At 39.0% G+C, this 60,948-nt stretch overlaps 2 pseudogenes; one reads left to right on the forward strand and one right to left on the reverse strand.

The window, feature by feature from the left end:
• Window positions 1-13,956: 13,956 nt before the first annotated feature.
• LOC147829628 (ubiquitin-protein ligase E3A pseudogene) lies at window positions 13,957-33,671 on the reverse strand (annotated as a pseudogene).
• On the forward strand, window positions 33,670-59,854 carry LOC101709776 (casein kinase I pseudogene; annotated as a pseudogene).
• Window positions 59,855-60,948: the final 1,094 nt, after the last annotated feature.

Genomic DNA, 60,948 nt, shown 5'->3' on the forward strand with positions numbered 1-60,948 from the left:
ACAGAGAGAGAGGAGCAATGAGACATCACATATACAAAAAAAGAACAGAATCAAATCAATTCCAACTTTTATTTCCAAGTCACTTCCAACATTTTCTTTCCTAGTTCCAATATTTCATGAAACGTGGGTGTGTCCCACCCTTACATTTTCTTCTGAGAAATTCCATTTTTAAAAAATCTAGGCACCAAACCACTGTGGAAATCAATATGGAGATACCTCAAAGAACTAAGATTAGAGGTCCCATTTGACCCAGCTATTCCTCTGCTGGGTATCTTCCCAAAAGAATTAAAAGAATCATACCACAGCAATATATGCACACCCATGTTTAAAGTGCCACATTTTGTAATAGCTAAAGCTTGGAAACAGCCCAAATGCCTATCAACTGGAGAATGGACAAAGATGTGGATTTTTAATAAAATGGAGCGCTACTCAGCCATAAAGAATGAGAAACTAGAGATATTTTTAGCTAAATGTATGCACATTGAGGACATACTCTTAAGTGAAATAAACACGACACACATGTGTAAATACCGAATAGTTTCTTTGGTGTGAGAAACTGAAAGTGCAAATAAGGATTAAAATGAATAATTGATAATGTGAAATAGGAAGAAAAGGTCCAAAGGGGTAAGGGAATTGGGAGGGGAAGGGGAAAGGAAAGAAGGGAAAGAAAAAAATATGAGAAAAGGAAAAAATGGAAGCAAAGTCTTTGTAAATAGGGAGGGGTGGAGGAGTTGAAGGAAGGGCAAGGGAATGGGGAGAAAATAAGAACCAAGATACATGATGTAAAGGTACAAGTTCCCAATGATAAATGTAAATGTATTGTATACAGAAAATGTACCAATAAAAGAATTTAAGAAAAAAATCTAGGCACCAGAGAAGCCAGTGTGGACCAGAGCAGTGCACCTGCAGGCAAGTCCAGCCAGGGCATTGCCCTGACCAAACTGCTGGGACCCACAGGCCCCAGCCAAAGACCCACCTGGAAAAATGCTGCACAGGCACACAAGCAACAGCCAGAGGCCCACCATAATACCATTGGTAAGTGCATGCAGAGCCTAGCCAGAAGCCTGCCCAGACACTACCAACTGGGGTGCACAGCCCCTAGCCAAAGGCCCTCCCAGACAGTAGCTACATAGGACAGTAGGCTCTAGACAGATACATGCCTAGATACAATCCCGCGTGCACAGATGCCAGCCAGAACCCTGCCAGGAAAATAGGACAGGTCAGGGATCCAGAAGACCAGAGCTCTGAACCCAGGAATTGGTGCAGTGGTGAACAGCAGAGAAAAGGTCACTCCGTAGCTTGCTGAGATTTGAAGACAACTAGGTGAGCAAAACTTGCTTAAACAAAGGAGCAGTAGGCTGCATCTGTTTAAATGTGAAGACACATAAACAAGTCTCAAAACTACACTTCCAGATCACCTAAGGCAACCCCAAAGGGCAACGAGATGGAAAAAGCTGATACTAAACCACCTGGACTCCCTGAACTGGTAATAAAAGAAGATCTGGAAAAAATGAAATCAGAAATAATCTCTCAGATAACATCAGAGATTGTGCCCATAGTGCAAGACATGATTAATAAATCTAGAGGAGACATAGATTTAAAAAAATAGAGGAACTGAGGAACGTGATGGAATCCCAACATAAGAAACAAATGGAATTTATGAAACAGACACAGATTTCCAGGAGAATAAAAACTCCATTGAAAGTTAACACAGTAGAATAAACCAATGTGAGGACAGAATTTCAGATATAGAAGATAGGGTTGCAATTAGTAACTGGGAAAAGAAAATTTTTAAAATATAGTAAGGGACTGGGGCCAGGGATTTAGCTCAGTGGTGCCACTGACTGCTTCACAAGCCAAAGGTACTGAGTTGGATCCCTGGTACCAAAAAAACAAAAATAGTAAGGGACCATGAGAAATCAATCTAGCAGCTCTTAGATGATGCAAACAAAAATAACATAGGACTGATTGGACTCAATGAAGAAACAGAAGAGAGTACAAACAACATAAAAACAAAAATGTTCACAGAAATAACTGCAAAAAACTTTCAAAGTAGGGGGGAAAAACTTGACATACAGATAAGTGAGGCATATAGGACTCCAACTAGCCATGACAAAAAAAAATTTACACCCACACATATAATAGTTAAGATTCTAGAAACCCAACAGAAGAACAGAATTCTACAAGCAGTTAGAGAAAAGAAAGAAATCACATACAAAGGAAAGCCCATCTGAATCACAGCAGAATTCTCAACACAAACTCTCAAGGCAAGAAGAGCTTGGAGTGATGTATTTTAAGCCCTAAAGGAAAACAACCTCCAACCCAGATTGATGTACCCTGCAAAACTATCTTTCAAAATTGATGGAGAAATGAGATACTTTCATGACAAAGAGCACCTAAGTAACTTCATGAATACCAAGCCAGCACCCAAAAAAATTTTAGACAATATCCTAGGAAAAGACAGTGAGGATCACAACCTCAGGAAGCCCAGCAGAATGAATCCACCAGGCACGACAAGAAATTAAATGCAAAGGGAGAGAATCCAACAAAAATAAAAAGTCATGGAAAGGATAAATCAATACATATCAGTTATAACCATCAATGTTAATGTTCTCAACTCAACAGTCAAAAGGAATAGACTGGCAGAATGGGTCAAGAAACAACATCCAACAATATGCTGCATACAATAAACACACTTAATTCAAAAAGAAACTCATAAACTGAAAGTTAAAGGGTGGAAAATAATACTCCATGAGACAGAACCTAATGAAGACCAGAAATAGCTATCCTATTTACAGATCAAATGGATTTCAAGCCAACACTGATTAAGAGGAACAAGAAGGCCACTACATCCTTGTAAAGGGAACAATCCAAGAGGAAGAGATGACAATCATAAATATATATGTACCAAATACTAGTGCACCCAACTAAATAAAACAAGTATTAATCGACATGAAAAATCAAATAAGCACTAATACAATAGTAGTGGGGGACCACAATACCCCACTGTCACAAATATGTAGATCAACTAGACAGAAAATAAACCACAAAATACTAGAACTCAATCAAACTCTTGAATAAATGAATTTAACAGATGTTTACAGAGTGTTCCAACCCACAATATCAGAATATACATTCTTTTCAGCTACATGTGGATTGTTCTCCAAAATAGACCACATACTTGTTCAAAGAACATGTTTAAGTAAGTGAAAAGGAACTGAAGTTATACCCTGTATATTATCAGACCATAGTGTGATAAAATTGGATATCAATAGCAATAAAAAGCACAGGAATTTTATAAAGACATGAAAATTGAACAACACACTTCTGAATAACTAATGGGTCACAGAAGAAATTAAAGAAGAAATCAGACAGTTCCTTCAATTCAATGACAATGTCAATAGAACATATTGGAATCTATGGGACACAATGAAAACAGTCTTATGAGGAAAATTCATAGCAGTGAAGATGCGCATTAGGAAAACAGAGCGAGCTCAATTAAACAACCTGATGCTGAACCCCAAGCTTCTAGAAAAAGAAGAGCAGGACAAACTCAAAGCTCATACAAGGGAGGAAATTATAAAGATCAGAGCAGAAATCAATGCAATGAAGACTAAGAGAATGATGCAAAAAAAAATCAATGAAGTGAAGAGTTGGTTCTTTGAAAGAATAAACAAATTTGACAAACTGTTAGCCAACCTTATCAAAAAAAGGAAAGAAAAGACCCAAATTCATGCAATTAGGAATGAAATGGGTGAAATTACAACACACTCAGCAGAAATCCAGAGAGTCATTAATACATACTTTGAGAACATATACACCAATAAGATGGAAAACACAGAAGAAATGGACAGATTTCTTACCAAAGCTGAATGAAGATGACCTAAAAGTTCTAAACAACCCAATATCAATCAACAAAATTGAAAGCATAATTAAAAACTTAGCAACTGAGAAAAGCCCGGGTCCTGATGACTTCACTGCTAATTTCTACAAGACATGTAGAGAAGAAGTATTGCCATTACTGTTTAACCTCTTCAATGAAATTGAAGGGAAGCAGTACTCCTGAATTCATTCCACCAAGAAAGCCTGACCTTGATCACCAAAGCAGAGAAAGACCCAACCAAAAAAGAGAACTATAGGCCAATCTCAATAATGAACATAGATGCAAAAATCCTTAATAAGATACTAGCATAATACAATGCAGAAAACCATTAAGATGATCATACACTGTGACCAAGTGGGATTCATCCCAGGGATGCAGGGATGATTCAACATATGCATTTCAATAAATGCAATACATGATATTAATAGAGCCAAGGGCAAAAACCATATGATCATCTCAATAGATGCAGAAAAAGCATTTGACAAAATCAAGCACATATTTATGATAAAAACCCTACAAAAACTGGAATAGATGCTTTCTGCCTCAATCTGATAAAAGGCATCTATGCAAAACCAACAGCCAACATCATCTTACATTGTTAGCAACTGAAATCTTTCACTCTAAAATCAGGAACAAAACGAGGATGTCCACTATCACCACTTCTGTTCAATATAGTCTTGGAAACATTAGGCTCAGTAATTAGACAAGAGAAAGAAATAAAAGGAATCAAGATGGGAAACAAAGAAGTCAAATTGTCATTTTTTACAGATGACATGATACTCTATATAGAAGACCCCAAGAACTCCACCAAAAGTCTTCTAGACTTAATAATCAAATTCAGTAGAGTAGTTGGATACAATGTCAACAAACAAAAATCAATAGTTTTTCTGTTCACTAACAACAGACTCACTGAGAGAGCTACTGGAGAAACAACTCCCTTCACAATAGCATTCAAAAAAATGAAATACCTAGAAATCAAAATGAAAGAAAGCAAAGACCTCTACTCTGAAAAAAGAGATTGAAGAGGATATCAGGAAAAGGAAAGACATCCCTTACTCCTGGGTAGGAAGAACCAATATAGTGAAAATGACTATATATCAAAAACTGCTATATAGATTCAATGCAATCCCAGTTGAAATCCCAGCACCATACTTCACAGACCTTGAGAAAGCAACCCAAAAATTCATTTGGAACAAGAATAAACCTAGAAGAACAAAAGCAATTCTATGCAACAAAGATAAGGTAGAGGGTATCACAATCCCCAACTTGAAACTATACTACAAAGCTATTGTGATAAAAACAGTATGGTACTGGCAAAGAAAAGACCCAAGGACCAGTGGAACAGATGAGAAGATGCAGAAACATCTCCAGATACACTACACTCAGCCACCTCATCTTTGACAAAGGAGCCAAACACCCCCACTGGAGGAAAGATAACCTCTAATAAATGGTGCTGGAAAAATATGGTATCAACTTGCCAAAGATTAAAACTAGACCTGTATCTCTCACCATGCACTAAACTAAAATTGATATGGATCAAAGATCTAAATATTAAACCATAAATACTAAACTGGCTGGAAGAGAGGTTAGGTAGAGCTCTTGAAAACATTGGTGTAGGAAAAGATTTCATGAACAGAAAGCCTCAGTTGCCCGTGAACTAGCACAGACAATCAACAAGTGGGATCTCCTCATATTAAAAAGCTTCTCCACAGCAAGAGAAACCACTAATAGCATGAAGACAGAACCCACCATGTGGGAAAATATTTTTACCAGCTATTCCTCAGACAATGGCCTACTATCTAGAATATATAAAAAACTTTATAAAATCAGACCTCTCAAATTTAAAGACTCAATCCTAAAATGGGCATCTGAAATGAACAGATATTTCTCAGACAAAGAAGTAGAAATAGCAAATAAACATATGAAGAAATGTTCAACAACACTGGTCACTCGAGAGATGCAAATGAAAACAATGCTAAGATTCCACCTTACCCCAGAAAGAATGGCTGCTATCAAGAAATAAACCAATAACAAATGCTGACAGGGCTGTGGGGAAAGAGCAGCCCTGGCCCACTGCTGGTGCAAGTGTAGACTGGTGCAACCACTGGAAATCACTATGGAGATAGCTCAAAGAACTAGGACTGGAAGTCCCAGCTATTCCCCTGTTGAGTATCTTCCCCAAAGAATTAAAAGAATCATACCACAGTGATATATGTGCATCCATGCTCATAGCAGCACAGTTTATAATAGCTAAAACTTGGAAACAGCCCAATTGCCCATCAACTGGAGACTGGATAAAGAAAATGTGTTTTTTTTAAATAAAATGGAGTACTACTTAGCCATAAAGAATGAGAAACTAGAGACATTTATAGCTAAATGGATGCACATTGAGGCAATACTCCTAAGTGAAATAAATAGGACACATATGAGTAAATACCAAATAGTTTCTCTAGTGTGAGAAACTGAAAGTGTAAATAAGGGCTAAAAGGTATAATAGATATGTGAAATAAGAAGTAAAGGTGTAAAGGGGAAGGTGAAGTGGGAGGGGTATGGGAAAGGAAAGACGGGAATGGAATTAATATGAGAAAATGAAAAAATGGAAACAAAATCTTTGGAAATACAGAGACATGGAGGGGTTGAAGGGAGGGCAGGGGAATGGGGAAAAAATAAGAACCAAGCTATATTATGTAAAGGTATAAATCTCCAATGATGAATGTCATTATATTTTATACCTTAAATGTACCAATAAAACTAATTTTTAAAATTTTTTTTAAATATCTAGGCACCTTACAAACAATTGTTCCTTAAATAAGACAGAATCCAATAAATCAACAGTGGAAAGGAGGATGGAGAGGAGACCTCTCCATATTTAGCACTTTATGTTGATCTCTGATATCGAACAGATATTAACAGCCTTCAGGAAGAACCACAGTTTTCCAATAGCCTTTTCAATTGGCACTATGAGGCCTGGGCCCACGAGTTACATGATGAGTTAGACCCGTGAATGCCATGGCCTCACTCCCCTTAAGTACATTGAGTTCTGTGTGTAGTACACTGGCTATCTTTTTTATTATCTGTCAGGAAAATCTCCATTTCTCCACTTTCATTTAGTATCACCTTGAGACAGAAGTCAGGGAGAATGCCCTTATGAGGCAGAGTAATTTTGCTGGTGTCCATATCATAGGCACACATGACCAGTCATGCATGTTTGCCAGCTTGTAGGTTTGCCAGCCTGTAGTTTTGTTTTCCTGGCAATCCATAACTCATATAAAATTTCAGTGAGCTGCTGCTAAGTCTCATTTGAAAGTGCTCCATGTACTAAAAGCAATACTAGGGGTTTTGTTGAGGTTGTAACAGCAGAAATCACTACTCATCCTCTTTGTTCTTATAATGGCTCTATGTTTTGAGTCTTAAAGGAATGGAGTTGATTACCTTTATTTCCCAATTTGTCTTTGAACAAAAACCCTGGACTCAGGTGCCTGGACTCTTTTGTGATGAGAAGATAGGATTGGTGTACTTCCTGGAAGGGAGTCACTGATTCACCATACTCTAACTGTTCTGCCAAGAGTCACTATTACAATTGTCATGATCTTGGCTTTTCTAGGGTTTTGACCTGCAAAGGAGAGAATGTCTTCATTGGACAAGTCCACTTTTTGACCATTATAAGTAATAATACTATGACTATTCAGGAACACACCTTGGAAGATTTTTGTAGGGGTGATATCTCTATGTCTATCTATCTGTATATCTTTATACCTGTATTTATATAAATATATCACCTTGTTCTGCTTTGTCTGATACAGCAACTTTATCTGTTTTGTCTGGTTCCTTGGAAGTCCTCTGCCTTTAAATTTTTCTCTAATGGTTTCTGTCTTTGCCACTCCTTTCCTGCATTTAGTTAACATTCTAACTACACTTCTCAGTAATTTGAAATAAAACCAAATGCTTTTAGAAGAAAAATGAAACTATTGTTCCATCCCTCTACAAAACCGCTGTTTATGTTCTTGTAGAATTTGGTTTCTACTTTTGTTTGCAAATTTTGTTGCTGCAGATTTAAAAGAGTGTAATAAACCAGAAAAGGCAAAGAAGGCACATGTTTGAGGTCAGCAATGGCAAAATAAATATGGGCTGCTGGATCCCTGCTCTGACTCAGAATAGCCATTGTTAGGTTCAAGCAGTTTTAACTGGGTTTCCAATTTCCAGTCTTCCTGAACATGGGATTTTCCTTATCTAACTCTTCTCAAATCTTCTCTTTTTTTGATATAATCCTGTTTCTATCCTCAAACTATCATACTACATTTTTGTCTCTGTGGACACAAAGCTCTTGTGTATTCTGTGAGTGGCACAGCTCTGACTCAGCACCAAGCAGAATCCTGCTCATTCTATACACTCAGGGTAGCTCTTTTTCTTCTCTCTTCCCCTGCAGTCTTTTTTTTTTTCTGATTTTCTAGGATTGACCAATTCTTTTCTTTATTATGCTTATTTCTGTACTTTGTCTGAATACTTAGATTTTTTTTAAGTAATCTGTTTAATATGCAGCTCTCTATAAATTGAAAAAAATTTGTAGAATGCCATTATTAATCTAAGATGAAGAATCATAGTATATTTGCCAAAAGTGAAGTAATTTCATCCAACTAACTCCTTCATTCTTCAGATATGGGTACTGAGAGCAGAATGGTTAGCTCACTTTATGTAATAATTAGGGCAGACCAACAGACTACAAAATATCAATGGCTAAATATAAGCCATTCTCATTTAACAATCCTGTGAGGTTATTTTGGGTTTTTTTCTCCACACAATCATATAAGACCAAGACTGAAAATAGCTATATCCTCCTAAAATATTGATTTCAGGATCACACTCATAGATGCCATCTGAGTTATCTTGGAGGAAATGAGCTAAGGATAACACACTAGCATGCATAAGTGGCCCTCACTTGTCCTCACATTACACAGCAAAGAACATAGTCATGTGCCATTCTTAACCCACTGCAAAGGTAGCTGTGTGGCCACAAAATGGTGACAGATGTGGAGAGGCAAGTAGTGGTTTCTGCCACATGATCACAGGTCACATGGCCAATGGAAAGACATTCCTCACAGTACCAGTGTTTTATGTGAATTGATGTAGCAATTTCTAAAATATATATTGCAAGCAAATATAAGGGATAATCAACCAATATGGTAAATGCTTAAATTTGAAAAAGAATTAATACAATAAAAGACACAGTGCCATTAATCCCCCTTAAAATACTCCCTCTAGCTTCTAATACACTTATCCCATCATACTTGCCACTTTCTGAATCAGTTCTTGAAGTACTTTTTTCCTAAGTGTCTTAATGAGTTATGATAAAAAATACAGTGAATGCTGCTGTTGCATGATAGCTGATGGAAATGCAGGTAGAACTATCACAGTGTGTCTTCATCCACCTTATTCACTGGATCTGGCACTGTGTGACTTCTTCCTCTTCCCCAAAATAAAAGCGACCGTGAAAGGTGAACATACTAAATCTATTCAGGACATCAAGTCAACTATCATAAGGCAATTAAAGATAGTCATGAGGAGGGACTTTCACCACCTCCTAAAAGTGCCACAGGCTGGTGACCACTCCTTTACATCAGAGCCTTTCAGGGACATTTAAGATCCAAAATATAGCATATAATTACTTATATGTACCATATTTAACAAAAACATTCCCTGTAGAAACAATCCATAAGTAAAATTCATTGACAGATAGTTGAGATGGAGAGATACCTCCCAAAACAGTGCTTTTTAGACAATGAATCAAATTTAACAAAAAAAAAAGCCATATGTTTGTTTACATATAATATAGGTATTATTTTGAAAAAATCATTGACCATCTCTTAAGCCACTGCTAAAGTCCTTGACCTTTTAGGAGAATACACAGTTCTGAAGAGGGGAGGTTCTTATCTCATCTGGCTAGAAGCACCTTGCCTAGCAGGCACTAGCTACCATTCACCTGCAACATCACTAATCTCCAATTTCACATCTGTGCTCATTCTGTCAGACTATGAGGTGATCTTTTAGAGGATAGAGTTGACATCCCCAATAAACAACTTGAGTAACCACAATTTCCTGGCCAGACTTGTTTGTAGGACTGCCTAACCTCTACTTTCTCCCTTTACCTGATATGAATATAAATGTTTGACTTAATTTTTCCCAACTTGTATGTCCTCTTTGTTCCAACTTTCTCTTGCCTTTCATCATTTAGTGTTTGTGAGTACATCATAAAAAGCATCTTAAATCATTCAAGAAATAAAGTAGAAAGAAAGGGAGGAAGGAAGGAAGGGAGGGAGGGAGGGAGGGAGAGAAGATGGAAGATGGAGAGATGGGAAGAGCACAAAAGGAAAGAACTGTGGGAGAAGAAAATGAGAAAGAATAACAATGATCTATATTAGAGATTTAGTTTGTGTCATTGTTTCTCTTGTGTGAAGTTCCTCCAGTCAGTCACTAACTCTGCATATGTAAATCTTATCTCAATCATTCAAATATAGCTGGTAAACTATTGATTTCATTTTTGAGAAACATTTCTCTAAGGTTTTAAATAACAGGTGTTCTGGGGATTCTTTTTATCTCCTGAGATAGATCATTTGTTTTCCATATCTCGTGTTCCTCTTTATTGACTTATTTCCTCATTTTGGTAGAAAATACATATCAGCATATCTCTGAGAAAGGCCTGATGGGTGGAAAAGTTTTTGAAAGTTTTCACATGTACACTTAATTGTTCATTTTGCAGGATACTTAATTGTAGATTAGAAATTCTCTCCATGCAAAACTTTGAAGGTAATTTTCCACTGTTTTCACAGGCCAAAAGCATTATTCCAAACATCTCTACAGAGTGTGTTTTATTTGACTGATAGGCTGTAAATCTGATAACCAAAGTTCCATGTGTCTCAGAATGCTCAAGCAAATTTTCTTCTCCACTAAATCTTACTTAAGGCTTCCCAAGCAGGGGACCACTGCCAACAACATCCTCAAAGAAACCCATCAAACTGGTCCCAGCCAGCAAGTTTCAGTAGACTAATACACAAGAAGTTATGTTTTTGTGATCAGTTATGTCAAAAATGATTCCATTCCAAGCAAGCATCCTGAGCTTTTATTATTTGATTCTCATTCCTATTTTACAGTTGCACACCTGCACAGAATCATCATTTCATTTCCTTAAATCCTGAAATGAAGGAGGCTTCTTTACTGCTAGTGGGCCTCAGTGGGCTTTTTCATTCTTGTCTCTCTTACTCTTTATCACACATCTACCTACATTTTCCACCCTTTCTTATAGTTGTAATTACCCTGGTATTAATGAAATATCAGTACAAGTGATATGTTTTCTTTCCTAGTCAATGCTTTTAAGAGTGTGTTTCCTGTATTCCTGTTTTGGCAGTTGGTTGCCAAATGATGAAAATGACATTCTAGAGAATAGAAACTTCCAATATAAGAAAGAATTTTAATTACTGAATATATTACTGAAAGTCTCTTAATTTCTAAATCTAGAAAAACTGACTTTAACCTGAAACTTTGCACTTTTACCTAAGCAAAATATAAACTAATATGTTTGAGCAATTTTATATTTTGGATCTATTTTATACAGCAGCTAATGTCTTCTTCATATAAAGTGCATTATGCTTTGTTAGAAATCTCCTTTACTCCCTCTCTCTGCCCACTACCTTTCCCCTTTCTCTTTTCTCCTTCATTCCTTTCTTTTTTCCTCTCACTTTTTCTTCCTGTTTCTTTTTCTTTTCTCAGACTGAGGCAGAAGATTAGGGCATGGCAGGCTGGCTGGGGAAGTGGGTGTGGCCTATTAATTTCAAAGTTCCAGGACACATGCCCTGCGCATGGCCTTCTCACAAGAACCTGAGCAGTTTTGGATAGGACAGCTTAGACCTAACATCAGTCTGAGGAGTGGAAGATACAAAAACAACAGTTGCCATTGGGCTCTTTGCTATATTCTCTCTTTCAAAGCAATATGCTTTTACCCTGTAGATTATACCTTTTTTTCTACTTTTACATGGTCCAACCTTGCTTTGTTGAATCTATTTCTTTTCCTGCTTTCAATAAATGTAAAACCTTGCTACCTTTTGCTCTTGTCTTGACCAATTCTTTGCTCAGACCAAAAGAATGTAGAATCCACTTCTAGAAAGAGACTCCACCTCCCCAAGGTCTGCTAAACTTTCCAATAGTTGATGTTTTGTTCCATAGAAACATGTTTTTATTAATAGAATTTTTTTTATGAATTTATTACATAAAATGTCCTCAGAGCATTTCGTTTCCTCTTCTCACTTTTTTAATTCATAGAACCACAGTGGGTGAGAGGCCTTTTTGATGACTACAATCAAAGGAGGGTCTTTTGCATCAAGGTAGTAAACAAAACAACATTCAAAAAGCTGGCCCAGGAAGACCCCATGTTACCTTATCACACTATGAAAAGTGGTATATTTTTTCCTTTAAATCACAGGTGGAAAATGCCACTGTTTTAGTCAGCAGTACACTACAAAACAGTTCTGTCTTAATTACTAAAAGAATTAAGATAATCCTGAAAGACATTCGTTTTCCCCTCCAATGATTTGAAAGGTATGTTTTTCCTGCCAATTTGAAACAAATCATCAGATTGACCTGTATCAGTTAAAACAATAATCAAGGAACAATCTCAGCACATTAAACTGTAGCTTGCTGTAAAAAGATATATCAATATGTCTCTTCTTAGTTAAAAATACATAATCCATCTATTCTACAGTGCATCAAAAGTAATTAACATCACAGACAAAGAAGACCAGGAAAGGGGAAACTACTACTTTAAATATCCAGTAATTTTCACCTGTTGTACTTTTCTGTAGTATATGAAAGTCATCTTTAACATTTTTTGTACTCAAATTTAACCTTTGGGGCCATACAAAGTATTCTTAAGAGTAATAGATCCATTCTTCATTTCCAGGTCTAGTCACTGTATGCCTAAGTAACACAAGGCACAGTAGCCATCCTTTCTATTATGCTGCAACACTGATCATGTGCCTGCTGATTAAAAAAGATGATGGCAACATAAAGGGGAGATCTTGGATTGTCTATTTAAAATCTAAGTAATTAATAAAAAGCTTAGTTTAAAGGCACTTTCACATGCTTCTTGTTTGTAATAAACAACAAACTTCCTAACTGTTACAATAGGCTTAACTGCCATATAATTTGGCCAAATGCACTCTCCCTAGTAAACTTAGAACAACAACAAAAAATCCTTGACCTTTCACATATGAAGAAAGAGGATTGGCTACTGAAACAGTTCATTGCAGGACACATGAAAATGACATACTGTGTGGGCTGGGGATTTAGCTCAGTGATTCCAGCTCCTGCCTTGCAAGCACAGGGTCCTGAGTTCTATCCCCGGTACCAAAAAAAAAGAAAAAAGAAAATGACATACTGTGTAATGAGTTGTTTTTAATTTGTTGTGCTGTTACTAAAGTAAAGTTCTGAGAGCTGCAGTTAAAATATTCCAAGTTCTCCCTTCCATCATTATTGATTTGCAAGATTCTGCACAGAAAACTCTTTGGGGACTAGAACAGCAGTACTTGCATCACACTGTTTCCAAGACTTCAAGTTTAAAAAGCAAACTGTTTATTTAAAAAAGTTGCTGATTTGAATTAGATACAGGGATTTAAAAAATAGCACATACTTGAAGGTTACATGATCTACAAATGGTGGCAATGTTGTCCTTGGGAGAGTAGTTTTGGCTCAACCTCAAGCACTAATAAACACAAGCAAAAGTGATTTAACCCTTAAAATAAATATTCAGAAAAACCTCTCTGTACATACAAGTGAAAGGATATGTAACACTTTCACGTGAAAAAATAATTATAATAATAATAAAGGAATTGTTAATATATGCAGCTGAAATCTGCTGTTCCAGCCCACATGTCCCCAATAAAGAAAGGAGGCACAGACACAGATGAACACTGTGGTTCACTGTCTTACAGCCTTCTTGTACTGGGACACTATCACCACCAAATTTACCCCTCTTGTTATAGTTATTAAATTTTTCCTTTTTTTGTTTTGTTTTTTGTTTTTATGTTTTACAGCATGCCAAATCCTTTGGCATATGTGATGGCCTTCAACAATCTCTCTTTAAGTTTTTCTTTGCTTGAATATTCCAGAAGTAAAAGGAAATTAAAGCAAGTATGAGATGTAGGTAACATTTCTGTGTCTGGGCCATTTTTGGCTATAATCACCTTAATTTTCCTAGTCCTCCGACAGGTGCTCTGTCTGTGCCCATTGTAAACTTCAAGAAGAGTCTTTTCTGATCATCAGTAAATGAATGAACAATTTCTCAGAATTCCCAAATCACAACAGAGTCCCTTGTATAGCCACTGTCATATTCTGTAGTTTCTTCTAGTGCCTGGAAATCTAGATTCCAGCTTCCACATATAAGCAATTCAATTTTTCTGGTCTGAATAAGTACTTTAAGGGAGGTTCATTGGTCACCATATGAAAATCTCTGTGAAAAGCCTTGAACTGTTTTTCTACTGATTTACTGAGAATGCAGTCAAAATAAAGATTGACAAATTCCTTCCTGTTCTCATTTGTAATTGGAATTTTGTCACCATTTTCCTTTAGATTACACATCATTGGGTTACCAAAAAGATCTATCTATGATATCTGGAAAATGATCATCATGTCATCTTCCACATTCCCTTCATATTCCAATAAGTCTTTTAAACTCTGATGTAAAACTGGGTGGGAGTCTCCCAAGTCACGAAAAGTTCCTTTTTTCCCCATTAGCTTCCTGTATACAACCATGGGGAAATGAACATCCAGGATGCAGTTATTGTAACTATCAGACCCAGTACTATGCCAATCAGAGTAAACTGACCCTCAGTTTCAAAAGAAGTCGGATTAAACCAAAATAACTTTGTAGATTCATCATATGTGACTACAATTCTTACTTCAGTTGATTCAATCTTCTTTTCTTTTCTCTAGAATCATTAAGCAGAATATAGAGCTTTCATTTTTCAGTTTTCTACTTGAATGAAACTTGATTGGATCAAAATGATTCTTGTACATGTAGGGGCAAAGAGAATTTCTCTCTTCTCTCTCTGAAGGCTTGTGTCTATAAATCTGAAATAAACTGGCAATAGACAGATTAGCAGGAAAAAAAAGCATACAAACTTATTTAAGTACATGGGAGTATTACAGGAAAGTGAGTACCTAATAATTTAATGATTCTCAGAATTTTATGTATCCTTCTTCACAGGGAAGACAGAAATTGGGGATGCAGGCAACACAGAGGAATAGTAAATAATTTTTATGGGAGACAAATGGGCCTGAACAACAGAGAATGATCTATGACCAGATTCTCCAGGCTGTGGGGGTAATGGCTGATTTTCAGTCTCTTCCTTTGTGATGAGTCTAGTCTTCCTTTAATAATGAAATTTCAGTAAGAGTATTGAAAGCAGTTGTATTCTATTTTAAAATTTTTTATTTTTTGTTTTCGGCAGATCCACCTTTAGGAGATAAAGGAATTTCAAAGAAAAGCTTTTCCCTGCCCTTAAGGGTGGGGAGCAGGGAAGGAAGGTCAGAGGGATCTTAGTTCTGAGACAGCTTCTTTGGCTTTCCAATTTCCTTTGTTCTATGTGTTCAGTGTACTGAAAGGCATTTGGGATATTACTTTTTAAACCCTAACACACAATCACTGTAGGGAAGATGAAGTGTATATGGTGAAATTCCTATTTAGCCATTTCTTTTCCACTGTGAGACATGTTTTCCTAGAAAATTGGGCTCTTTAATTCTGTGCAGGATAGCAATTAAGGCAATGATTAGGAGCGAAGGCCCTGCAGTCCTACCACCTGAGTCTATCACTGGGTTGGGTCTGTGGTCCCCAAGGCTGAAATAAAGAACATAAACCACCCTTTTAAAATAAGTTTGCAGGTTCATTGACTCCCATTATGGAAAAAGAAATTTCAGTCAGCTCTAGCTGGCTCATCTTCTCTGGGTCTCAAAGCCCACCACATAAAACTGTTGCCTCCTAGGGTAGTTTGCTGAGACTGATTTGATCTCCCTTTTACTAAGTTTTGCTTTCATTGTGATAACTACGGCTTTGAGTTTATGCTGCTGTCTGAAATGGCACAGTGCCTGACTTTCATTTTGAGATTCTGTCACCAGACATATATGCTTTGTAGCTTGATATAGCAAATTGAATTTTCTCTAGGGAATGTGTCTTGTTCCCTTTTTAATTGTCCAAGGGACATCCAGCCAGTAAGGCATCCTACTTCTGGGCTCTTCAAACAGAAGATGAGTTGTGTTTATAGGGGTCCAAGGAAGTAGCACTGCTGATCACTTAGAACTGGAAATATCCAGTCCCAAGAAATTCAGCCTTCCCAGGTGAAAACTCTAGTGGGTTGAAGGCCTTAAATTCAGCCTTTCATGGTAAAATCCCCTGAGGACTGAATGTTTAGAAATTCAGCTAGCCATATTAAACCCCTGGGGAGGGTGGGCTAAAAAAGAATTCAGCCTTACCAGGTCACACTTCTGGGTCTGAAAGACTCAGACTAACAGAAGAGTCCCTGTCAAGTCCCCACCAGTGAGGACTAATCTAGGGATGAGGCTACTAGAATCCTAGATCCTAATTTTTATTCTTTCTATCTACAGATGGGAACAACATCATCTGTTCCTTCTGAGTTCCTACTCAGGTATCTTCTTAACCATTGTAACAAGCTCCACACTAAGCCCATTCAAAGAGATCATCTTATACTCCTGTATAATAAAAAATGGCCTATGTATCCACTTGGGGAAAACAAGACATGCCACCCCTCGACAGCCTAAAATATAATGCTATATTTCAATTACGTCTTACTGTAAGGAACAAGAAAATTGGTCAAAGATGCCCTGTGTTCAAGCCTTTATGGCCCTCTACCAGAGGCCTGATCTGTACCCTAAAAACCATCATCTCTCAGGAGCTTATGCTCCAGAAGACTTTTCGCTGTCAGCTCCTCCTTTCCACAGACTAACTCCTCAGCAACCTACTCAGTCAGTACTCTCAGGAGAAAAAGGCCATCCCCTGAGTCCGCCTCATACTAGTTCTTGGTCTACTTCATAGGGCTCCAGATTCAGGTAAATCAAGTTTAAGCCCACCCCCGTTCTGCCCCCTTTGAGAGGTGGTAAGCACCAATGATATAGTCTCTGTGTTTGTTCCTTTTTCAGTTACAGATATTCAGCAGTGCAAATGAACAGGCCACTGAGCAAAGAAATGTCCTCAGAAACCACCTAGCCCTTGTCAGATCTATCAGAACATGGATGATGACCCTTGGCATTGGAAGAGACTACTCCCATTCCCAGAGAGGGATGAGGTCACCCCTCACCATAGTGGCAAGGGAAGGGAGCCTGCACAGTGAGTGGTTATGGTGCCTGAGGCAGCCTACGAGACTCCTTTCAAAGAGTATCATAATTACTCCACAAGAGGCTTGGGTAACTTTGAGGCTTGGGAAAACAGGATACACTCCTCTGTGACACTGGCAAGACTTATTCAGTTCTAGTTTCTTACTGGGGTGAGCTTTCATCCTATTCTAAAGCTATTGTGGAAGTAATTGAAGCCTTAAGGAAGTAATTGAACAGCTTTATTTACCCCTACTCTAAACTGCAATTAGGAAGATTTCCTTTTCCAAGCTGCTTTCATGGGAATAACAGAGTGCCCCATAACAATATTTGAAAGAGATATACTCTTCCTACAAAGAGCTACTCTGATAGTCAAACCTCTAGCAACACATGTCCTACTTTCTGAAGGCCTAGCCAGCCTGACCCCATGGAGCCCAGTGTCTCTGCCAGGAGTTGATCTCCAGGTATGGTATGATGGCACTCCAGGGAGAGGGTTGTCAAGACCACTCGTAGTCATTTGGCTACAGGATCCTAACACAGAAAAATGGTATTTCTTTAAGAAAGAAGCTAGACTGGAGTTAAAGCCTATTATTGATAAGATTTTGGCTACAGGATTAACTGCTATCATGCCAGTCCCCAGGTAATAAACTCATTTTACCAGTAGTCAAGCCATCAGGAAAATATTGCCTAATACAGATCTCACAAGCCTATTAACCACTTCTTTTGCCATTAGGATACAGGAAATAGCTAGTTAGAGTCATCTCTGCAGGGAAAAACCCAAACTGTCTGAGACACTAAAAGACAAAGAAGGACAACAAACTTCATACACCTGTGAACCAATAGACTACCTCAAGTTTCTTTTCAGAAAGAAAACACCAACCACTCTGATAAATCAGGTAAGTAAAGCAGTTTGCTCCCTCGAAGTAAATTGTGTGAATAGTCTTGCTACACTCTTATTTACTACACTTACTAAAATAATAGTTGTATCTGATTCATAAAAAGTCCATGTCCAAATACAACTGAGTGCACTCTAGTTTATAAACAATTGTCTTATGTGTGCTTGTCCATCTGTGTATTCAATTTGTGTTAATGACCAGTCGCAACACCTAAGGCTGTTTTTGTTTGAGCTCAACAATTTATTTTCTTGTTTTTGTCAGTCTGGGGATGTCCATGGAAAACGGTTTATATAGGTTAAAATATTTATGTCTACAATTTAAGTCAGCCTATAGATAAAATAAGTGTCATTAAAGTTAAGGACATGCTTCCACCCAGGTTACCAGTTATTCAAAATGCTGTCAAGATTGGTTTTACAAATGTAATGCTGGCTGGGAATTTAGCTCAGTGGTGTCCCCACCTACCTCAAAACTGCAAGATTCCGAGTTCAATCCCCAGTACCAAAAAATCTCCCTGCCCCCCCAAAAAACAAATACAATGCCAATTGTTGTCTGTGTACAATATCTTAGGAGTCTTTCACTGGTCGAGACTAATGTGTTAATTGTTATGATCCAGTTCTCATAGGTCATCTAAATTTAAGATAACTATATGGGAACCCCTTGGGCTTGAGAAAACTGCTGGACAAGATTCTCCTTGATGAATAAAGAAGCAGCCACCTGGAAACATTTATTCCAGTCTTTATTCACTAATGGGACCCTCAGTAATTTCCATAGCTTTATAGGAGGCACACCCTAGTAAACATTGCTAACTATATTATTGTAATATGTTTACATGGGTTATCATCAAAAGGTTAAATTTACTGTGGGTAAAACAATAAGATTTTCTTATTAATATACTCATGGTACAAAACTAAATTAAGAGGCAAAGGTTTCCATATAGCTATGATACTCATTATTACTAATCGCATGGTGTACTAAACGTATTCATGCCTTCTGGGTGCATAGGTTTTCAAACATGTAAAACAAGGGTTGTCTATAACCTTTCCTTTAGACTCAGATATTTGCCTTTCTCTTATTTGTGTTCTAGTTGCTTGTGATGAGAGGTGCATGTCAGACCAGCATAAGACTACTAGCCAAATAATAACTTTTTTTAAAAAAGGGGCAAGACTCGTGTTATGTATGCATTGTGTATGTGTCACTATACTTGGAGATGATCAAGCTCTGAGCAGTCCAGAAAATGTCACATGATAAAGTTTGAAGGCTAGACATTGAAAATTTGTTGGGTGCATCCATGGGTAGGTGCATTCTTTTTCAATGGCATCTTATACAAGGATAGAAAATTAGGTAAGAGTTTCTTTGTGTCATTTAATGTCTTGAGATTAGATGGAGATGACTGACTAAAAATGCTATTCTATACTAATATGGATATTTAAATGTGTTTCAAAGATAATAAAGTCATCATGACTGTCATATTGAAAAGCTGCATGGGACTTGCTTTCAAGTTTTCTCTGTAAAACTTTGTAATTGTTATCTGTTAGCAATCTGCAGGAATTCAACTTCTAAGACAACCATGACTGGTAAAAAAAAAAATAACAGTCCCCTGGCTATACTTTATATTTCAAAGTTCTTGATATCCAGATGAGATATAATAGTTAAACTCACTGCTCCCATTTCAATACTGGTGCAACTGACCTTCTGGTTGTTCACCAATTAAGGCTTGGAGACCAATGTCAAAAAAGTAACTGGGTTTAAAAAGTAGCTAATATGTTGTCCCTGGTTCTTCAACATCAACAAAGACCAAGGATGTGAGGGAACTTACTTCTCTACAGGATCCTAAAACTTCGGAGAGTCACCCAACCGGCTGAAGAGGGAGACAGGAGTCAACTAATACACAGTGTGTCAAAAAGGATGGTCATCAAAGAGGAAAAATTCTCCCATGCTTTCATGGTCAAACTCCATGGTTGTACCACTGCCCCCAGCACAAAGGAGCAGAGACCCCTGGCACCAAGGACCAAGCATTTTGGGCCACCAAACCACCACCCCCAGCACTGAGAAGCAGAGCCCACACAGTGCTGAGGAGCTGAGCTTTACAGGCTGCCATGCCACCACTCAAGTGCACTTGTGAACATGTTTAATTTTCTATTTTTTTTTCTTAAATTCTTTTATTGGTACATTTTAGGTATACAATATATTTACATTTATTTTTGGGTGCTTGTACCTGTACATGATGTATCTTGGTTCTTATTTTTTCCCCATTACCTGTACACCCTTCACTCCTAAACCCTTCCCTATTTACATACTTCATTTCCATTTTTTTTCTCATAATTTTTCCTTTCCATTCTTTCCTTTCCCCTTCCCCTCCCACCACCCCTACCCCTTTGGACTTTTTCTTATTTCAAAGTATCAATTATTATTTATTAATCCTTTTAGTCCTTATTTACACTCTCAGTTTCTCACACTAGAGAAACTATTTGGTATTTACACACTTGTGTCTTATTTATTTCACTTAAGAGTATGACCTCAATATGCATCCATTTAGCTATAAATGACTCTGGTTTCTCATTCTTTATGGCTGAGTAGTACTTCATTTTATTAAAAAACCACATGTTCTTTACCCAGTTTCCAGTTAATGGGCACTTGGGCTGTTTCCAAGCTTTAGCTATTACAAACTGTGCCGCAATAAACATGGGTACACATATATCTCTGTGGTATGATTCTTTTAATTCTTTGGGGACAATACCCAGCAGGGAAATAGCTGGGCCAAATGGGACTTCCAGCCCTAGTTCTTTGAGGTATCTCCACACTGATTTCCACAGTGGTCACACCAGTCTGTGCTCCCACCAACAATGAAGCAGGGTTCCTCTTTCCCCACAACCATGCCAGCATTTGTTATTGGTTGATTTCTTGATAGCAGCCATTCTTTCTGGGGTGAGGTGGAATCTCAGTGTTGTTTTCATCTGCAACTCTTGAATGACCAGTGATGTTGAACATTTTTTCATACATTTATTTGCTGCTTTTACTCCTTTGCCTGAGAAATGCCTGTTCATTTCAAATGCCCATTTTTGAATTGGGTCTTTGAATTTGGGGGGCCTGATTTTTTTCAGTTTTTTATATATTATAGATAGTAGCCCTTTGAGTTACAGCTGCTAAAAATTTTTTCCCACATTGTAGGTTGTCTATTAGCTCTGTTGGTGGTTTCTCTTGCAGTGCAAAAGCTTTTCAATAAGATGAAATCCCAGTTGTTGATTCTTTCTGCTAGTTCCCATGCTACTGAGGTATTGTTCATAAAGTCTTTTCCTATGCCAATATCTTCAAGAGTTCTACCTAACTTATCTTCCAGCAAGTTTAGTGTTTCTGTTTTAATATTTAGATCTTTAATCCACTTTGATCTTAGTTTAGTGCATGGTGATAGGTATGGATCTAGTTTTAATCTTTGGCAGGTTGAAATACAGTTTTTCCAACTCCATTTATTAAATAGGCTATCTTCCCTCTGATGAGGGTTGTTGGCTCCTTTGTCAAAGATGAGGTGGCTGAGTATGTCTGGAGCTGTTTCTGCATCTTCTAATCTATTCCACTGATCCTCAGTTCTGTTCTTTTGCCAGTACCATGCTGTTTTTATCACAGTAGCTTTGTAGTATAGTTTCAAGTTAGGGATTGTGATACCCCCTGCCATGTCTCTGTTTCCTAGAATTGCTTTTGCTATTCCAGGTCTCTTCTCGCTCCAAATGAATTTTTGGATTATTTTCTCTAGTTCTGTGAAGTGTATTGTTGGAATTTCAATCAGCATTGCATTAAATCTATACAGCAGTTTTGGAAGTATGGCCATTTTCACTATATTGGTTCTTCCTACCCAGGAACAAGGGATGTCTTTTCATTTTTTTATATCCTCCTCGATCTCCTTTTTCAGAGTGCTGTAGTTTTCAGTGTAGAGGTCTTTTGCTTCCTTTGTTAGATTGATTCCTAGATATTTCATTTTTTTGGATGCTATTGTAAAAGGAATTGTTTCCCTAATTTCTCTCTCAATGAGTCTGCTATTTGTGTATAAGAAGGCTATTGTTTTTTGAGTGTTGACTTTATATTCAGCTACTCTACTGAATCTGTCAATTAAGTCCAGAAGTCTTTTGGTAGAGTTTTTTGGGTCTTCTATGTAAAGTATCATATCATCAGCAAATAATGACAGTTTCACTTCTTCCTTTCCTATCTTTATTCCTTTTATTTCTTTCTCTTTTCTAATTTCTGTGGCTAATGTTTCCAGGACTATATTGAACAAGAGTGGTGATAGTGGGGATCCTTGTCTTGTTCCTGATTTCAGCATGAAAGTTTTCAGTTTTTGACCATTTAGTATGATGTTGGCTGTTGGTTTTTCATAGATAGCATTAATCAGGTTGAGATAAAGACCTTCTATTCCAGTTTACTGTAGGATTTTTATCATGAATGGGTGTTGGATTTTGTCAAATGCCTTTTCTGCATCTATTGAGATGATCATATGGTTTTTGTCCTTGACTCTGTTAATATAGTGTATTACATTTATTGATTTATGTATGTTGAGCCATCCTTGGCTCCCTGGGATAAATCTGACTTGGTCATGGTGTATGATCTTCTTGATGACCCTCTGTATTCTGTTTGCCAGTATCTTGTTGAGGACTTTTGCATCTATGTTTATTAGGGAGATTGGCCCGTAGTTCTCTTTTTGGGTTGGGACTTACCCTAGTTTTGGAATCAAAGTCACACTTGCTTTCAGGAATGAGTTTGGAAGCTTTGCTTCCCTTTAAATTTCCTTGATGAGTTTAAAGAGTAATGGCATTAGTTCTTCTTTAAATGTCTTGTAGAATTCAGCAGTGAAGCCATCCAGACCTGGGCTTTTCTTTGTTGGTAAAATTTTTATTACATTTTCAATTTCACTCATTGTAATTGGGGTGTTTAGAATTTCTATATCTTCTTCATTTAACTTTGGCAATTTGAATGTGTCTAGGAATCTGTCCATTTCTTCTGTGTTTTCCATTTTATTAGAGTACAGGTTCTCAAAGGAGGTATTGATGATTCTCTGGATTTCTGCTGGGTCTGTTGTGACTTCCCCTTTTTCATTCTTAATTGCATGGATTTGAGTCTTTTATTTCCTTTTTTTGATAAGGTTGGCTAAAGGCTTATCGATTTTATTTGTCTGTCAAAAAACCAACTCTTTGATTCACTGATTTTTTTGTATTGTTCTCTTAGCCTCCATTGCATTGATTTCTGCTCTGATCTTTATAATTTCCTCTCTTGTGCAGGTTTTGGGTTTGTTTTTCTCTCCTTTTTCTAGGAGTTTGAGGTTCTGCATTAGATTATTTGAGTTCTCTCTGTTTTCCTAATAAGGGCATTCACTGCTATGAATTTCCCACATAGAACTGCTTTCATTGTGTCCCATAGATTACTAAATTTTGTACTGGCATCATCATTTACTTGTAGAAACTGTCTAATTTCTTCTTTAATTTCCTCTGTGACCTATTGGTTGTTCAGGAGGGTGTTATTCAATTTCCAGGTGTTTGTGGGAGTTTTGCAGTTTCTCATGTTATTGATCTCCAATTTTATTGCACTGTGGTCTGATAATATACAGGGGGTAATTTCAGTTCTTTTACATTGACTTAGACATGTCCTGTGAGCTAACATGTGGTCTATTTTGGTGAACTACCAGTGTGCACCTGAAAAGAATGTGTATTCTGATTTTGTGGGATAGAACACTTTGTAAACATCTATTAAGTCCATTTGTTCAATAGCTTGGTTCAGTTCTAGAATTTTGTTGCTAATTTTTTGTCTAGATGATGTCTATTTGTGATAGTGGGGTATTGAGTTCCCCCACTACAACTGTATTAGTGCTTACTTGGTTTTTCATGTCCATTAATATTTGTTTTGTATAGTTGGGGGCATTCGTATTTGGTGCATACATATTTAGGATTGTCATCTCTTCCTCTTGGATTGTTCCCTTCACAAGGATGTAATGACCATCTTTGTCTCTCTTAATTAGTTTTGGTTTGAAATCTACTTTGTCTGCAAATAAGATTGCTATCCCTTCTTTTTTCTGGGTTCCTGTCATGTGGAGAGCTATTTTCCATCCTTTTACTTTCAGTCTATGAATTTCTATTTGAGTTAGGTGTGTTTCTTGTATACAGCATATTGCTGGATTTTGCTTCTTAATCCATTCTGTCATTCGACTTCTTTTGATTGGTGAATTGAGGCCATTAACATTGATAGTTATAATTGAGAGATATTGACTCATCCTTGTCATGATGTTTTACTGTTGTTGGCTCTTATTTCTTTTTCCCCCTTTCCCTTTAGTTTCTTACGTTGCCTAGTGGCTTCCCTCTGTTGAGCCTCATGGAGTTGTGACCTTCATTGCCTTTTTCTAGGCTATTGCTTAGAATTGTTTGGAGTGCTGGTTTGGTGTTCATGAAATTTCTCAGGTATTCTTTGTCATGGAAGTATCTAATTTCCCCATCAATTTTGAAAGATAATTTTGCAGGATACAACAGTCTAGGTTAGAAGTTATTTTCTTTTAGGGCTTGAAGTACTTCACTCCAGGCTCTCCTTGATTTGAGAGTTTGTGTTGAGAAGTCTGCCATGATTCTGATGGGCTTTCCTTTATAGGTGATTTGTTTCTTTTCTCTGCTTGTAGGATTTTGTTCTTCTGTTGGGTTTCTGGGATCTTGACTATTATATGTCTAGGGGTAGATTTTTTTTTTGATCATGGTTGGGTGGAATTCTATATGCCTCACTTACCTGTATGTCCAATTCTCCTCTATCTGGGAAGTTTTCTACTATTACTTCTGTGAACAGTTTTTTTATATCAATTGTACTTTCTCCTGTTTTTTTGTGGACTCCTATCAGTCTTATGTAATTCTTCTTTGCATCATCTAGCAGCTGTTGAATTGATTTCTCATGGTCCCTTACTATTTTTAAGAAATCTCTGTTTTCATGGTTCTTCACTGCAATCCTGTCTTCTATATCTGATATTCTATCTTCACATTCTCTTAATCTGCTCTGCATGCTTTCAGTGGAGTTTTTAATCTCCTGAATATCTGTTTGAATCTGTTTCATGGATTCCCATTTTTTCTTATGTTGGGTGATCGTGGTTTCCATTTCTTTCTTATGCTGGGCATTCCTGACTTCCAGCATGTTTCTGAGCTCATCTATTTTTTTATCAGTTTCTGTTCTAGAGCCTCTAATCATGTCTTTCACTCTGCTCACAATTTCTGTAGTTATCTGGGAGATTATTTCTGCTTGAATTTTTCTAGAGCCTCATTCATCTGTTTTGTTACTTCCTGTGCTATCAGTTCAAGGTTTCCAAGTGGTTAATTATCAGACTTTGTACCTCATTTCCCCCAGAAATTGCCTTTTGTGGGGTGGAAGTCTGGGTTTGTGACTTGCTTAAATAGTTTCTCATTTTTGTTTTTGTCCCTGGTTTAGTTCCTGGGTTGATATTTTGAAATTGTTTATTGTAAGTATCTTTGTTGATCTGTTTAAAACCCTTATGGAATGATTGCTTCTCAGAGGTGTCTACCAGATATAGCTGGTCTTTAGGTTTTGAGTCTCTAATGAATCTGAGGCTATCTCATTTTCATTATACCAGGAAGGAAAACTGTTTAGATCAATCATGACACTTTAGTCCAAGTCATACAGTCAGCAACACTATAGCATCAAAAACCTCTTAAAGAATGACAATTTGTGGTAGTTATTAATCTATCACCTTTAAAAATTAAAGGGCCACCTTCAAAGTGTGTCTCTGCTGTCACAATAGACAATATGGGCAGCAGTGTGCAGTTATAAGTCAATGAGTCTCAGTAAACTAGTCCCAGACCCGTGAGATTCAGGCAGATTTCTGGTTGCAAGTCCCAAGATGAGCTCCCTGTCCTCCTGCAGGGTTGCACTCTGCGAGTTTCTACTGCAGGTTTCAGCTGCTTTTCCCCTGAAAAAAGTCCAGTTTCCGATGGGAGCTGATAATCCCTCCATTTACCAATTGCTGTGGTCTGGTGTGCCTTTATTGCAGAGATTCCCTTCACTTTTCCAGTGGGCTTGTTTTCATCAGGGAGCCTGAGACAGGCACTCTCTCTATTGTTCACTTCTGAAGCTCAGGACAATGGCTTTTGTCCCCCTGTGCCTCTGTAGTGTGTAACCAAGTAGAGGCACAGCCAAAAGGTCAGAGGCTGGGGGTGGGAGGACCATTGTTGGAGGTGCCCTCGCTGCTGAGCTGTCAGCTTGTGGGACTGCCCAGGGGGGTCCTCCTCACCCTGTCCTGGTGGCAGGTGGAAAACTGGTGGAGCAAGCCAGAGCAAGCAGGTCCTGGTCATCCTGCAACTGCTCGGCACCACTCGGCCCAACAGGCTCCATTTGGCCCAGCCATCAGCTGTTGTGAACATGTTTAAGTAAGTGCAAAGGAATTGAAGTCATCCCCTGTACATTATCAGACTATACTGTGATAAAACTAGAAATCAATAGCAAAAGAAACCACAAGAATTTCATAAAGACATGGAAATTGAACAACACACTTCTGAATAACCAATGGGTCACAGAGGAAATTAAAGAAGAAATTAGACAGTTCCTTCAATTAAATGACAATGACAATACAACATATCTCAATCTATGGGACACAATGAAAGCAGTCTTACCAGGGAAATTCATAGCAGTGAATACTCATATTAGGAAAACAGAGCAAGCCCAATAAAACAACCTGATGCTGATCCTCAAGCTTTTAGAAAAGGAAGAGCAGGACAAACCCAAAGCTCATACAAGGAAGGAAATTATAAAGATCAGAGCAAAAAATCAATGCAATGGAGACAAAGAGAAGAATACAAAAAAATCAATGAAACAAAGGGTTGGTTCTTTGAAAGAATAAACAAAATTGACAAACCCTTAGCCATCCTTGTCAGAAAAAGGAAAGAAAAGGCCCAAATCCATGCAATTAGGAATGAAAAGGGTGAAACTACAATAGATCCAGCAGAAATACAGAGGATCATCAATACCTACTTTGAGAACCTATATGGCAATAAGATGGAAAACACAGAAGAAATGGACAGATTCCTAGATATGTATAAATTATCAAAGTTTAAAGGAGACCTAAAAATTCTAAACAACCCAATATCAATCAATGAAATTGAAAACATAGTTAAAAGCTTAGCAACTAACAGAAGTCTGAGTCCTGATGGCTTCACTGCTGAATTCTACAAGATGTTTAGAGAGGAACTACTGCCACTGTTTAAACTCTTCAATGAAATTGAAAGGGAAGCAATTCTCCCTATTTCATCCCTGGAAACAAGCATCACCTTGATCCCCAAAGCAGAGAAAGACCCAACTGAAAAACAGAACTATAGGCCAATCTCACTAATGAACACAGATGCAAAAATCCTTAATAAGATACTGGTAAATAGAATACAGAAGATCATCAAGAAGATCATACACCCTGATCAAGTGGGATTCATCCCAGGGATGCAAGGATGGTTCAATATATGAAAATCAATCAATGTAATACACTATATCAATAGAGCCAAGGATAAAAACCATATGATCATCTCAATAGATGCAGAAAAAGCATTTCACAAAATCCAACATGCATTTATGATAAAAAGTCACAAAAAATTGGAATAGACAGTCTCTACCTCAATCTGATAAAAGCCATCTATGAAAAACCAATAGCCAATATCATACTAAATGGTCAAAAACTGAAATCCTTCACACTAAAATCAGGAACAAGACAAGAATGTCTACTATCACCACTCTTGTGCAATATAGCTTTGGAAACATTAGCCTCAGCAATTAGACAAGAGAAAGAAATAAAAGGAATAAAGATAGGAAATGAGGAAGTCAAACTGTCATTATTTGCAGATGACATGATACTGTATATAGAAGACCCCAAGAACTCCACCAAAAGTCTTCTAGACTTAATAACCAAATTCAGTAAAGTAGCAGCATACAAGGTCAACACACAAAAATCAATAGCTTTCCTCTACATGAACAATAGACTCACTGAGAGAGAGATAGGGCAAACAATTCCTTTCACAATAGCATCCAAGAAACTAAACTACCTAGGAATCAATGCAACAAAAGAAATCAAAGACCTCTTCTCTGAAAACTATAGCAGTCTGAAAAGAGAGACTGAAGATGATATCAGAAAATGGAAAGACATCACTTGCTCCTGGGTAGGAAGAGTCAACATAGTGAAAATGACCATACTTCCAAAACTGCTATATAGATTCAATGGAATCCCAATTGAAATTCCAACAGCATACTTAATGGATCTTGTTAAAACAATCCAAAAATTCATTTGGAACAAGGAGAGACCTAGAATAGCAAAAGCACTTCCAGGTAACAGAGACATGATGGGGGCATCACAATTCCCAACTTGAAACTATACTACAAAGCTATTGTGATAAAAACAGGATGGTACTGGCAAAGAAACAGATTTGAGGATGGTGAAACAGATTAGAAGACACAGAAATAACACCAGGCACACTCAGCCACCCCATCTTTGACAAAGGAGCCAAACACCCTCACTGGAGGAAAGATAGCCTCTTTAAAAATGGTGCTGGAAAAATTGGGTTTCAACTTGCCAAAGATTAAAAGTAGACCTATATCTCTCACCATGCACTAAACTAAAATCAAAATGGATTAAATATTAAAGCAGAAATGCTGAACCAGGTGGAACAGAGGTTAGGTAGAACTCTTGAAGACACTGATGTAGGGAAAGATTTTATGAACAAGACCTCAGTTGCCTTTGAACTAGCACAAACAATCAACAAGTGGGATCTCTTCTTATTAAAAAGCTTCAGCACAGCAAGAGAAACCACCAACAGTATGAAGAGACAACTCACAGTGTGGGAAAAAATTTTCACGAGCTGTTCCTCAGACAAAGGTCTACTATCTAGAATCTATGAAGAACTTAAAAAAATCAGACCTACCAAATTTAAAGACCCAGTCTGAAAATGGCATCTGAAATGAACAGACATTTCTCAGACAAAGAAGTAGAAATAGCAAATAAACATTTGAAAAAATGTTCAACATCACTGGTCATTTGAGAGATGCAAATGAAAACAACCTCACCCCAGAAAGAAAGGCTGCTATCATGAAATCAACCAAAAACAAATGCTGACAGGGCTGTGTCACAATTAGCAACATTTATAGCTAAATGCATTCGTATTGAGGCAATACTCTTAAGTGAAATAAATAGGGCACATGTGTAAATACTGAATATTTTCTCTGGTGTAACTGAAAGTGTAAATAAGACTAAAAGGTATAATAGATAATGTGAAATAGGAAGAAAAGGTGCAAAGAAGAAGGGGAATTGGGAGGAGTCAGGGAAAGGAAAGAAGGGAAAGGAATTAATATGAAAAATGGAAACAAAGTCTTTGTAAATAGGGAGGGATGGAGGGGTTGAAGGAAGGGCAGGTGAATGGGGAAAAATAAGAAACAAGAGTGATTATATAAAGGTGCACATTTCCAATGATGAATGTCATTATATTGTATACCTAAAATATACTGATAAAAAATTAATAATAACAAAAAACATGGTTAAGCAAGACCACTACCCATCATGGCAGCTGACACTAACAGAGGAGCTGTACATGATTCCAAAAGTAATGCCTGGGAATGCTTAACTGACCTTGATAAAGAACAAGATGTAAATTTTGGTTGACACATGTCTCGCTTTAACCTGGTCTTGAACACCCAGCAGAGGAGTATGACCAAAGATACGTAAAAGTAACAGCAATATAGACTAAACATAAAAGAGGGTCCAATCCCTGCCCCCTACTGACAGTTTCTAGCTATATCTACAGACAGATCTAGGAGCCAGATGGTTACAAGTGCTATTCCAATCCCTTAAGGACATTCCTCCTTACCCAATCTGCCTTTACATTCTAGTGCTCATGCTTTGGTCATATGTGCCTTAAGCTTTTGGTAAAGTTGTTTATTCTTGCCTACAGACTGCCAAACCCCAAGTGATCATACAGATGATCATACGGTAAAGGCGCCAGACAATGTTACTCTTTCAAGTTATACCATGACATCTTTTAGATCTTTTCTGTTTCTTTAGGGATCATCATGGATGATTCAAAAACTGCTTCTAATAGAGAAAATAAACAGTGACTACCTACATGAGACCTTAAAGCTAATCACATCTTTCTCCTATCATCAACAGCCACCTAAGAACCTTACTGACAGCCTAGATGAACTTTCCCAGAGTATTGGCTTCCTTCAAAACCAAATAGCCTCACCAGCAGCAGTGGCTATACATCATAGGGGACTAGATCTCCTAACAGCTGAAACAAAAGGGCTATGTTGTCACTAAACAAAAAATGTACTTCCTTTATCAATAGGTCTAAAATAGTAAGAGGCATGGCACAAAAACTGGCTGGCCATGCTTCCAAGATTCTTAAAAAGCTATTTAAGTCATGGATATACTGGCCAAATATCTGGAATTGGGGGTCTTGGTAACTGTCCTGGACATGGCCTTTATTGATGCTTTTCATAGCCATTACTATTTAGATCTTACATACTTAATCTCTTACTCAAATTTGTTTCTTCTTGTTTGACAACCGTCAAACTACTGGTGATGACCATAATTCAAAATCAGAACCTGCTTTCATGTCCATCGTTCATCAAGAAATCTTTTAGGTAGAGTTCAGCTCCCTTGAACTAGATCAGTTGGGGCACGAGTTCCTTAGTCTCCTCATAAGTAGGGCCAATGTCCCCATTCAGCTGGAAGTAGCTATAGAAGATGAAACTTCCTACTTCAACTTCTCTCAAAGATTTTTGTGGACCAGGGCTCTCAGGAGGTAATAGTATAGTTAGAAACAGAGGAACTAAGTGAGCCACTCCCTTTCCTCTGTTTAGCTGTAAACACCATACCACCCTAATGATTATCCATACTTCCATGATCCTAAAAGAAGTACAGAATAAAAATAACCAAAGTTTAGGAAGTCGCCATGCTGAAGGTTGCAAATCATTGTGTCTGGCCCTTTAAATACTGTAAGACTGAGTTATGGAGCCTCTTGCTTTCCTTTGACCCTTCTGCCTGTTTCTGTTGCTACCATCCCATGATCTTCAATAAATGTAGCTGCTTGCTGCTTACTATGAGGTGTATGCTTGGCAATTCTTTCCTCATCGTACACAAGAACCTGGACTAATTTTGGCCAATTCAACTGTAACATGTATATGATATTTTTGGTAATTGTCACTGTATACATTAGTGAGGAACCATAAAAATGACTGTCCAAATGGAATCCATGCAATGTAATCTTATTCAATGAGAAAATATTGTTTTGTGTCCTTTAAAGTGCTTCTGTTAAAGTATTAAAAACTGTCAGTTATAAATATATAGGTACATAAGAAAGAGTAAAACTAGTATTTATTCAACATACTTTAAATAAAACCAGTAGACATTAATAACTGAAATGTTTCATTTCTTTGTAAAAACTTATCAAGAACAATTTGAACACTGCTGTTTTCTTTTTGTGTAACTTACAATATGGAGCAAACATGTTAATGTTTGCTCCCACACATCAATGAACTCTGAGTTTCTAAGTTTGAATCAGCTCTCAGCGTTTCATCTTCTGTGCTCTCAGCATCATGCTATATCTATGAGAATCCCTCCAATATGGAGAGTTTTTTGTTTTTGTTTTTCCAGAGTCACTCCTTCATCCTTTTCATTACAACCACTTATGGCAAAGTTCACTTTCACAAAGTTCCTCTGGCTTCCCAAGTGGCACCTTTAGAATGGGCAGAGCAAAGTTCTGGTTATCCAAGTGGAGCCTTTAAGAACTGCCACAGCAGACATCCCTATGGTCGGCTGTTTTAACTCTATTTGCATTTTATTTGTATATTGCAAAGTTATTTGCACAATGCAGTAAAAGTTCCTACCATATTGCATATCTATAACCTCTTTTACTTCCTACCCTAATTCTTAAAGATTTTAAATTCATGTTTTATGCTACAAAACTCATCTAAAGAAGTTACATGATTTCCTATGTTAGCATCAATAGGCTGTCCTAAACTCCATGTAAGAAAAGAGACTTTAAAAGTTATTAAAAGAACTCTTTAGCACATAGGCTGAATTAGTGAACTGTTTGAGGTAAAAAGAAAATTTTCACATTTTTGAGCCCCCAAGAGAATCAGGATGATGGTAATACTTTTTAAAAGCTAAACTAGTTTTGTTTCTCTCAAGTGTTGGGAAACCAGGAAGCAACACACCTACATCCTTTGTTTTCTGATTGAGATATGAATAACAGATGTGTGGTGGCCAATTACGAAAAACTTTGAAAGAGGTGATGCAAAGGTTACTGGCCACAATTAGATCTATTATTTACATGGTAATTTATGAACCAACAGGCTAGCAACAAAGTTTGTACTTTAGACAGTTACGCAGTTAATATACTGTAATCATTGAAATATGAACTGTGTTTTGAGGTACTGGCAGCATTTCACCAATGGAACTGAAAGTCATACACTTTAGAGGCATGCAAAGTGAGGACTTCAGAGACCCAGAAGTATCTGTTTTCACAACCTAACTTTGTATTTTTCTGAAATTCACAGAGAGATAAAGCAAGGTAATGTAGTAAAGGAGCAAAAATTAAAAGGCTGGGGATTTAGCTCAGTGGTTCTGCCACCTGCCTCACAAGCACAAGGTCCTGAGTTTGATCCCTGGTACCAAAAAAAAAATTATAAATCTAGTGAAATGATAACAGAATAATAGATTTCCCTTCACTGCAACCTTCAGTTGATTCAAGGTCTTTGAGGACACAGGCACCAGGAAGTTCAGGGTGAGTCTTCAGGCCCCAGCATCAGAAGACTGCCTAGAAGGTCAGTTGTAGCTTAAACCAGAAAGTTTTGCTTGACTTCTATTTGGAAAGACCTTGTTTGTAAAAACTGCATCTGGAAAAATATCCAAGACACCTAGAGAAGTGAAGCCAGATAGAACTACAACACATCTTTCCCCAGACTTTCTATGACCCAGATATGCAGTATAACTAACCATACCTTGATGCTATGGAATGAGAAATCCATTCAGGAACTTATAACACAATTGGGGCCCAAATTAGGTTAGCAAATTGTTATCAGAGAAAGAAGAAACATCTTTTATTTGCCTGCCAACGTGCACACATGGCCACTCAGCTCTGTCCCATGATGGGGTCTAAAGATGTTCCCCAGAAAGGAGATGGAGAGCTCAGGTATCTTCTGTACTCTCAGGAAAGTAATTTCAGAACCAGTCAGTGTGAGGCATAAACAGATTCATTAAGCAAAGTTAGAAAGTAAGGGAGAATGGGAAAAGGACTACAGCTTGTGAAAATGGAAGAAAATCCGTCTGATGAAGAGGTTCAGGCTGGCCTGCTCACAAAAGCACAAGGCCAGCTTTGAAGGAGCAGCTGGGGTGGGCCAGGTGCAGCCAATCATTGTCTCAGTCCTGGTTTCATAGTTCAAGGAATCCTTACGGTATGAGGGGGCAATTCCATTCCCATAGGATGACTGTTCTTGCTTATGGAAGAGACTGCCTTGGTTCCCGTCATGTGGCAATTGCTTCTGTTTGGAGGAGGTGAGCCCATTGCAGGGTGGTCCATGAGACTGCTTTTCCTGGAACGCAGTGGGGATTACAGGTTTGGGGACTTCTAGGGGATCTTGAACTGGTCATTTTAAAAGTAGGCAAGTAGGTGTTTCTGAAAATTACTTTGGTTACTCTTATCTTGGTGCCTTCAGTCTTAAAAGGAAATGAGATAAAGTAGGTAAATTTATGCCTAATGAACCTTGTAATACAGACATTCTTTATATGATTAACAAGCCTGTGTGCAGAGCTGAACAGCGATCTGATCCAAAGATTTAAGATAACAGGGGAAACAAAAAATTGAGTTTCCTTTTCTTCTTTCAACTTATCCTTATTACTTCCATCCTACCTCAGCTGCCCTCAGCCCCTGTTCACCCTCCCTCATAGAAATCACAGCTCCCTAGCATCATAGTAGGCACTGAGTTCCTCAACCCTCAACTGCTCCCAATTCAGATTCACCAACAAGAATCCGGGGTCCTGGACATGCTAACAATAAAGCAGCTTTGGGGCCAGGGATTTAGCTCAGTGGTTCTGCCGCCTGCCTCACAAGCTCAAGGTCCCAAATTTGATCCCTGGTACCAAAAAAAAGAAAAAAAAAAAAGCAGCTTTGCCTTCCCAGTTGACAAAGAAACATTTTGCCCTTTCACACTTCGCAGATCTGGCCCCTAAAAGATCTAATTAATTTCTCCTTTTCCTTTCCTCAAAGATAATGGTATTTATTTTCTACAATTCCTGTGCATGTTCCTTTTTCTCAAGTTATTTTCTTTTTTTTCTTTTTTTTTTTTTTTGGTACTGGGGATTGAACTTGAGACCTTGCACTTGCAAGGCAGGTGGCAGAACCACTGAAGTTATTTTCCATTTCCAATCTATCAGTCAGATGTCCCCACGCATATTCCAATTTCTTATTTGGAATATTTGATCACAAACTAGAAAACGTATTTAGTGCTTATTCCTGACCATGGAGTCAGTTATTCTCACTTACTTTTCTTATCTTCAAACATCTTCAGAACCTACTAAGTTATACATAGGCCCCTCAGCTTGGTGCTACACATTACACCCTTACAATTAATAGATTTAATCCCCAAACCAGAAAATAGAATGTACCACCGATGTACAAAACACCAAGTTGTTAACAGTCCTTACAAAGCTTTACTTTGTGCAGGCTCATTTCTGCGAACCTGTAACTCGTTTTAACCTTGCCTATCAATTTGACAGCAAGATTTCCTTTAGTACCCTCGGAATAAGCCTTTTGCCTTCTCCATAACACACTTGAGGCGCAACTTCTATCCACCCATCCCCCGTGGCAAGCTAATTCCTTGGGCGGGAGAGAAGCTCTCCACAACTATTGTCAGCATCTCCTAGCCGGCTTGAGGGGAGCCACTCAAAAGCCTACCAATCTGAGTAGGGTAAGCAAGGTCCTTCAAGGGCCTGAGGAATCCCCTTCTGCCTTTCTGGAGTGTCTATTGGAAGCATACCGTATACTCCAATTGACCCAGATGCCCCTGCAAATTGACAGGCAATTAATTTGGCTTTTGTTACTCAGTCGGCCCCAGATATTAGAAAAAAATTACAGCCGATGGAGGGGTTTGAGGGAAAAAATAGGGAAAAGTTGATGAGTGTAGCAATGAAGGTGTTCAACAACAGGGATCCTTTTGAGGATAAAATGGCTAAAAAGATAGGGAAAGAGGAGGCTGGCAGAATCGAGAGTATCTGCAATTCTCCAGATTCTGAAGCCAGGCTCAAAGAAGCAGGTGCGAGAGTTCCTAGGGGTGGTTGGCTATTGCAGGATTTGGATTCCTGGCTTTGCTGAGATTGCCAAACCCCTGCACGAGGCCACTGTGGGAGGAAATACACCCCTCGAATGGACTGAGGCTTGCCAGCAGGCATTTCAATTGCTTAAGACTGCACTTGCATTGGCACCAGCCCTGGCATTGCCAGACTTAAACAAGCCCTTTACCCTGTATGTGGCAGAAAAAAAAATGGGGTGGCTAAGGGAGTGATTACTCAGCTTTTGGGGCCATGGAAGCAGCCTGTGTCATACCTCTCAAAGAAGCTCTACCCAGTGGCCCGAGGGTGGCCTACTTGTTTGAAGACAGTAGCAGCAGCAGCTGCTTTAACCTGAGAGGCTGACAAATTGACCTTTGGACAGGATTTGACTTTGATCACTCCCCATGCCATTGAGCCCTTGTTGAATAGCTCACCTAGCAAATGGCTATCTAATGCCAGACTGTTACAGTATCAAGGACTCTTATTAGAACAGCCACGCATTAAGTTTGTCACCACTGCTAGCCTCAATCTGGCTACTCTACTCCTGGAATCTGATGAACAATTGCCCATCCATGATTGTCTCGAGACTCGTGAAAATTTGAGGGGAGGGTGTCCGGACCTAACGGACCAAGCCCTCCCCCACACAGAGATAACTTTATATACTGATGGGTGCAGTTTCGTTCAGGATGGTGTACGATATGCTGGAGTGGCAGTAGTCAACCAGGACCAACAGGTAAAATGGGAACAGGGGCTACCTCAAGGGACTTCAGCTCAGAGAGCTGAGCTGATTGCCTTGACCAAGGCTCTGGAATTGGGAAAAGGAAAAAGGATAAATATATTCACTGATAGCCATTATGCTTTTGCCACCGCCCATGTACATGGGGAAATTTATCAAAATAGAGGACTGTTGACCTCTAAAGGAAAAGAAATCAAAAATAAGACTGAGATATTGGCATTGCTACAAGCAATCTGGTTACCTCGAGAGGTTGCCATCATCCATTGTCATGGGCACCAGAAGGGGCTTAGCCCGGAAACAATTGGTAATAATGCTGCTGACCAGGCAGCCAAACAAGCTGCCCAAAAATCAGTGGGGAGACAAATGGTTCTGCTTCCCATGCCGGTGCTCCCAGAGAAACTGGAATACACAGATAAAAAAAATTTTTTTTAAATGAACAGGAAACATTGGAGTCGAGGAGAACATGGATGGTGGATAACTAAAGATGAAAAGGTGGTGCTCCCAGCCGCTGTAGCAGATACGTTGTTGGGAGAACTACATGAGTCCACCCACTTCAGTGAGAAAAGGATGATGGCTGCCCTGCGACCTCATTTCGTCAGCGAGGGATTAGCCCAAAAGGCCCAGGACCTGGTGAGACGATGCCCCACCTGCCTCAAGGTAAATGCTAATTGGGTAACCGGGTCCCCTGGGGTCCAACACAGAGGACTAACTCCAGGAGAACATTGGGAATTGGACTTTACTGAAATGAAGCCGGGCATGTATGGGTACAAATACCTGCTAGTTTTTGTGGATACATTTTCAGGATGGGTAGAAGCATATCCCACTAAGAGGGAGACAGCAGAAGTAACATTTAAAAAGCTCCTGACTGAAATAGTTCCCCGTTTTGGTTTGCCCTTAGCTCTGGGGTCTGACAATGGTCCAGCCTTTATGGCTAAGATATCTAAATTAATTAGTAATATTCTTGGAACAAAGTGGAATCTACACTGTGCCTATAGGCCTCAAAGTTCAGGACAGGTAGAAAGAACAAATAGGACTTTAAAGGAGATTCTGACTAAATTATGCTTGGAGACTGAACTAGGTTGGGTAGAGCTTCTCCCTTTTGCCCTCCTCCGAATGAGGTGCACTCCCAAGCCTCCCCTCAATCTGTCCCCCTTCCAGATTGTTTATGGGCCATCTCCTCCAATCATTCCATTAATAGATGTAGAATTAAAGGAAAAGTTTTCCCACCTTCGCCTCCTTAAATCCTTAAAAGCAGTTCATCAGCTTCAGTCAGAGCTACATGAGACATTACAAAAGAAAATGACTAGTCCAAATGAAAAACCTTTACAACCTTTACCCTATAAGCCGGGAGATTTGGTTTTTATTCACAGGTTTGATTCCAAGACCCTGGAACCTCGTTAGAAAGGACCGGTTCCTGTTGTCCTGTCAACTCCCTTGGTGGTGAAGGTGGCTGGACATCCTGCCTGGATACATCGCAACCATCTAAAACCAGGACCCCCCACGGACGTCAAAAAGGACAAATGGAAGATTATCAGCCAACCGGGCGACCAAAAGCTAAGATTGGAGCGGGTTGGAAATGCTTCGCCTTCATGATAATATTTTCTAGGACATTGACAGTATTGCCCTCAGGAGGACTAGATCACACAAAAAATATATGGGTTCAATTGGCAAACTCGCTTAATCTATCTGAATTCTGTTTAAATGTTGATGTGAATTTCCATTTTGTATTGGGAAGTTGTCTTATCTTGATATGCACCTCTTTAGAGTTAATATGGCCCTATACCCTGTTTAAGGATATTCCAGGAAAGAAACTTACTTATGTAGTTATAATTGGGGACATGCCTCATGTCGTAAACCTAAAAATGCTGTCAAATTATGTCAAATAATACCCAATGTGCTATGTATGAAAATTGTACAACCAAATGTCTGAGGATAAAATGGTCGGAAGGGATGTCCTGCCATATAAAACAAAAAATTGTATATAACAATTGCCATATCTCCCTGCCAATGGGATGGTTTTATACCTGTGAAAAAAAATAACCTTCAATTATATTCTGACCAATTTAACCAAGAGTTACAAGAACAGAGACAGACAATCTTAGATAATAGGGCAATGATAGACTATTTGTTGCTCTTTCACCACCAAGGTTGTGAGAAAATAAGAAATATGATAGTTCAAAATCAAAAAAAGGTAAAACAATTGAAAGGTTTGGCTCAAAAAGTACATGATGAGGATGTCGGAGATCTGTTTAAATGGCTAACTAAATGGCTGCTCAATTTACAATGGTTAAGACAACTATTCATTGCCATTATAATCATAGGTATATGCTTATTATTATCATGCTGTTGTATATGATGGATGCCTACATTTATGCATAAGATTACTTAGATTACAGAAAATCAGTGGGGAATGTGGGACTGCATGATTCCAAAATCAATTATTCCCCTAGCCTCTATTGTACTTGTAAATTAATGGTTAAAATGTGCTTGTTAGTTCTGGGATAATAGAATCTGTAACAAAACAGAGTTCCTAAGTAAAATTGCTCAACCCCTTGTTTGTCTGGAGAACCAATGTTCCTGGGCCCACTGTCGGTAAAACAATCCATCAATGTGTCTGCCGACCATCAGTACGTGACGGTCGTGACCATATGGTCGTGACCATTACTGTGTGTGTCTGCTGACCATCGGTACATGACAGTCGACCACTAACATTTGTTGTTGTTTTTTTCGTAAATCTACATGTTAACCTCCCCCTCAACCCCCTATAAAACAGCCTCGGACTCTGAGCCAGTTGCCTCTCTAAGCTATTTTGCTTTGGGAGTGCCGTCTGGCCAGACTAATAAAGGTCTGTTTTATTTTCCAACTTGTCCGGTGTGTTCCTTCCCGGGTGTTCGTCGCTGCAGTCAGCTCCTCGGAGCATTTGGTAAGGCCCTCGGTCTTACAAAAGAAGTGACAGAATAAGCAGATCTGAGCTCTAGGAAGCCAGAGCCCAGTTTCTTTCCTACAAGAAAGAGGAAGGTGAGTTGAAGATGGCTGAAAGTGATGAAGGAACCATGGAAATCTACATTGTCCCTATGTGCTCCCCTCTCTGTTTCTTATTGTAAAAGACCCTCACCTACTTGTACACAGGGAGATGGTGATTTGGGTCAAATAGTGATACTATGTGTACCAGACTCATGGTTAGGTGAACATCGAATAATTAAGTCATGAACCAAAGGAGGAAGCTAGGAGAGTTTTACAGGAAATAAGGAGGAGAATAGCGCCTGGGTTTCTAGGAGGAGTCCCACATGGGTGGCTGTATAGCCCCTCCCTAATCTAGAGCTAATTATAGGCATATAGGAATTCTTTAATTGCTTAGTGGTCACCTATCACAGGTGGCCCTGTGGATTTAAAATGACCAGTTGGGACTCAGGTTTTTAACTCAGTTCTTCAACATGTAGATTTACAAGAAATTGAGATCTTAGAAGAAAATGGTTAATTTGCATTATAATTTCCTCAAAATTTAGGAACTTAGTATAGAGAGGTTGCAACTTCCCTTAATAGGGAGTAGGCTGCATCCCATATTACCAAAGGATATTAATTCTGTATCCAAAGTCTTAGTTCACTGTCTATTCTTAATTTTTATCAGTCTGATTGGCCACCCCACTCTATCTCAGGCCCTTCCACTAGCTAGCTGCCTTACTCATAAGCTAACCAAATAAACTATTTTCTACAGTAGGTCCCTCTATTTCCTCAGAACTACCTTTGAATAAATCCATTTTTCTTTTTACAAAAATATATGGCCTGCTTTGATTTGGTCAATGAGGAGCAAACAAACCTAAGTATATAAACCTAAGAGGCTGGTAACAACAGGGACAGGATGGCACTGGAAAAGCAATTCTAATGCATTACTTGTTATGACCTGGATTTTGTTTTCTTTTCTTTCCCTGTACTGGGAATTGAATTTAGGCCTTCACACTGAGCTACATCTCCAACCTTTTTGAATCTTTCTTTTCTTTTTCTTTTTTTGAGATAGGATTTTGCTAAATTGCTAAATTGCCCAAGCTGGGGCTGAATTCATAATCTTCCTGCCTCAGCCTCCCAGAATGCTATGATCACAGGGATTGCCACCATGGCAGGTGTGACTTGGGTCTTACTTGGCCCTCAAGTCCCATGTGCTAATGGCTTGGTCACAAGCCTGTGGTGCTATTCAGAGGTGGTAGAAACAAATGGATACACATTGAGGCCGTACTCTTAAGTGAAATAAATAGGACACGCATGTGTAAATACTGAATAATTTCTCTAGTGTGAGAAACTGAAAGTGTAAATAAGGAATAAAAGATTAATAACAAATAATTGATACTTTGAAATAGGAAAAGGGGTAGGGGTGGTGGGAGGAGATGGGGAAAGGAAAGAATGGAAAGGAAAAATTATGAGATAAGAAAAAAAAATGGAAACGAAGTCTATGTAAATAGGGAAGGGCGCACAGGTAATGGGGAAAAAATAAGAACCAAGATACATCATGTACAGGTACAAGCACCCAATGGTAAATGTAAACGTATTGTATACCTAAAATGTACCAATAAAAGAATTTAAGCAAAAAAAAAAAACAAAGAGGCCAGGCCTAGTGGAAGGAAGTTATATGTAACATATTACAATTACATCTCTCTCATAGGGAAGAAAGCACACAGGACTCTTTTGTATATGAGCTGCATTGACAATGTGAGTCTTTACCTAGGAGCCAACTACCTCCTGGCCTGTTTGAATGGAGCTCCTGCCTTCATTCATTGATTTAAATATTGAAAGGAGAAAAAAGAAAGGCGAAGGATGTAAATGAGGATTTCTCTGAGCTTCTCTCACATTGCCTTCATCTTGTCCCTTAAACCCTTGAAGCTTTCACTATCTTCCTTATTTTAATCTCACTGAATTATTACAGTTTTAATTATCAAGCTTATTTACAGGAATACTGACATTTCACTACTACAGAAAACAGTTTGATAACTATTAACTTTATGGCAACATTGGATGAACAGATAGAAAATAGCATTGAGAGAATTAGAAGTAAGAAGAAAAAATGAGTTATCATATTGCGACTGGGTTTTGAGGTGCTGAAGTCTCCTTCTAGAGGTGCTTTCTAGGCTTTCTGTCCTGAGCAAAGAATTGGTTGAGACAAATGCAAATGGTTGCAAGGTTTTACATTCATTAAAGGTAGGAAAAGAAACAGCCTCTGCAAACCAAGTTTAGGTCAAGTAAAAGTAGGAAAAGAAGTATGCTCTACGGTCTGAGAGTGGGCTACTCTGAGAGAACACAGCTCAATGTCAACTGTCCTTTTGTATCACCCATTCCTCAGGCTGATGTCAGCTTTAGGCCATCATATTGAAAACCTGCTCCAGTTCTTGTGAGAAGCCCACACACAGGGCTTTGAAAACAGTTCTGCAAATGTGTCCTGGAATTTTGTCACACCTACTTCCCCGGGCAGTCTGCCATGCCCTCTTAGAATCTTGTAATTAACAAGTCATGCCTACTTCCCCAGCCAGCTTTGGCACACCCTAATTCCCTGTTTCATTACGAATTTTAAACAGGTCAATGTTACTGTATATGCTGGGCTCATGATTCCACAAATGTGGAAGAATGAAGTTATGAACCAAAGGAAGAGGTTAGGAGAGTTTTTACTGGAAATAAGAAGAGGAAGAACAGGTTCTGGATTTCCAGGAGAGGCTCCAAATTGGTTGCCACTTGGCCTCAGTCTAGAGTGACTTACAGGTAAGCAAGGCACAGGAATTGCTTAATCATTTAGTGAATGCCAGTGGTTCTGTGAAGTTAAAAAAAAAATGACCTTTAAAACTCAGGCTCTCTAATACAGTTGTTTGTTTATTTGTTTGTTTTGAGACTGGGTCATGAGATAAGAGATAAGGCATGGCTGGGAAGAAAGAAGTGGTAGGATTCTAGAATCTAGGCAACATCACCTCTCAGAATCTTGCAGGTAGAAATTCCCCAATCTTCCAGCTAGGTGTGGATAGCATAAAAGGACACAGCTCCCTACCATGGATTTCCTCATGGTAGCTTGCCCTATGTTCATGAGGGTATATTTTCTTTCTTCTTTTATTTGGCCCAAGTTCACTTTGCAGAGCCAGTTTTTCCCTTACCCTTCACTTAGTTTTCAAACAAACTTTATCTCTGGTTTTACTTGTCTGGTTCAATTCCTTGTTGGAGGTGTGAAGAACCTAGAAACCACCTCCAATAGGAGACTCTAGCACTCTAAAACCTGGTAACAATCTCAGTCTGTAATTTAGGCTGGCTTTCAATTCATGGCAATCTTCCTGGTGTGTGCCACCATGCCCAGCTTCTTTCACATAGTGTTTATAGAAAACTGGGAATTTAGGGAGAAACTGGTTATTTTGTATTATAATTTCCTCAGAACTCAATAACTTTGTAGGGGGTGGCTGCACCTCCAGGGGGCTGCATTCTATGTTATCTGAGGAAGTTAATTGTATTTTAAATTCCTCAAAACTGATGAGCTTGGTGAGTTTGGTATGGGTGATCCCACCTCCCTTTAGGAGGGAGGGACCACATTTGATGTTACATGAGGAAGACCATTCTTTGTCCAGAGTCCTAGTTCACTATTGTTATTTAAATTCTCATTAGTTTGGCTGATTACTCAACTCTATTTCTTCCCCCTAGCTAGATGCTTCATTCTTAACCTAACAAAATAAACTATTTTCTACATCAGGAAATATTATCTTTTTTTTGCTGGGGATTGAACCCAGGGCCTTTTGCGTATTCTCAACCCTTGGGCTGTACCTCCAGCTGATGATGGATCCAACTGATCGAATGCAACAAGAATCAGCTGTAGGTATGAATGTGTGTATGTATATACATATACAAATGAATACATACAGACAAATAGGCTCAAAGGAATCTGTACAAAATTTCCCCTTACTCAACTGGTTAAACTGGTTAAGCAGTTTCTGTAAGGCTGTTGTCTGCATGTCTGAAGCTGAGCTTTAAGCCCAGAGGGCAGGCATTTCAAAGAGGGATGTAAAGAGGGTGAGATCAAGGACAATATGAAACCAGAATTCATGAATAGAACTTCCATGAGATCAAATTGAAACCTAAGCCAGTCCATGCTGTCTCTGATCATGGAGACAGATTTTTCAGACCCCTAGCTCAGTAGACAGAAACTGAAGGACCCTAGAGAAAGTGAACTAGTTTTAGGCCCAGCCACTGCCTCATCTCTATTAGGTGAGTTAGCAGATAGCTGACAATGTATGTGAGTTACAAAATGACTGCAGCTTCACTTCCATACTTCAAAACTCCCATAAGAAATTTGCTTGTGGCCCAATATAACCATAAGCATAGAGAAAAAGGAATTTCTAGTAAATATAGTTTATCTTAGTAAAACTGATACATTACTGATCACAAGAGTATATTATCTTATTGTGCCCAGATCGCAAAGACCCCAAAGACCACCAAGGAGCCGATTCTGATGCAAACACACGAGGGTCCTTTATTCAAGCTCGAGCAGGGGCACTCAACCGTCACCGACACAGCGGATCAGGATTGAGAGCCCCGAATTTGAAATTTGCGGGGTTTTTATAGCGGTTACAGCAAGGTTTGGATATTTTCCATTTAGCAGTTACATGATTGGTTGACATTTAGTAAGTATGGGGTGTACATCGGGGGGGTTGAGGGGCGGCTACATGTAGATTTTATGGAAGAATGGAACAATCAGCGCATTGACAGAATATTCTATAGATAATGGGCCTGGGAGCATCTGTTTTCTGGGCAGACAGAGGGTTGAGTTAGGAGCTGTGTCCTTTTTTTATCTGTTGTCCCGCAGCAAGGATATTTTATCATTACTTTATGGGCACAAAGGAGACTAGGGGAATAGTTGACTTTAGTGAAGTGGAATTTATGTCAAGGCCACTTTACTGTCTTATTCTAAGATGGAGTCAAATTTTAAAATGGAGTTAATTAGGTCTCACAATCTTACACAGCTTCTGAGGTCAGGAATCCAAGAGTAGCTTAGTTAAGATGTTCTGGCTCAGGTGCATGCCCTACCGAGGTCCTGAGTCACACAAAGACACTGAATCACCCCGTTGCAGACAGGCAGCCACCTGGTTCCACACTACAAAGACGCAGAGGACACCAGACCATCAGACCAAGGTTCTGAGTCCCCTTGTTCCCAGCCCAGAGGGAGGGGCTTCTGAGCCACCATCCCACTGCTCCTGGTCCAGAGGAAGGGGCTTCCCAGCCACCATCCCTCCCCCTGCTCCCAGCCCACAGGAAAGGGCTTTTGGGTCACCATCCCTACCGCAGCTCCCGGCCCCTGTCCCACCTAACCCAGCTCAGAGGAGGTAATCCATGCAGGTGCTAACAGCCGTCCATCCCACTCGAAATGAGAAAACACATAAATAAGTTTCAAAATCAGACTTCCAGATCACCTACAGCAACCACAAAGGGAAATGAGATGGACCATTCTGACATTCAACCACCTGGACCCACTGAACTGGCAACAAAAGGGGATCTGGAAAAAATGAAATCAGAAATAATTTCTCAGATAACAGGAGAAATTGTGCCCCTAGTGCAAGACATGATTAATAAATCTAGAGAGAAGCTGAGGAACATGACGGAATCCCAACATAAGAAACAAATGGAATCCATAAAACACATGCAAATAGATTTCCAGGACATGAAAAACTCCACTGAAAGCCTACACAGCAGAATGAGCCAATGTGAGGACAGAATTTCAGATATAGAAGATAAGATTCCAATTAGTGACCAGGAAAGGAAAAATTGCTTCACAATTATAAGGGAACACGAGAAATCAATCCAGCAGCTGCTAGATGATGCAAAGAAGAATAACATAAGACTGATTGGGCTCAATGAAGAAACAGGAGAGTGCAGATGACATAAAAAATCTCTTCACAGAAATAATGGCAGAAAACTTCCCAAGCAGGGGAAAAGAGCTTGACATACAGATAAGTGAGGCATATAGGACTCTAAATAGCCTTGATCAAAAAAAATCTACACATAGACATATAATTGTTAAGATTCCAGAAACACAACAGAAGAACAAAGTTCTACAAGCAGTCAGAGAAAAGAAACAAATCACATACAAAGGAAAGCCCATCAGAATCACAGCAGACTTCTCAACACAAACCATCAAGGCAAGAAGACCTTGGAGTGACATATTCCAAGCCCTAAAAGAAAACAGCCTCCAACCCAGATTGATGTACCCTGCAAAACTATCTTTCAAAATTGATGGAGAAATAAGATACTTTCATGACAAAGAGCACCTCAGGAACTTCGTGAATACCAAACCAGCACTCCAAAGAATTTTACACAATATCCTAGGAACAGACATTGAGGATCACAACCCCAGGAAGCAAAGCAGAATGAACCCATCTGGCATGACAAGAAATTAAATGCAAAGGGGGAGAACCCAACAAAAAGAAAAAGTCATGGCAATGACAAATCAACATGTTTCAGTTATAACCATCAATGTTAATGGTCTCAATTCACCAATCAAAAGAAATAGACTGGCAGAATGGGTCAAGAAGCAAAATCCAACAATATGCTGCATACAAGAAACACATTTAATTCAAAAGGAAACTCATAGACTGAAAGTCAAAGGCTGGAAAGCAATACTGCATGCGACAGGAACCCCCAAAAAAGCAGGAGTAGCTATCCTCTTTGCAGATCAAGTAGATTTCAAACCAACACTGATTAAGAGAGACAAAGAAGGACACTACATCCTTGTAAAGGGAACAATCCAAGAGGAAGAGATGACAATCATAAATATCTATGCACCAAACACTAGTGCACCCAACTACATAAAACAAATACTAACGGATATGAAAAGCCATATATGCACTAATACAATTGTAGTGGGGGACCTCAACACCCCACTGTCACAAATACATAGATCAACTAGACTAAAAATAAGTAATGAAATACTAGAACTCAATCGAACTCTTGAACAAATGAACTTAACAGATGTTTACAGAGTCTTCCACCCCACAAAATCAGAATACACATTCTTCTCAGCTTTACATGGGTCATTCTCCAAAATAGACCACATACTCACACATAGAACCTGTTTAAGTAAGTGTAAAGGAATTGAAGGTATCCCCTGTATATTATCACACCATAGTGCGATGAAATTAGAGATCCATAGCAAAAGAATCTCAAAAAATTTCATTAACACATGGAAACACACTTCTGAATAACCAATGGGACACAGAGGAAATTAAAGAAGAAATCAGACAGTTCCTTCAATTAAATGCCAATGACAATACAACATATCTCAATCTATGGGACACAATGAAAGCAGTCTTACCAGGGAAATTCATGGCAGTGAATATGCATATTAGGAAAACAGAACGAGCCCAATAAAACAACCTGATGCTGAACCTCAAGCTTCTAGAAAAAGAAGAGCAGGACAACCCCAAACCTCATACAAGGGAAGAAATTATAAAGATCAGGGGAGAAATCAATGCAATGGAGACTAAGAGAACGATACAAAAAATCAATGAAGCCAAGAGTTGGTTTTTTGAAAGAATAAACAAAATTCATAAACCTTTAGTCAACCTTTTCAGAAAAAGGAAAGAAAAGGCCCATATCTATGCAGTTAGGAATGAAAAGGGTGAAATTACAACAGACCCAGAAGAAATCCAGAGGATCATCAATACTTACTTCCAGAACCTATACACCAATAAGATGGAAAACACAGAAGAAATGGACAGATTCCTAGATACATATGAATTACCAAAGTTGAACGAAGAGGACCTAAAAATTGTGAACAACCCAATATCAACCAATGAAATTGAAAATGTAATTAAAAACTTATCACCTAAGAAAAGCCCGGGCTCTGATGGCTTCACTGCTGAATTCTACAAGACATTTAGAGAGGAACTGCTGCCACTACTATTTAAACTCTTCAATGAAATTGAAAGGGAAGCAATACTCCCAAATTCATTCCTGGAAGCAAGCATCACCTTGATCCCCAAAGCAGAGAGAGACGCAACCAAAGAAGAGAATTATAGGCCAATCTCACTAATGAACGTAGATGCAAAAATCCTTAATAAGATAATGGCAAACAGAATGCAGAAGATCATCAAGAAGATCATACACCCTGATCAAGTGGGATTCATCCCAGGGATGCAGGGATGGTTCAATATACGAAAATCAATCAATGTAATACACTATATCAATAGAGCCAAGGACAAAAACCATATGATTATCTCCATAGATGTAGAAAAAGCTTTTGACAAAATCCAACATGCATTTATGATCAAAACCCTACAAAAAATTGGAATAGATGGTCTCTACCTCAAACTGATAGAAGCCATCTATGAAAAACCAACAGCCAATATCATACTAAATGGTCAAAAACTGAAATCCTTCACACTAAAATCAGGAACAAGACAAGGATGTCCACTATCACCACTCTTGTTCAATATAGTTCTGGAAACATTAGCCACGGCAATTAGACAAGAGAAAGAAATAAAAGGAATAAAGATAGGAAATGAAGAAGTCAAATTGTCATTATTTGCAGATGACATGATACTCTATATAGAAGACCCCAAGAACTCCACCAAAAGTCTTTTAGACTTAATAACCAAATTCAGTCAAGTAGCTGGTTACAAGGTCAACACACAAAAATCAATAGCTTTCCTCTACACGAATGACAGACTCACTGAGAGAGAAATAGGGCAAATAATTCCTTTTACAATAGCATCCAAAAAACTGAAATACCTAGGAATCATCCTAACAAAAGAAATCAAAGACCTCTTCTCTGAAAACTATGGCACTCTGAAAAGAGAGATTGAAGATGATATCAGAAAATGGCCAGACATCCCCTGCTCCTGGGTAGGAAGGGTTAATATAGTGAAAATGGCCATACTTCCAAAACTGCTCTATAGATTTAATGCAATTCCAATTGAGATCCCAGCAGCATGCTTCATCGACCTCAAGAAAAAAATCCAAAAATTCATTTGGAGCAAGAAGAGACCCAGAATAGCAAAAGCAATTCTAGGTAACAGAGACATGGCAGGGGGTATCACAATCCCCAACCTGCAACTGTACTACAAAGCTACTGTGATAAAAACAGCATGGTACTGGCAAAGAAACAGACCTGAGGACCAGTGGAACAGATGAGAAGATGCAGAAACAAGGCCGGGCACACTCAGCCATCTCATCTTTGACAAAGGAGCCAAACACTCTCACTGGAGGAAAGATAGCCTCTTTAATAAATGGTGCTGGAAAAATTGGGCTTCAACTTGCCAAAGATTAAAACTAGACCTGTATCTCTCACCATGCACTAAACTAAAATCAAAATGGATTAAAGATCTAAATATTAAAATAGAAATTCTGAACCAGTTGGAACAGAGGTTAAGTAGAACCCTTGAAGACATTGGTGTAAGAAAAGATTTTATGAACAAAACCTCCATTGCCCGTGAACTAGCACAAACAATCAACAAATGGGATCTCTTCTTATGAACAAGCTTCTGCACAGCAAGAGAAACCACCAGCAGTGTGAAGAGACAACCCACAATGTGGGAAAAAATCTTCACCTGCTCTTCCTCAGACAAAGGTCTACTATCTCGAATCTATAAAGAACTTAAAAAGATCAGACCTCCCAAATTTAAAGACCCAATCCAAAAATGGGCATCTGAAATGAACAGACATTTCTCAGACAAAGAAGTAGAAATAGCAAATAAATACATGAAAAAATGTTCAACATCACTGGTCATTTGAGAGATGCAAATGAAAACAATGCTGAGATTCCACTTCACTCCAGAAAGAATGGCTGCTATCATGAAATCAACCAATAACAAATGCTGGCTGGGCTGTGGGGAAAGAGGAACCCTTCTCCACTGCTGGTGGGAGTGTAGACTGGTGCAAGCACTGTGGAAATCAGTATGGAGATACCTCAAAGAACTAGGACTGGAAATCCCATTTGACCCTGCTATTCCACTGCTGGGGATCTTCACCAAAGAATTAAAAGAATCATACCACAGTGATATATGTGCACCCATGTTCATAGCAGCGCAGTTTGTAATAGCTAAAACTTGGAAACAGCCCAAATGCCCATCAACTGGAGACTAGATAAAGAAAATGTGGTTTTTCAAATAAAATGGAGTACTACTCAGCCATAAAAAATGAGCAATTAGAGACATTTATAGCTAAGTGGATGCACATTGAGGCAATACTCTTAAGTGAAATAAATAGGACACACATGTGTAAATACCAAATAGTTTCTCTGGTGTGAGAAGCTGAAAGTGTAAATAAGGACTAAATGTATAATAGGTCATGTGAAATAGGAAGAAAGGGGGCAAAGGGGAAGGAAGTGGGAGGGCTAAGGGAAAGGATAGAAGGGAGTGGGATTAATATGAGAAAATGGAAAAATAGGAACAAAATTTTTGTAAATAGGGAGGGCTGGAGGGGTTGAAGGGAGGGCTGGGCAAGGGTGAAAAATAAGAACCAAGAGAGACTCTGTAAAGGTGCAAATTTCCAATGCAGAATGTCATTATATTGTATACCTAAAATGTACCAATGGTTAGAATGAATAATTGATAATGTAAAATAGGAATAAAAGGTCCAAAGGGGTAGGGGTATTGGGAGGCACAGGGGAAAGGAAAGAAGGGAAAGGAAAAAATGATGAGAAATGGAAAAAATGGAAATAAAGTCTTTGTAAATAGGGAAGGGTGGAGGGGGTGAATGGAAGGCTAGGAATGGGGAAAAAATAAGAACCAAGATGCATTATATAAAGGTACAATTCCCAATGAGAAATGTAATTGTGTTGTATACCTACAATGTACCAATAAAAGAATTTAATACAGAAAAAAAAAAAGTTTGGCTACTCTGAAAAACTATATAGATAGTTTTTCCATGGAAATCTCAAAAAGAACCAAAAAATAAAAATAAATTGTTGAGTTAAAAAAAATTTCTCACATGAGGCAGCTGTAGGTGCTTTAACTAGTTGTTAACACATATTCAACATACAGACAAACATACATAAGATGGCTACATTTAAAGTAGAATGCACTTTCAGATGTATTTGGCCAAGTTAAACTATAACAACCCTTTTAAACTATTTAGGTTTGTAACTATAAATAGACCAGTCAGAACTTTTTATAGGTCAATTAACAGAAATAGCCACAGCTGATGGACAAAACTGCTGTTGTCATAGCTATATATAACTGTTCCTTCTAAAGAGGCAGACTGTTAAAGATCCATGGGGGTGCTCAGGCCAGGTTTGGGTGTAGAAAGAGACTAGGTGACACTCTTTGGAGTTATGTATTTTAAAAGGAGAAGAAACAAAAGGAGAGAAGGCATCCCTGTCTATCTATCCCTCTTGTTCTAAAGTATTCCCTAGATTTAAACCCATCCAGCACCAGCAGAAATGAAGATAGTGTGAGGAAGTGGCCAGAAATGGGTTAGCCACTCTTATCATGTGCCTGGGCCCCCATCCTCATCGTCTTGTGACCTTTGGAGCATATTTAGCACCAGGCTTTCCTCTTTTAGAACCTTAATTGGCATATATCTGGCCTGGCAAGACGCTCTGGAGAGAAATCACGGCAAGATAGAGGCAGTCCTCTGGGGACTGGGACTATGGCATCCTTTAATATCTGATTCTGTTTAAAATGGTTTTTTGTTCTATCAATGAATTAAGTTGTGCTATAAAAACCAGTCAGTCTGCCCTGTAGTGTAGCACTCTTGAAGGGAGGGGGAAGTGAAAGGGAGTTAATTTCCAGTTCTGCCTAAGGACTAAAAGGCAGATAAATTTGGACTAAAACTTTTACATTTATTCATTGAGAGTTTGAGGATTAAATCTAGACCAGTTTTTTAAACTATGGCCCAGATCTAAGTGAAGGTCAGCTTTACTCTGGAAGGATTGCAAGGAGAGGAAACTCACCATTCTGGAAACCTTGTCCTGGAATCCAGCAGTCACAGAGAAGAGAATTTCCTTGGACAAAACACTATTGTGGTAAGTTCCATTATTTCTCAGGGGCAGAGCAGTGGAGAAGGGACAGAAGAATGACCCTATGCATGGCAGAACTAAATCCTAATCATCACAAGGCCAGAAAAACAATCAAGATTGTCGGTTACTTTGCTCATTGCTGAGACAGAATATCAATGCCCAAGTTAAAGGAGGAAAGGTTTCTTTGGCTTACAGTTTGTAGAGGTCTCAATTCAGAGTTGGATGGCTCCAATGCCGGGTAACATAGCAGAGTGGTATCACAGAGGAGAGACAGTTCATGGCAGGCAGAAGGCAAAAATCAGCAAGGCAGCAAGCTACATGAGATAAGCAGGAACTCTCTTTCTGTCCCTTATATTTTATCCATGCTATCCACCCTTAGAGCAGGTAGCACTCAAACTCTTAATCCTAGTATTGCACCTTGAATCAATCCCAACATCACATCCTTGATCCCAGCATCACACAGCCTAGATCCAGCCACCTCAAAAAAGGTCCACCTAAGACTGCATGAAGCTTTGGAGGGGACATCTAGACATAAGCCATAACAAGAACCAAGAGCTTTCCCAGGGTGGGTCTCTCTAATCCTTAGCAAACTTGCCTGTTCCAACCATTTGGCCTAACCTCTCAGGAGCAGAAAAACAAGGCCAAAAGCTTTTCCCAGGGTGGGCATATACCTCTAAAGATAAGAGCAACCATTGACTCTAACTTCACTGTCAAGCAGAAAACCAACAATCAAAAACCTGAATGAGGTTCTCTCCTGCGGGATGCATGAGAAACACCTAGTGCCCAGGCATTAGGTCAAACAAAACCTTCATGTGTGCCTTCCTGGATGAGCATGAATTCTGATTCCCTTCTAACCCAAGGATTGGGGTTATGTATTCTATGTTTTTTGTGTGTTTTTTTTGGTACCGGGGATCGAACTCGTGTCCTTGCACTTGCTCAGCAGGCGGCGAAACCACTGAGCTAAATCCCGGACCCCTTCTATGCTTTCTTTAGAGATGAGGACTCATTTTCTAGGAGTTCAGGAGCTTGAAAAGGAAAAAAAAGATTTTCAGTATTATAAAAAGAAGCATATTACCTTTACTGACAAGGATAGTGAGCATCCATCACAGAGATAAGCTGCCAAAACCTGTCCCCTAGCCTCAGACACACCCAAGAGAACGAGCTGCAAAGTAATTAGAAATTCAAAAAAGCCATTTCAAATAGCTGTCTAAAATAAGACAACAAGCTGGGCGTGATGGTGCATGCCTGTAATCCCAGCACTCAGGAGACTGAGGCAGGAGGATTGCCACGAGTCCCAGGACAGCCTGGGCTACATAGTGAGTTCAGGGCCAGCCTGAACTACACAAGGAGGCCTCGTCTCAAAAAATCAAACTAAATAAATAAATAAAAAATAAGACAACAAGGCATCTCATAGCTGCCAAACAAGTCAAGAAAGGAGTACAAGTAAATTCAGCAACCAGTGTAGAAGTAAGTCTACGTACAGCATAAACAAAATGGGAATATAAGGCCCTGCCTACAAAAACTAAAATGTCCCATCATAGAAACCTAAATATGAAGACATCACAATCTTCCCTGTCCTCAACTTTTAACATGGCTAAAGTAACCAACAAAAGGTATAAGCAACCAGCAAATAATGGATGACAATTTTTGACTACCTAAATGACTCACAATCCAGAATCCAGTCAAAATATTTAGGGGTGCCATGAAACAAAAGCAAACTCTTACCTTCTTCCAATTTTTTTGGTATTTTTTCCAATTTTTTTGGTATCATTCTCCAAATGATATAAGAGAAAATATAACTCCCAATCAGCTAGATGTCAGATACTCCAAGTTCAGATCCCCTGAAATTGAAGAATGAATTCTAAGGAACAGTGGAGGTTATGAGTAGGAAAGATTTATTGAGAGATAGCTCCTGAGAGACAGGAGGGGACCTGAAAGTGACGAAGCCCTTTGTCAGGGGTAATTTATATAGCAAAGTCACAATGTGGGTACAACATGGGTCAAACTGCCATCAATCTATAAGATTACAAGTATAACTTCTTAGCTAATACTGACCCAATAGGGAGGCAGGTCATGTAGCAAGGCTACATAGAAAGAACAAAGGCATTTTTGGGAAGGGATGGGTCCAGATGCTCTGGTCACCCACCTGGGTGACTGATGCCTATCTGGACTTCCTGGACCAGGTGGTGCTAATTATAGTATATTTCTAAGTTACTGTTTGTTCCTTAGGAAAATATATAGGCCTGGCCATTGCATCTGTATCTTGAGGCCTGGCCTTCAGATGCTCCTCCAGCCACAATCCTGATGTCTTTATTCTTTCTGTTGACCTCCTTGAAAGCCCAGTCCCTCTCTGTCTGTATATCAATTTCTATCTAACTTAGCTGCCTATTATAACTTCACTCACAACCTCTTCTAGAAACTCCAGTTGCTTCTCTGGAAACACCTGTAGCAGTAATGTTCTCCTTTTCATTGGCCTTTGCCTTATACAGCTGGTTTTCACCAACACTGTCACATTCGAGCCTCACACAGCTAATAAGGGGACAAAACTGAGGCACAAATGGGTACCATTCTGCTTCTAAGGTCAAAGTTATTTTTACTGTTCTACAGCTAACTTTACAATATTCACCTTGTCAAGGTAACTGTAATTAATACTAACTTAAAGGCCTATAATTAACTGACACAGTTTAGAAAAGTATTTTTCCTCTCTCTCATTACAAGTAATGTTAGTCTAGCAAGATATCTGCAGCATTATTTTCCTATGTGTCATTTTAAAATCTAATGATATGCTTTATGTTAATTTGTATTTTTTATATCTGTGAAATATACAGAGCATAGTTTTCTCAACTATAAAACATCTTGCTAAATATAGTCACATGCATTTTAATGTTTTCATGTTTTTTTTAAATTTAGTCACATTATTTAAAATATTTCTTGGATGTAAATGAGGCAACTTAAGTGACAGATTATTCTTCTAATTATATCTGATATTTTTAGTTCCTGGGGATTATTTGCCACTGATACAATCTTATAACTCCAAAGTAGTTTCTTTGAACCATAAAATCATGGTTGGACTTTGAAATTTCAGCCTTTTTTTCTACTTGGTAAATTGAACCATTATCATAAAATAAGTTTAAAAATAACCTTAATGTCTTGCTTGCCTTCTCTGTTTTGAATCTTGAATTTTCAAAGGTCCCAATTCCTCTTTCTCTTCATCTGGCCCTTACCTATTCCCTGCAGTTGACTATAACCAAATTTGCCTCTAAAATTAAGATACCTGCATCCTCAAAAGACAGACAACTAAAGTGCTTCTTCTTGTACCAAAAATGAATCCTCCTATCTTAGCCTTGAGCAAAAATATTTTAATGTTTTAGCATTTCAAGTAATAATGTCTCTTTTTTTCCATCTTCAGTCCCCACCTCCACCTTGTGACAGATAGGTCTGCTCCTGAGTTACCCCAGTGGAATATTGTTGGACTTCTCCTCAGTATTTTCCTGCTCACTTGTTTTGTCATTCTCCTGCTGAATCCTATTGCTATAGCAATTTATTAACTCCTTACAGGTCATAGGAAATTGAAATCTTTAAGTCATCATCCAAACGTTCTGAAAGTTTTTTGGATAAATCAGGTAGTGGGAATTTCCCTTACATTGTATTTCATAAAACATATTTTTAATATGACCCACTCAATGTTTACCCTCACATAGTGCTTTATTCAAATCACCTTAATAGCATCTACTGTACTACATTTTTATTTATCTATATGACTCTTTCCCTCTACCTTTATTTACAGAGTATACCAAAGGGCTTGGCACATTGTGATAACTCAGTGGCCAATATGTTGAATAAATGTGCTCTTCAGCAACCAAGGTCTGATTCAAATTTTGAAATAAATCCATTCTAAATTTCTGCTGAAATAGGAAGAAGTTTACATTTCCTAATAACCTTGGAAATACGGTTCTATCTTTGGATTTTTGTAGTTGAACTGTATTCTTTCTTTAAAAATAGGAATAGGAAGATCTATTGTTTTAGAATATTAAAATAAAATAATGTATTTTAGGTAGATAGATAGAGCTATAAAAAATCTCTTCTATAAATTATCAGAAATGAAGTACAGTTAGAAAAGATTACTGGAGTTAACCAACATCATCAATACATAGAATGTCAACAGCAATATATTACTGCTATCTTATGCCTAGTTTTAAAAAGTCAGAGCCAGTAGAGGGGATATAATTTTTCTTACACTAACTTCAAAACATATTTCTCAGATTTTCCACTGAAATACCAAAGTAAGTCACAAAGCTGTTTTTGGCAATAAACTGAGCAAATAAAATCCTATTTAGTAAAACTCCCACAGCATTCTTCAGGGTTACCCTGCCACACACCCCCTTAAGGTTCAGAGGTATTTAAAACAAATCTACATCAGATTTGGGGCAGAAAAAGACAAATGTAGAATATCTTATTTTGCCAAATGCAAGGATTTATCTAAATATAAACAGGATACATCAAAAAGATACTGGAGCCAAAACTAGAGAGAGAAAATAGACAAGTAGTTGCCTGGAGTGGAGAGAGCAGTTTAAAATAAAATACTAGAAAGGAATTTTTTTATGGTGTTGGAACCATTCTATTATTTTTGGTGGTGTTATGCAATTATATGTATTAACCAAAACTCATAGAAATATACCCTAAAAATGTTACTACAGTTAAGTCATAGCACAATTTAAAAAGTAAGGTACTGAAACTACATTGATAGGTCTCTTACTGGCTAAATTTGGAATTAATTTAATTTAATTTTTAATTTAACATTAAAAGCGTGACCACACCAAAAAAACCTGAAATGAACTATTAAAAACGGATTTGTTTGTAATGACCAAAAACTAGGAGCAACCAAAATGACCTTCATAATGTAGGATTAAACAAGCAGTGGCACATCTGCACTGAGAAACATTACTCAGCAATAAAGAGGAACGAACTGCTGCTATGCTAGCAATGTACATGGAGCTCGAGGAATAAGAACTCTGTCGAGAAGGTCATATACTATGATTCCATTTACACAGTAGTCTCAAAATGATAAAATTATAGTGTTAGATCCCAGGTTAGTGGTTGACAGATATCAGAAAATGATGGGCCTATATGCAGTGGATATAAATTTAGAACTTTTTACTTTGTGCTTGCAAGGCAAATGGCGGAACCACTGAGCTAAATCCCCAGCCTGGAGTGGATGTAACTTTAAAGGGTAGTTTGGTGAAAATCTTTGTGATAATGAAATAGTTCTGTACTGTGACTATGGCCGTACTTACATGAATCTACACAGGTGATAAAATGGCCTAGAAACATGCATGTAGATTGTACCAGTGCCAGTGTCCTGGCTTTAATATTAAATTATAATTACCTGAGGAAAGTGTAGAGGAAAACTGAGAAGTATTCAGAGGACTTCTATATGTTATATTCCCAACTTCATGTGAGTTATAAATTCAAAAGTGATGTAAATGTTCCAAGCAATGTTGTACGCACTTGTAATCCCAGAATTCTAAGAGGAAGGCAGAAAGATTAAAAGTTGGAGCCAAACCTGGGTAACTTAGTGACAATGAGACCATGTCTCAGAATAAAAGATAAAAAGGAGTGGGAACATAGTTCAGTGTGAAAGTCCTGTGTTCAATTCCCAGTACTGAAAATTAAATAAAAATGATATAAGTGGATAAGAGCATATTAAAGAAAAAGAATCTCTGAAGCCACTATAATAGTATATGCCTAGACTCCAAGAACTCAGAAGGCTGAGGCAGGTGGATCACAAGTTCGAGGCCAACCTGAGCTACAAAGTGAGACCTGCCGGGGATTTCGCTCAGTGGTTTCGCCACCTGCTGCGCGAGTGCAAGGACCCGAGAGAGTTCAATCCCCTGTACCAAAACAAAACAAAACAAAGTGAGACCCTACATTATTTTTTTTAAAAAAAGAAGAATTAGAGAGAAAATTCATGAATCCATGGTAATCTCAAAGTGAAAACGGGGTCATTTTGAAACTTGCCCAGTGTTATTAGTTTTTGTGTCATTTATTTCTTTATTCAAGTCTGCATATAACAAAAATCTTCATGTTAGTGTACAACTATGGGAATTAACAAATGCATATGATTATGTAACCACCACCAACATTAAGATGTAGAATAATTTCACCCCCCCCCAACTCTCTCACGTTTCTCCTTATAACTGATACATTCCCTCAGCCCCAACCTTTGGGAACTACAGATTTATTTTATGTTCCTATAATTTTGCCTTTTCAGAGTATCATATTTTAGATGGCATCCTGCAGCATGCAGTACCCAAAATTAGCTTTTTTCGTGTAGCAAAAGGCATTTAAGTTTAGGCCATGTTATTTTATATATCTGTCATTCTTTGCTTATTGAGTAATATTTTATTGTATAGATATAACTAATTTTGTGTCCATTTACCCATCAAAGGATATCTGGGTATTTCTAGATTTGGGCAATTATTAATAATACCACTAAAAGAATATTTATGCAGATTTTCTTATGAACTTAAGCTTATAGAGGGAGAAGCGAAAAGTAATTGGAGAATTAAAATGCCATAGGATTGATGAACTCTGTTACTTTGGTATGTCCAAGTAATGATTTTCTTGTTAGCCAAGTAAAATGCCACAGTCTTTGTTATGTACTGAATTATTTCTTTACAACATTCATATATTGCAGTTCTAACCCCAGCACCTCAGAATGTGACTGCACTTGAATAAATGACCTTTATAGAGATGATTGGTTAAAATGAAGCTCTTGACAAAATTATAATACTTAAGCTCATTGCTCCTACTGAAATACTTATGTCACTGATCTTCTCTTCTGGGTGTTCAACAACTAAAGTCTGGAGACCAAAATTAGAAAGGTAACTGGGCTATGAGTATGAGGACGCCCAATATTTTGGCCCTGGCCCCTCCAAGTTAACAAAGAATCCAGGACATGAGGGAACCTTTTCTACAGGATCCTACATCTTTGGTAAGTCACTAAACATCCTGAGCAGGGAGCTTGCTGGGAACCAGAAGACAAATGTACTGTGTGCCAAAGGAGGGTCACTAAGAGGGAAAAGTCTCCTACACTTTCACTGAAAGCAACATGGTCAAGCAAGACCATGACCCATCCTGATGGCTGACACTGACAGAGGAACAGAGAAGCTCTATGCATGGTTCCAAAACAATGCCTACAGAGACTTAACTGACCTTGATAGATAGCAAGAGGTTCATATTGATTGACACAGGTCTCACTTTAACTTGGTCTTAAACACCCAGGAGAAAAGAATAACCAAAAGAGGTATGAAATAATGCCATAGTCAAACACCCTCAGGTCCACATTGAGAGCAAAATGTACAAAATGATGCAGGGAGGAGTGGGCATCCCCACCATCAGACGGTGTGGAGCCAAAGGGGACTACAATGTCATGGTGATGGAGCTGTTGGGCCCAAGCCTGGAAGACCTCTTCAACTTCTGCTCAAGGAAGTTCAGTCGCAAAACTGTTCTGCTGCTTGCTGACCGACCAGATGATTAGTCATATTCAATACATTCATTCAAAAAGCTTCATCCACTGAGATGTGAAGCCAGAACTTCCTCATGGGGCAGGGGAAGAAGAGCAACCTGGTCTATATCATAGACTTTGGGCTGGTCAGGAAGTACCAGGATGCAAGGACCCACCAGCACATCCTCTATTGGGAGAATAAGAACTTCATAGGCATGGCACGGTATGTCTCCATCAACATGCACCTCGAAATCCAACAATCTCGAAGGGATGTCTTGGAGTCTGTGGGGTACGTACTGATGTACTTCAACCTGGGCTCTCTCCCCTGGCAGGGGCTGAAGGCTGCCACCAAGAGGCAGAAGTATGACAGGGTCAGTGAGAAGAAAATGTCCACTCCCATGGAAGTGCTGTGCAAAGGCTATCACTCTGAATTTACCACCTACCTGAATTTCTGCCGTTCCTTGCGCTTTGACAAACGGCAAGCCCGACTACTCCTACCTGTGCCAGCTCTTCAGGAATCTGTTCCATCGCCAAGGCTTCTCCTACAACTATGTGTTCGACTGGAACATGCTCAAGTTTGGTGCCAGCCAGGCCACAGATGATGCCGAACTGGACCGCCGGACTGAGAAGAGTGAGTGACACTCCCGGAATGCAGCCACCCGCGGCCTCCCTTCCACAGCATCTGGCCGCCTGCGGGGGACCCAGGAAGTGGCACCCCCCATGCCCCTGACCCCTACCTCACACACGTCTAACACCTCTCCTCGGCCAATCTCTGGCATGGAGGGAGAGCGGAGAGTGAGCATGCAGCTGCACCGAGGGGCCCCAGTCTCCTGGTCCCATCTCCCAGGCCGATGAGATACCTCTCGCATGTCCACCTCCCAGAATAGCATTCCTTTCGAACACCACGGCAAGTAGCTGCTCGTCTCCATCCGAGGGCAGCACTGGATTCCCAGTTGGGTGGCTTCCAGGGGTCTTCAGTCTGTCGTGAGAGCTCTCCTTTTTGCTGTGAAGAGCAGACAGTGCATGGCCGATCTACTCTGTTACCAATGGCTTTACTAGTGACACGCCCCCGGTCTAGACCCGAAATCTTCACACCAGGAGCTCTGCGGGCCACTCACCCAGCAAATACAGACTGAGAGGACAGGCCCCAGAGCGGCCTCACAGAAGCTCAGTTACCACGAGGCTGGGAAGACGCAGGGTGCGGGAGACATCGCAGGGACCCCGACTCCCCGCCATGAGCCTCTCCACCCCACCCGTGGTGGCCGACCTGCGCTCCCTGTGATCCTGCCGCGACTACCAGTCTTCTACTTGGTTAAGACAGTTTTGTATAGTTTTGCTAAAAATACTGGCTTAAATCTGTGTAAAGAAATCTGTCTTTTCATTGTTTCTTGTCTGTTTTTGCGGTCTTAAAAAAGATGCTGACTTTAAAGACTCCTGAGCCAGACGCTGGCTTGCCGTGTCTGTGGAGTCAGAGAGGGGCAGTTGAGTGTCCAGTATTGCGTTGTCTGTTTTCTGTGTTGCATTGCCACTGGTGAGGGGACGTTTTGGCGGAAGCTGTGTGCGTCTGCGTCTCAGCCCCAGCCTGGTTCTGGCCTCTGGCTCACCCTCCCTTCTGTAAGCTGCAACATAGGAAGCCTGGCTGCTGCAGAGTAGTGTGGCCGGTGTGTTTCGCAGAATGTGGTGCCTTTCTGCCCAGAGGAGCGAGGAGGAAGAGAGGGATTCGGAGGCCTTGGACACAGAGGCCTTGAGAGCCCGTAAGACAGTGGGAGTCTGGATTAAAGTTGAGTGCACTGTCCGACTTCTGGGAAGAGATGATGTAGGGGTTGTGGCTTTTGTACGGTATTTTGGTAGTGTTTGTTGCCTTTATGCCTTTGACTTTGGAAAGTTTCTGAACAGATTGTAAATACTGCCATACAGATTGGCACTTGGTCTGTGCCTTGGCCTGCTCAAAACCAGGGAGCAAGTTGTCCTCCTAGTGGCCCAGGTTTGCCCAGAGAGGCTGAGAGGAGTCCACCCAGAGGTGCCAAGAGGCAGGTGACTCTGCCTGTCTGAATCCAGAACCTTCACCTCCAGAAAGATGTGGTGCCACACGCTGTGACCTTTGGCCAGGCATTTGTGGAGGGAGCTGTGGTTGGCCTGCCCTGTGGGCTGTGCTGTTCTGCCACTGGTGGTTAGGATCCTCAGATGCTTGGCCCTGTCTGTGACTGTGTCCACCACATGCACTGCTTATTGGAGACAGCAGCTGGACACGATGCAGTCTGTGTTCG

This window comes from Heterocephalus glaber, unplaced genomic scaffold (assembly GCF_053883595.1).
Source record: "Heterocephalus glaber isolate CG9 unplaced genomic scaffold, H.glaber_assembly_v1.0 deba00000546, whole genome shotgun sequence".
Lineage (NCBI taxonomy): Eukaryota > Metazoa > Chordata > Mammalia > Rodentia > Bathyergidae > Heterocephalus > Heterocephalus glaber.